The sequence below is a fragment of the Scyliorhinus canicula genome, chromosome 26 (assembly GCF_902713615.1).
Source record: "Scyliorhinus canicula chromosome 26, sScyCan1.1, whole genome shotgun sequence".
Classification (NCBI taxonomy): Eukaryota; Metazoa; Chordata; class Chondrichthyes; order Carcharhiniformes; family Scyliorhinidae; genus Scyliorhinus; species Scyliorhinus canicula.
Genome location: NC_052171.1, coordinates 3376478 through 3448327, shown reverse-complemented (window position 1 = coordinate 3448327; position 71850 = coordinate 3376478). Strand labels below are relative to the sequence as shown.

Genomic DNA, 71850 nt, shown 5'->3' with positions numbered 1-71850 from the left:
AGACCCACGCAGACACGGGGAGAATGTGCAAACTCCAAACGGACAGTGACCCAAGGCCGAGATTCGAACCCGGGTCCACAGTGCTGTAGTCCCAGTTCCCTTCTCCGCAACGGACCCCGGGCAATATGGTGGAGCCCGACAGGGGCCCGGCGCAGAGTAAAACAGGCCCCCACGGAACCAACCCGCCCGTCGATCGGTAGGCACCAATCGCGGGTCAGGCCACCGTGCTCCCCCCACGGGGTTGGATCCCCCACCCCCCTCCAGGACGGCCCCCACAGACTCACCTTCCAGGTCCCACCGTGTGTGAGGTGAGTAATCCACGCCGGCGGGACTCGGCCAGTCAGGGCCCGGAGAATTGGTTGGGGGGGGGGAGCGCTATCAACGGCCCCCGACCGGCGCGCGGGAATCCCACGAACGCCCGAGAATCGGTGGCAGAGAATGGGGAAGACGGTTGCGCCCCCAGGGATTCTCCTACGCGCCACCGGCCATTATGTTTCACCCCCTTGTTAATCAAGAAGCTATCCAGCTCTGCCTTAAAAGTATTCAAGGATTCTGCTTCCACGGCCGTATGAGGAAGAGAGTTCCAGAGACTCACCAGCCTGAGAGAGGGAAACCTCCACATCTCTGTCTTAAATAAGCGACCCCTTATTTTTAAATAGTGACCACCCTCCACCCCTCAGTTCTAGATTCTCCGACAAGAGGAAACAGCCTGTCAATACAGCTCAGCACAATATACATTTCAATCAAATCACCTCTTACTCAGGCGCAGTGGGTTAGCATTGCTGCCTACGGCGCTGAGGACCCGGGTTTGAATCCCGGCCCTGGGTCACTGTCCGTATGGAGTTTGCACTTTCTCCCCGTGTCTGCGTGCGTTTCACCCCCCACAATGCAAAGATGTGCAGGGTAGGCGGATTGGCCACGCTAAATTGCCCCTTAATTGGATAAAATGAATTGGGCACTCTAAATTTTAAACAGAAAAAAAGAATTTTTTTAAAAAATTACCCCGTACTCTTCTGAACTCCAGTGGATACAAGCCTAGCCTGTGTAACCTTTCCTCAAAGGTCAACCCACCCATTCCAGGTCGTAGTTCAGTAAATCTTTGACCTGGTTTCAAAGTATTTACACCCTTCTTGAAAGAAGGTGACAAGTACCGTTTGTGTTATGTTAGTGACATTGGTTGAGGAATAACTGTTGGCAGGAGCTGAGGGAGAACTTACCAACTCTTACTTTAAAAATTGCCATTATATCTGAGAAGGAAGATGGACCATAGCTTTAACATCTAATCTGAAAGAAAGCATCTCTGACACTGCAGCGCCCCCTCAGTCCTGGCACTTAAGTATCAGCCTAAACTGTGCATTCAAGTCTCTCGCGTGGGACTCTTGAGTTGCTAAAAAGAAACCAATGAAGTGAGGGACAAAAAAACCCAAATAAATTGATTTGGGGGAAACTAAAGGAGGCAGTGTGCGATCCTGAGCCACTGATGGGTTCTGTGGCGTGTGTCAACGTGGGGGGAAGGGAGCGAGATCTCCAGCCTGGATTTTGAATCAGCAACCCAGGATATTAGTTCCAAATTCTGCTTCACCATCCATCACACCACAGAGAAACAATTGGCTGCATGAGATCACCCAACAGCCATAGAAAACAACTGAAGATGCTTCACACATACAAGGACACATGCAAGAATATGCAGTTATATGTAACACGTTTAATAAAGGATACCCCCAGGACAGTGATCAGATGGAAAACCACGTTTTGTTATCAGGGCAGATGAACAAAAAATGACAAAAGTAGGTTCTGTGTGTCTTCAAGCAGGAGAGCTGGGTAGAGGGACCAAGAGGTTCTGAAAGGGGTTGCAAAGGGGCTTTGAAAACTAAAGGCACAGCAGTCAATGCTGGAACAAAGGAAATGGGGTATGTTCAAGATGCCAGAATTGGAGGAATGCAGAGACGTTGGAGAGTTGCAGAGGGCTGCAGGAGTAGACTGAGATAGGATCGGGTCAAAGCCATGGAGGGATTTGAAAGCAAGGATGGAAATTTTTTAATGAAGATCTGCTTGGACTGGAATCAAAGTAAATCAGGAGAACGGGACTCGCTGCAAGTTAGCATATTCTTAACTTCAAGCAGCAGTGCTAACTACTGTGTCATCCCTGCATGTGTAAAATATTGTCACTGGGAAAATTAAAAGTATAAGCACACACCTAAAAATGCAGAACATCAGAGGAACCCATTTCTCTCCTGGATATCAGTTACTCTGTATCTCTGGCTCTGCTCTATGTATTGATGTATCTCCCAGATATCAATTACTCTGTGTCTCTGGCTGTGCTCGATGTATTGATGTATCTCCCAGATATCAGTTACTCTGTGTCTCTGGCTCTGCTCTATGTATTGATGTATCTCCCAGATATCAGTTACTCTGTGCCTCTGGCTGTTCCCTATGTATTGATGTATCTCCCAGATATCAATTACTCTGTGTCTCTGGCTGTGCTCGATGTATTGATGTATCTCCCAGATATCAGTTACTCTGTGTCTCTGGCTGTGCTCGATGTATTGATGTATCTCCCAGATATCAGTTACTCTGTGTCTCTGGCTGTTCCCTATGTATTGATGGATCTCCCAGATATCAGTTACTCTGTGTCTCTGGCTGTGCTATATGTATTGATGTATCTCCCAGATATCAGTTACTCTGTGTCTCTGGCTGTGCTATATGTATTGATGTATCTCCCAGATATCAGTTACTCTGTGTCTCTGGCTGTTCCCTATGTATTGATGGATCTCCCAGATATCAGTTACTCTGTGTCTCTGGCTGTGCTCGATGTATTGATGTATCTCCCAGATATCAGTTACTCTGTGTCTCTGGCTGTGCTATATGTATTGATGTATCTCCCAGATATCAGTTACTCTGTGTCTCTGGCTGTGCTATATGTATTGATGTATCTCCCAGATATCAGTTACTCTGTGTCTCTGGCTGTGCTATATGTATTGATGGATCTCCCAGATATCAGTTACTCTGTGTCTCTGGCTGTTCCCTATGTATTGATGTATCTCCCAGATATCAGTTACTCTGTGTCTCTGGCTGTGCTATATGTATTGATGTATCTCCCAGATATCAGTTATTCTGTGTTTCTGGCTCTGCTATATGAATTTATATAGAGTGATCTAGATTTATTCATGTGTTTGTATCCAAACATCAAGTGATCACACTGACCCCACTTGTCAATTTGGGTGACACAAGAAATAGTTAATCGCTGTAATTTCATTGCACAAATAATATTTGGGTCCCTGGGGGATTCTATAACTTAGATTAAATGTAGAAACCAGATGCTATCCGCTTGTTGAACTGACATTTCTGAGTTTGATGGATAACCATGTGGCTAATAGAGTCTACATGGGCTTATGGTAAGCATTTAATTACACTCAGCTGCCCATCCTCCACACCCCATAGCGAGTGGGATTCCAGCATTTGTTGTGTTAAACTGTGTGCTGTTGCTGTGATAGCAGTTGGGGAAATGAAGAGCAATAACTCAACTCTGTGATGGAATCTCACAGAAAGTATGTTGGGCATGATTTATCAACCTTCTCGTCAAATGGCATCTTGGAATCATCAGCTCTCCTGGGCCTACAAGTAACCCTTCCAAGACCTCGGGCGAGATTCTCCGACCCCCTGCCGGATGAATCCCGCCCCGCCGCCGGCTGCCGAATTCTCCGGTGCGGGTTTTTCGGCGGGGACGGGAATCGGGTCATGCCGGTCGGGAGCAGCAGCCCCCCCCCCCCCCGCCGGTGATTCTCTGCCCCGCAATGGGCCGAGCGGCTGCCCGTTTTCGGCCCGCCCCGCCAGCGTAAATCAAACCAGCAGGACCTGGCTCTGCGGGCGGCTTGCAGAGTGCTCGGGAGAGGGGGGGGGGGGTGCCCCCAAGGTGGCCTTCCCTGCGATTGGGGCCACCGATCCGCGGACAGGCCTGTGCCGTGGGGCCACTCTTTCCCTCCGCGCCGGCTGCTGTCAACCTCCGCCATGGCCGGTGCAGAGAAGAACCCGTCTGAGCATGCGCTGGGATGACGCCAGCACACGCTGGCACTCCTGCGCATGCGCTAACTCGTGCCGGTCGGCGGAGGCCCTTCGACGCTCGCTAGCGCGGTGCAAACCCCGTCGGCACCGGCCTCTCTGCACCTCCGGGCAGCCCGATGCCGGATGTGGTTCACGCCACTCCACGGAGCCGGTACGGCCCTCCCCGCCGGATAGAGGAGAATCCCACCCCTCTTGTTTTAGCCTTCCTCAGCTTCAGGTGCTTCTAGGAAACCCATCCCTTTTGGCAGCTTCCCAGCCCCTTTCCCAACTCCTGATAACTGGCTGTTCCCCTGTCCTCTGAACAGATATATCTTGTCAACATAGCTCCTCTCGCAATGCCTGCCATTGAGGTTATATTTGTGTGTCATTGTGAAACAGTGTTAAACTCAGTGAGTGCTGTTTTGCTGAATTTGTTCTCTAATTATAAAGCTGCCAAAGATGATGATAGTGGTTTAGGCTTGTTTAGTTCTCAGTTCCCTGAGTCGAGAGAAACTTCCTGTTTGAGTAAGGCAGGTTCAGAGTCTTGCTGTTGCATCGCAGGAGGTTGACGCAGGTTTGAGGGGGTTGGGGGGCACGGGCGGATGGAAGGAGGATGAGGCATGAGGCTGAGAAAGATGGGATAGAGGAGGTGAGAGGTCCGGTAAAAACATGGGACGAGGGGCAGCACGGAGGCGCAATGGTTAGCACTGGGACTACGGCGCTAAGGACCCGGGTTCGAATCCTGGCCTTGGGTCACTGTCCGTGTGGAGTTTGCACATTCTCCCCGTGTTTGCGTGGGTCTCACTCCCACAACCTAAAGATGGGCAGGTTAGGTGGATTGGTCATGCTGAACTACCCCTTAAATGGAAAATAATGAATTGGGTGCACTAAATTTATAGAAAAAAAAATGTTTCAGAGTGGAGTTAATCTATTTGGAGTGAGGACACAAATATCTTTCAGGAGGTGATGGGATGGCCCCATTTTCAAGAAACGGTCTTCAGATGAGGTGTTGTGCCTCCGTAAGGGTTCCGGTTCACAAGACCTGTGCCGCCGATCCTGAATGCTTGTAGCAAGATGTCAAATGCTTAAGTGAGGAACAGCACAGAGTATGTCGCACTCAAAGCAAAATACTGCAGCTGCTGACAATCTGAAATGAAAACAAATAGAGCAGGTCCGGCAGCCGCGGTGGAGGGAGAAGGACCTGTGAATTCTCAGCCTTGGCAAATTGAGTACTCCAGAGACTTTAGCATGAACAATCCCTGGTGGATGTGAGAGACCCTAATTTGAAAGAAGATCACAGGAGTTCTGCCTCCTGCCTTGGTTGATATTTATCCCTCAATGAACGTGACACAAAATAGATTATCTTCTCATTGTTGATTGTGGAATCTTGCTGTATGCAAATTGGCTGTTGCATTTGCGATATTACAAGTGACTACACTCCCCTGAAAATCGAGCACTTTAGGATGTTCATCCAAATCATTTCTAGATGTGGTTAAAAAAAACAAGGCACCAGTACAGATCACTGGGAAGGCGATCATTTGTCACACCCCTCTGTCTCTTCGACACACATGCATATCCACACATGCGCACACACACATGTATGCACTCAAACACATGCATGCACACACACACACACCCATAACAAGGTTTCCTCCAATTGTTGCACCTTTGTTTTTGCTAATAATCTCCTGTGTGGAAACATGTCAGAAACCTTCTTAAAGTCCATGTGAGCACTATCCATAGATATTCCCCATATAATCTATGAGCTGGTGACTTCCTCAGAAAGAAGTCAACAAGATTTGTCAGACATGACCAACCCTGAATAAATTTTTAATTTTATTTTAAAATTTTAATTTTAACATTAAAATTTACAAAAGATTAAATTAAATTAAAATTACAAATTGTTAAATTAAAAATCCATACTGTAAAAATGACTCTCCCGTCAGCTCAGTCTCTCTCGGGGTTAGCACTGCTGCCTCACGACGCCGAGGTCTCAGGTTCGATCCCGGCTCTGGGTCACTGTTCGTGTGGAGTTTGCACGTTCTCCCTGTGTCTGCGTGGGTTTCGCCCCCACAACCCAAAAGGACGTGCAGGTGAGGTGGATTGGACAGACTAAATTGCCCCTTAATTGGAAAAAAATAATTGTGTTTTCTATATTTATTTTTAAGAAGCTCAGTCTCTCTCATCGCACAGTCTCACTGTCCAATTAATTCCTCACAATAGATGTCAAACTGATGGGTCTGCAGTCACCTATTTTATTCCCCCCTTCCTCCCTGCTCAACTGATGGACTGACATTTGCAATTTTCAATTTCAATTCCTGAATCTAGAGCGAGCTTGACAAAACTAAGGCTAATAATACATTTACAATTACCCGATTTGATTCTTTTGATTTCAGCCCGGAAACCATTATGTATTTAAGTTAAATCCACTAAGCTCATCCTGTTTTTAGGTTTCCTTGTACCACGGTTATTTTGTCCTCTCCCTTCACTGCAAAAGAAGGATGCAAAGTCTTAACTTAACACATCTGCCATTTAAGAAAGTAAAAGAATGGACTTGCATTTACGCAGATGTTTCACAACCTCAACCACAATCCCAGAGTGTGTTACATCAAATGAAGGGCTCTATTAAAATAAATTTACTGTTGTAATGTTGGGAACACGATAGCCAATTTGCACATAGAAAGATTCCAAAGGCTATTTATGCAGATCCATAAACCTAAGTAATAACATTTATCCAACAAACCTCCACCACCCCATCCCTGGCAAATGAAGAAATTACCAATAAGATTTCACTTCTGTGACATTTATCTGAGCACAAATCAGAATGAACGTAAATTATCAGGAAATGTAAAACCGGTATATGGACCAGTAGGTATAACAGAGACCATCTCAGTGATATAGTAGCTGACCCACAATGCCTATCGGTCCATGTTTCAGCTACGCAGTTCTTCCAAGCAGTGTTCCAGTCCCTTTCCTTCAAGGACTTGTCCAGTTCTCAAGGCAGCAGCTTCCATGTAAAGAGGGGACCGGCTATTTTCCCTGTAGGGCAGACCTCCTTGCATAAGTCTTCCTCTGCTTATCTTTCTGTGTGCCATACGACCCCCGTATTTTAACTTCCTTTCCTGTTTGCACAGCTTCCAGGTCAAGAGTCACCAGGTCACATGGATGAGTATTTCTTATTATCCGAAAAGTTCCAATTCATTTCTTTACAACTGATACAAATCTTCAAAGTCCTTTTCAAACATTTCCAAAAACAGTTCCTGACACTCCCAGGTATTTTAAAGTAATTTTCCTTACTCTCACTGCTTCTGGGTCAAAGTTTGATATTGACTGAGGGATAAACATTGGTTCGGACATTGGGGTTAACTCCCTGGCCGAGCTTTGGATGGTGACCTGGACACTTGGAGGTCCACCTGTGAGGACAGACAGAACCTCAGTTTGACATCCCTTGAGAAAGATAGCGCCTCTGACAGTGTGAGCCTGTATTTTGCACTTCAGTGTTTGGAGTGGGACTCAGATGGAAGGCCTTGCCTGTCTTTACTGAATTTATATTCCCCTTTTCCACTCTTTCCCTTAATATATTCAATATTTACTGTCCGTGTAAATTCTATTGTGGTGGTTTTCCACCTCTCACCACTTTGCTTTGTTCCATTGGTGCAATTTGTATCTTTCCCAGTTCACTGGCGTTCCACATTTCTTTGCTGGCTTTTTATATTTGTCTTTTTTTTGCCACATAAGGAAGGAAAGGGGAGATTACTGTGTACTTGGGTGTGATTAATCTGCCACTTCTGAGGAATGGACGATGATGTCAATTCGTCTGTCCATTCTCTAGCTGCGGCCTGAGTGATTCCAGCTTGTGTAACATAGAACAGTACAGCACAGAACAGGCCCTTCGGCCCTCGATGTTGTGCCGAGCCATGATCACCCTACTCAAGCCCACGTATCCACCCTATACCCGTAACCCAACAACCCCCCCCCCCTAACCTTACTTTTTAGGACAATACGGGCAATTTAGCATGGCCAATCCACCTAACCCGCACATCTTTGGACTGTGGGAGGAAACCGGAGCACCCGGAGGAAACCCACGCACACACGGGGAGGACGTGCAGACTCCGCACAGACAGTGACCCAGCCGGGAGTCGAACCTGGGACCCTGGAGCTGTGAAGCATTTATGCTAACCACCATGCTACCATGCTACCACATGATCTGTGATCTGTCAGTGCACCTATAAGACTCTGAAAATCTTGCCAGGACAAAAACTGAGAGGTTGTTTCCCCCAGCTGGGTATTTGGGATGAAGGGTCAGTCGTTCAGAACCGAGAGGTGGATGCTTATAATTCTTGGGAATTCTCAACTGCAGAGCACTGTGGAAGCTCCAACATGGAACACATTCAATGAGGCTGAGACAGATTTTTGACCTCTGAGGGAATTGAGGAATATGGGGATTAGGTGCAAAAGCAGAAGAGTATGGCAGGCCAGGGATAAGACAGGGTGTATGATAGGGATGTTGGGATTGGTAGAGTCAGGAGCAGGTACGATAGTGACGTTTAAGGGGGTGCCTTGACAAATACCTGAATAGTATGGGAATAGAGGAATACGGACTCTGGAAGTGTAGAAGGTTTTAGGTTAGACAGGCAGCATGGACAGCGCCGGCTTGGAGGGCCGAAGGGCCTGTTCCTGTGCTGTACTTTTCTTTGTTCTTTGAGACCATTTAGCGCATCAAGTCTGCGCCAAACCTCTGAAAGAGCACTCCTCCCAAGCCCAATTCCCTGCCCTATCCCGATAACCCCTGAAGCTAACTGCACAGTGGACACCACGAGGCAATTTAACAATGCCAATCCACCTAACCTGCACATCTTTGGACTGTGGGAGGAAACTGGAGCACCCGGAGGAAACTTATGCAGACACAGGGAGAAAGTGCAGACTTCGCACAGACAGTCACAGGTCAGAATTGAACCCGTGTCCCTGCCGCCCATCCTTTTTTGGTTGTTTCAGTGTTGACAGTTTTCATGTAGTCAAGGCATTCATTAAGAATCTGGGCTGGGATTCCCGGAGCCCCCAGGCCGCAATCGCGCCTGGCGCGGAGGCGGAGAATGGAGGGTCAGACCCGCGACGCCTTTGCCCGATTCCCTGGCCACCAGCCGCGTGTACATGGTCGACATGGTGCCGGTCGGGGGCCATTGAAAGAGACCCCCGTGGCGATTCTCCGTGGTCGACCGGCCGAGTTCCCACCGACGTGTTTCGCGTGTGGTTCCACCCGGCAGGAGCTCAGCGTCGCTGCTGCGGGGGCCGTCCTGTTTGGGGGAGGGGGGGGGATCAGTTTCCACGACGGCCAGGCCCGCGATCGAGGGCCAATCGATCGGCGGATGCACGCAATCTGGGGGGGCCTACCTTCTACTGCGCCGGCCCGCTGTGCGGGTCCGCCATGTTCCACGGGGCCATGTTCCGCAGGAGCTCCGCAGCGCACGCCGGGGTCCTGCAAGCCCTTTAAAAAAGGAGAATTACCCCGAGACTTTTAGAAAAAAGTCCTGAGTGATTTGCGCCCGTTTTCTGGCGGGCATGGAGACATAGCCCCATTATTGGAGAATCCCGGCCCTGATTTCTTCATCGCCACTGAAAGATCTGGCTGCTTTCAGCATTTTCTGTTCTTCGATTTGTACCGATTGTAGCTTTTCACTATTTAATATGATTCAGACTCACTTTTAATACGTATGTTGAAGTACACAGCAACGAGCATAAAACACCAGATGGGTAAACGTCTGATCACACTGTGCCATGGCACCGACTAGTTACTGAACATGTTCTCTGTCATGTTGCTTTGTTTGATGTTGCTACATTCAGCAAAATAATCCAGTTCACTGTTATGGGCCAGGGTTTAGAGAACCCCAAAGTGAATCATGGAGTTCACCTGACCCACAACTTTTAATAGATTGTGGTATGGGGAGCACACGGCCCACTCTACAGCTGTGGTACAGCAGAAATGGAAAAGTATTTTTTAAAGCAAAACAATGTTTATTCTATGAACTCAAGTTAACCTTTTTAAAACATACAGTGACCATCTTAGCAACCATTAATTCAAATACAACCCCCAAAGAATACAACACTAAGTAATTTGTAAGCTGTCCTTTTAACATCCAGAAGACTTTTTAAAAAAACTTTCAGCAGAAGAACATCAGGTTAAAGTCACGAGTAAGAGCAGTTATTAGTTTTAAATCACCAGGATTGATTTACAGTCTTTAGATTAGAGAGAGAGACTCTAATACACCTTCTGGCTGTGACTGCAGCTATCCAGCTCTGAAAACTAAACTAAAACACACCCTGCAGCAAACAGCCTAAAACGAAAATAAAAAGCTGACAGGCAGCCCAGCTCCACCCACTCTCTGACATCACTGCAGTAATAAACATCCATTTCCCAAAGGTACTCTCACATGACATCATCTTCTTTTGAACCCTCAATCCAATAGTTTGCTGGTTAAAGCAGCTTGTTCAGATCCATTGGACAGAATGATTAGCTGAAATACAAATAGATTCTGTACATTTTCCTCTTGTGAAAATGAATTTGTAAGTAGGGTGTTTGTCATGCAAGTGATCAAATTAATTATCTCCTCATATATTTGCTAGTCCCCAAAATGAGGACTGTCAATTGACAATATCCTAGGAGGGATCTGCTTTTTTTGTTTTGGATTTTGACCCAGGCGCAGCAATATATTTCCAAATCAGGGTGATGTGTGGCTTGGAGGGAAACTTGCAGGTGGTAATGTTCCAATGTACCGGTTGCCCCTGTCCTTCCAGGTGGCAGAGATCCCGGGTTTAGAAGGTGATGATAAAAGAAGCTTTGCGAGTTACGACACTGCATCTTGTAGAGGGTACACACTGCTGCCAACATTGTGTGACGTTGGTGGAGGGAATAACTATATATATTTTTTAATTTAGAGTACCCAATTCTTTTGTTTCCAATTAAGGGGCAATTCAACAACCCTGCTCATCTTTTGGGTTGTGGGGGTGAGACTCACGCAGACACTGGGAGAATGTGCAAACTCCACACGGACAGTGACCCAGAGCCGGGATCGAACCTGGGTCCTCAGCGCCATAACACAGAGAAAGTAAATATATACGGTGGTGGATGATGAGCCGAGGAAGAGTGTTGTTTTATCCTGGATGGTGTTGAGTTTCTTGAGATTTGTTCGAGCCACACTCGTCCAGGAAATTGAGAGTATTCCATCACACTCTTGATAAGTGCCTGAGTTGAGGAGTCAGGAGGTGAGATTTGCCAGTCTCTGTCTTGTAGCCACAGTATTTCTATGGTTGGTCCAGTTAGGTTACTGGTCAATAATGATTTCCATGAGGTTGATGATGGGGAATTTAGTGATGGTCATGCTTTTGAACTTTAAGGGAGATGGTTAGATTGTCACTTGTTAGAGATAGTCATTGCCTGCCACTGGTGGCAAGAATGTTAATTTCACCTTGCTGGGCAGCACGGTGACGCAGTGGGTTAGCCCTGTTGCTTCACGGTGCCGAGGTCCCAGGTTCGATCCCGGCTCTGGGTCACTGTCCGTGTGGATTTGCACATTCTTCCCGTGTTTGCGTGGGTTTCGCCCCACAACCCAAAGATGTGCAGAGTAGGTGGATTGGCAATGCCCCTTATTGGAAAAAATGAATTGGGTACTCTAAATTTTTTTTTAAATTTCACCTTGGCTGGACACTGGGTGAATGTGGAGCCATCTTTGGCACACCCTCAATGTACAAACTAAGACCTAAATGCTGGCTGTCTGAACAGAACTAAAGCCTATAGAACTGTCTCCAACAAACTTTAGATGCTTCGGAAGTCAAGATTTAAACAAGTAAATAATAATAATAATCTTTATTCATGTCACATGTAGGCTCACATTAACACTGCAATGGCGTTACTATGAAAATCCCCTAGTCGCCACATTCTGGCGCCTGTTCGGGTACACCGAGGGAGAATTCAAAATGTCCAAATTACCTAACAGCCCGTCTTTCGGAACTCGTGGGAGGAAGTCGGAGTACCCGGAAGGAACCCATGCAAACACAGTGAGAACGTGCAGACAGTGACCCAAGCCAGGAATCGAACCCAGGTCTCTGGAGCTGTGAAGCAACAGTGCTAATCACTGTGCTAAATATGCTAATTTGCTAAAATAGTTATGTCGATGGTGTAGCATTGAAATACTGAGACATTAGATCAACAGCAAGTCAAGAAATTCCCTCCAAATCCCTGTTCATCCTAGCTGGGAAAGAAAATTCTACTTAACTTCACTTCTTCCAGATAAAAGAATACACATTTTGTGAGAGTCTTGGCGATATCTGTCACTTGTCTCTTTTTTGTGTTTATAACTGTTCCAATCCTACTCCGATCCCTTCCATTTCATTGGCGACTTCTGCCCTCACCTCGAGAATTTAGTCACCGATGCTTCTAATTTACACTCGTTTAGTTTCTAACTCTTTGGTTACCTGATTTGTCCAGCCTGCAGATTCTGACAATGACCCAGATTCCACTATTTTGCATCAGTTTACTGCAAAGACTCCACCCTCTGTACATAAAAGATTCTTTATTCTCAGCTGAGGATTCCCTGTCAATTGGTCGGGATGTTTCATCAGCTCTAATTTCAATGTTGAGAATTGGATCTTGGCAAAACCTGCTGTTCGGCCTTAATGCCTTCAGGTGGTTGGACAAGAAGTGCTGAGGGTGGAAGTAACCATGGTGCCTTTACTACTATCCCAAGGATTTCATCCCTTGTGCTTGGAGTTGCTGATGGTGAGACTGCAGGTAAGGGATGTAAATTGAACATGTCTCGGCAACACAGTGGTGCAGTGGTTAGCACTGCTGCCTCACAGTGCCGAGGACCCGGGTTCAACCCCGGCCCCAAGTCACTTTCCGTGTGGAGTTTGCACATTCTCCCGTGTTCGCACGGGTCAAACCCCACAACTCAAAGATGTGTAGGGTAGGTGAATTGGCCATGCTAAATTGCCCTTTAATTGGGAAAAAACAATTGGGTACTTTCAATTTATCCAAAAAGATAAATTGGACATGTCAGTGATGATGCGTTCAGATATTATTGTGAGCTAGGATCACTGCTGCCCCCTTGTGGCCAATGCACATGCAGCACTAACGAAAACAAATATTTCCACACACAAGTTCCAATCTCCAATTTGCTGTGTCAGTAAATCCATTTTCATGTATAGAATCATAAAATTTACAGTACAGAAGGTTAACATATATTTTTCTTACCAACTTCCACAAGGAATCACAACCCACAACAGACTCCTAATTATTGACTACAGCTCCGCCTTCAACACCATAATCCCAGCCAAGCTCATATCAAAGCTCCAAAACCTAGGACTTGGCTCCCCACTCTGCAACTGGATCCTCGACTTTCTGACCCACAGACCACAGTCAGTAAGAATAAACATCAACACCTCCACAATAATCCTCAATACCGGAGCCCCGCAAGGCTGCGTACTTAACCCCCTACTCTACTCCCTGTACACACACGACTGCGTGGCAAAACCTGGTTCCAACTCCATCTACAAGTTTGCTGACAATGCGACCATAGTGGACCGGATCTCGAATAACGACGAGTAGAATACAGGAGGCAGATAGAGAACCTAGTGGAGTGGTACAGCGACAACAATCTATCCCTCAGTGCCAGCAAAACTAAAGAGCTGGTCATTGACTTCAGAAAGCAAAGTACTATACGCACATCTGTCAACATCAATGGGGCCGAGGTGGAGATGGTTAGCAGTTTCAAATTCCTTGGGGGTGCACATCTCCAAAAATCTGTCCTGGTCCAATCACGTCGACGCTACCACCAAGAAAGCACAACAGCGCCTATACTTCCTCAGGAAACTAAAGAAATTCGGCATGTCCACATTAACCCTTACCAACTTTTATAGATGCACCATAGAAAGCATCCTATCAGGCTGCATCACAGCCTGGTATGGCAACTGCTCGATCCAAGACCGCAAGAAACTTCAGTGAGTCGTGAACACGGCCCAGTCCATCGCACAAACCTGACTCCATCTACACCTCCCGTTGCCTGGGGAAAGCGGGCAGCATAATCAAAGACCCCTCCCATCCAGCTTACTCACTCTTCCAACTTCCTCCATCGGGCAGGAGATACAAAAGTCTGAGAACAAGCACGAACAGACTCAAAAACAGCTTCTTCCCTGCTGCTACCAGACTCCTAAACGACCCTCTTATGGCCTGATCTCATTAACACTACACCCCTGTATGCTTCACCCGATGCCGGTATTACGTAGTTACATTGTGTACCTTGTGTTGCTCTATTATGTATTTTCTTTTATTTCCTTTTCTTCCCATGTACTTAATGACCTGTTGAGCTGCTCGCAGAAAAGTATTTTTCACTGTGCCTCGGTACATGTGACAATAAACAAAATCCAAATCAAGCACAGACTTCAGAGATAATTGGGCAAAATGCTTTCAGACTATGATGGCTGATGTGCAGAACTCACACAGGCATGTGCTAAAATGTTGATTTGAATTTATGATGAAAGTTCACATGGGACAAGCCTGTAATGGACCCAGAATGCCATTTGTCTCACATCTCCTCCTCCTTGGAATTATTGGCAGTATAAATAAAATGCATGGGTGTGTACTTTGCAGCATGGTATTTTGCTCCACACTGTCCGTGTGGAGTTTGCACATTTTCCCTGTGTCTGTGTGGGTCTCACCCCCACAACCCAAAGATGTGCAGGGTAGGTGGACTGGCTATGCTAAATTGCCCCTTAATTGGGAAAAAAAAGAATTGCGCACTTTAAATTTATTTTTAAAATAAACATTTGAAAAATAAATAAATAAAACTAGACCTTATTGTTCTTCTCACCTGACACTTGTGATTTTTCTTTGAACATTGACATTCTCCTCGCTGAATTCTGGAGCCTGAAACTTGAAAATATGGCCAGTAAAATCTAATACAGATGAACTGGCTTTTGGAAAGAGAGATTTTCATTGCAGGTTTACTTTCCACTTTTTGAAAGTAAAGGGTTCACTGAGTGAAGAATATTTGCTCTGTCTTTGCATACTAGATAGTGACAGATATTCTCTGCAGCAGTAGCTGATTTCACCTCTGCATCATAGACCAGAAGGCCAACTCGACAAACGACAAGAAATGCCTTGGCCCCTAAAGCAGATCAGAGACTGTGTATTCTGCAGTCAGCAGTTCATCTTCTTGAATTGACAAAGCCTCTGTATTACATCAGCTACAAGGCTGTCCATTTGGCTGCACAGATGCTGCTCCAGCAACATTCTGGGCAAAGAAAGATACTTTAGTAGCCCATCACCACCAGTGTATTGGGGTCTGAACGTGATCCTGGGAAGGAAGGCAGGGGTGTAGATGCTTCGTCCTTTCCGTTGTTAGGTTTCCCTGTACCAGGGAGACGAGCTGGCCAGCCTCATTAAAATATTCAAACGGTCAACCTGCCTCCTGAGTGGATTGGCTGCCTGTTCTTTGTCCTCGGTCTGTTAAACCCAGAAATGATTGGTGGTGGGCATAAGGTTTGAGTTATTTGAAGTTTAGACATCCCATCTGACCTGACCCTGTTTTCGAGGGCTGGTGTTGCAGGCATCTGACATGTAATTTATCACAGCACCAGTTTGTATGAATAGAAAAGGTTGAGCAGTGTTTTCTGCACATGTGGTGTTTGATGCTATTGTTTGAAACATACAAGATGCTGAGGGATCTTAACAGGGTGGATGCGGAGTGGATGTGTCCTCCTGTGGGGGGGATCACTGTTTAGAAATAAGGGATCACCCATTTAAAATGGAGATGGGGACAATTGTTTTTCACTCTGGGTCTTGAGTTTTTGAAAAGGCAATGGAAGCAAAGGCAGATGTGGCTCGATTCTTGGTAAGGGTTATTGGGGGTAGCCTGGATGCAGATTTGAAGCTGATATCAGATCAGTCACAATTTTATTAAATGGTGGAGCAGGTCCACAGGGCTAAATGGCTCCCAGTTCGTGTGGTCTCCATTCCTAGCCAACAACTAACAAACCACAAGGGGCTTGATTGTAGGGTGGTGTTGTAAATCTCGAATTTGGGTCGCTTATGCAGTACACACCCTCTCAAACAGCACTGTGGGTGTACCTACACCACATGGACTGCAGTGGTTCAAGAAGGCAACTCACCACCATCTTCTCAAGGGGCAACTAGGGTGGACAATAAATGCTGGCCTTGTCAGCAACACCCACATGCCAAAATTAATTTTTAAAAATACCACTGACTGCTGCTAACACTGAATTTATGGGTCAGGACATCAAAGAGGAATCTCAATATTTATTTATCGTTCTGCTTTTAACAACATTAGAATGGAATATCTTAATGATTTTGGTGTCCTTTATTTAATCTGTGAAATCTGGCAAAGTAGGGGCAGCACGGTGGCACAGCGGTTAGCATTGCTGCCTACGCCGCTGAGGACCCGGGTTCGAATCCCGGCCCTGGGTCACTGTCCGTGAGGAGTTTGCACATTCTCCCCGTGTCTGCATGGGTTTCACCTCCACAACCCAAAGATGTGTAAGATAGGTGGATTGGCTATGCTAAATTGCCCCTTAATTGGAAAAAATAATTGGGTACTCTAAATTTATTTTTTTTTAATCTGGCAAAGTGTTTACCGTGTGACTGGAGCAGTAACACTGGTATAAATTTAATCATTTTATTTTAGAAAAGAGACCGAACAGGAATAAACAAACAAAAGTAAAAGAACCAGTAAATACAGCTGTTGATGAAAATTTGTTTGAACATTTCCAGAGTCTTTATATTGCATTTTGGAACTGCAATTCAGATCATTGACAGAACCGAGGCCATGAACAGAAGAGCAAAATTTCAGCTTGGAAAACTCACAAAACTAAACAACTGATTACAAACATGATAGGCAGGGTTATAAAATTGAATTAAATCATGTATCAAGGAGAGATTAAACCTCTGAATGGGTAAGGAAAGGACAACATGTGCCGGTGATCTGTTCCAATATGAACACAAACAGTATCAGGCAAGCAGAAATCTATGTTTAGCACCAGAGAAAAATGTTCAAATAATGTTCTTGGATCTGACCTACGCAGTCCCAGTCCGAATTATAAGGCTATAGGAAGAAGCCCATTTTGTCAGAACATCGATCTGGGGCCATGAGAAGTTGGCACACTGACACCAGTGTGCGGTTAGTGTGATTATATCGTGCTGTTAGGACTGGCAGTAATGCCAACAAAAGCTATCAATACAATTGTGTCAATTGGTCATTGGAAAACAATCTATTCTAAATATTACTGACTGTGCAGTTGAGTGTTTTCCCAGTACTAATGCCATACTGCAGACAAAACTGAAACACTGGTCTACATTGTGTACGTGTCGTTCTGCTTTGCAGAATGACTGTCCTCTATGAAGATAAACAAATAGTTTACATACAGAGTCCTGCCATGATCACTATGCCTGTCCTCATTCAGGAGTGTCCTTTGGTTGCATTCATCTCCAGGTTATCGGGAGGCAAGCTGTGTAATTGAAACCCCCAAGTGCAAAACAGAAGCAGTGGTTGCCACAGGGGTTATTACTACTCTTCCACAGTGTCTATTGGCAGAGTTGTCTTGACATTGTTTAACTGAGAAAAGATGTACTCTGGTGTTCAGAGGTTCTCCAAAGTGATGGATGCTTCAGTGTCTTCATTCATCCTGAACCATTTGCAGAAGCCTTGGCTTTCTGGGACGCTTCTCCATCTGCATCCTGGAAAAAACAGAAGTTAGAATATGGAAGACATTGCATGGGCAGGAAGAGGAGAAGGCTTTGACAAAGAGTCATCAGACTCGAAACATTAGCTCTTTTCTCTCCCTACAGATGCTGCCAGACTTGCTGAGACTTTCCAGCATTTTCTCTTTTGTTTCAGATTCCAGCATCCACAGTAATTTGTTTTTATATAGAGGAGAAGGAGGACTGGCCACGAACCAGAGCAAGTCAAGGACCAGGATACAGGGCCAAGAGCAGAAGCAGAGACACTCATACATGAGGCCTCCTGCTGCTTGGAGTATAGGCAGGAGGCAACTTGGAGGAGGAATAGAGACATAAACTGGATCTCTCCTGTCACAAACCCCATACCACCTGTAGCTGTGTAAAGGCTGAACCTTTGCAGCTTAGAGTTAGGCAGGAGCTGGAGTCCATCTGTAGGTTGGCGCAGCGGCAGGAGCACGCATCCTCCTGCAGGTTGGCGCAGCGGCAGGAGCACGCATCCTCCTTCAGGTTGGTATAGGGGCAGGAGCACGGATCCTCCTTCCGGTTGGCGCAGGGGCAGGAGCACGGATCCTCCTGCAGGTTGGTATAGGGGCAGGAGCACAGATCCTCCTGCAGGTTAGTATAGGGGCAGGAGCACGGATCCTCCTGCAGGTTGGTATAGGGGCAGGAGCACGGATCCTCCTGCAGGGTCGTATAGGGGCAGGAGCACGGATCCTCCTGCAGGTTGGTATAGGGGTAGGAGCACGGATCCTCCTGCAGGGTCGTATAGGGGCAGGAGCACAGATCCTCCTGCAGGTTGGCGCAGGGGCAGGAGCATGGATCCTCCTGCAGGTTAGTATAGGGGCAGGAGCACGGATCCTCCTGCAGGTTAGTATAGGGGCAGGAGCACGGATCCTCCTGCAGGTTAGTATAGGGGCAGGAGCACGGATCCTCCTGCAGGTTGGTATAGGGGTAGGAGCACGGATCCTCCTGCAGGTTAGTATAGGGGCAGGAGCACGGATCCTCCTGCAGGTTAGTATAGGGGCAGGAGCACGGATCCTCCTGCAGGTTGGTATAGGGGCAGGAGCACGGATCCTCCTGCAGGTTAGAATTGGGGCAGGAGCATGGATCCTCCTGCAGGTTAGTATAGGGGCAGGAGCACGGATCCTCCTGCAGGTTGGTATAGGGGCAGGAGCACGGATCCTCCTGCAGGTTAGTATAGGGGCAGGAGCACGGATCCTCCTGCAGGTTAGTATAGGGGCAGGAGCACGGATCCTCCTGCAGGTTAGTATAGGGGCAGGAGCACGGATCCTCCTGCAGGTTGGTATAGGGGCAGGAGCACGGATCCTCCTGCAGGGTGGTATAGGGGCAGGAGCACGGATCCTCCTGCAGGTTGGTATAGGGGCAGGAGCACGGATCCTCCTGCAGGTTGGTATAGGGGCAGGAGCACGGATCTTCCTGCAGGTTAGTATAGGGGCAGGAGCACGGATCCTCCTGCAGGTTAGTATAGGGGCAGGAGCACGGATCCTCCTGCAGGTTGGTATAGGGGCAGGAGCACGGATCCTCCTTCAGGTTGGCGCAGCGGCAGGAGCACGGATCCTCCTCCAGGTTAGTATAGGGGCAGGAGCACAGATCCTCCTGCAGGTTAGTATAGGGGCAGGAGCACAGATCCTCCTGCAGGTTAGTATAGGGGCAGGAGCACGGATCCTCCTGCAGGTTGGCGCAGGGGCAGGAGCATGGATCCTCCTCCAGGTTAGTATAGGGGCAGGAGCACGGATCCTCCTGCAGGTTGGCGCAGGGGCAGGAGCACGGATCCTCCTGCAGGTTGGTATAGGGGCAGGAGCACGGATCCTCCTGCAGGTTGGTATAGGGGCAGGAGCACGGATCCTCCTGCAGGTTGGTATAGGGGCAGGAGCACGGATCCTCCTCCAGGTTAGTATAGGGGCAGGAGCACGGATCCTCCTGCAGGTTGGCGCAGGGGCAGGAGCACGGATCCTCCTGCAGGTTGGTATAGGGGCAGGAGCACGGATCCTCCTCCAGGTTAATATAGGGGCAGGAGCACGGATCCTCCTGCAGGTTGGTATAGGGGCAGGAGCACGGATCCTCCTCCAGGTTAGTATAGGGGCAGGAGCACGGATCCTCCTGCAGGTTGGCGCAGGGGCAGGAGCACGGATCCTCCTGCAGGTTGGTATAGGGGCAGGAGCACGGATCCTCCTGCAGGTTGGTATAGGGGCAGGAGCACGGATCCTCCTGCAGGTTAGTATAGGGGCAGGAGCACGGATCCTCCTGCAGGTTAGAATTGGGGCAGGAGCACGGATCCTTCTGCAGGTTGGCGCAGGGGCAGGAGCACGGATCCTCCTGCAGGTTGGTATAGGGGCAGGAGCCCGGATCCTCCTGCAGGTTGGTATAGGGGCAGGAGCACGGATCCTCCTGCAGGTTAGTATAGGGGCAGGAGCACGGATCCTCCTGCAGGTTAGTATAGGGGCAGGAGCACGGATCCTCCTGCAGGTTAGTATAGGGGCAGGAGCACGGATCCTCCTGCAGGTTAGTATAGGGGCAGGAGCACGGATCCTCCTGCAGGGTGGTATAGGGGCAGGAGCACGGATCCTCCTGCAGGGTGGTATAGGGGCAGGAGCACGGATCCTCCTGCAGGTTGGTATAGGGGCAGGAGCACGGATCCTCCTGCAGGTTAGTATAGGGGCAGGAGCACGGATCCTCCTGCAGGTTAGTATAGGGGCAGGAGCACGGATCCTCCTGCAGGGTGGCATAGGGGCAGGAGCACGGATCCTCCTGCAGGTTAGTATAGGGGCAGGAGCACGGATCCTCCTGCAGGTTAGTATAGGGGCAGGAGCACGGATCCTCCTGCAGGTTAGTATAGGGGCAGGAGCACGGATCCTCCTGCAGGTTGGTATAGGGGCAGGAGCACGGATCCTCCTCCAGGTTAGTATAGGGGCAGGAGCATGGATCCTCCTGCAGGTTGGCGCAGGGGCAGGAGCACGGATCCTCCTGCAGGTTAGAATTGGGGCAGGAGCACGGATCCTCCTGCAGGTTAGTATTGGGGCAGGAGCACGGATCCTCCTGCAGGTTGGTATAGGGGCAGGAGCACGGATCCTCCTGCAGGTTGGTATAGGGGCAGGAGCACGGATCCTCCTACAGGTTGGCGTAGGGGCAGGAGTTGGGGCCGCCCCTGTAGGTTGGCACGGGGCAGCATTCATGGTCCCCTGTACGATGGCACAGGGCAGCAATTGGGAGCCCTCCAGTAGGTTGGCACTGGGGCAGCAGATGGGGCCCCCTGTAGGTTGGCACTGGGCAGCAATTGGGGCCCCCCAGTAGGTTGGCACTGGGGCAGCAGTTGGGGCCCCCTGTAGGTTGGCACTGGGGCAGCAGTTGGGGCCACCTGTAGGTTGGCACTGGGGCAGTAGTTAGGGCCCCCTGTAGGTTGATGCGGGAGCAGCAGTTAGGGCTTTTCGTAGGTCGGAGCAGGGGCAGGAGATGGGGCTCTCCTGCTGGTCGGGCCAGACTGAGGTTAGGGCCCCTTGTGTAGGTCGGTGCCCTGTCTTTTGCCCTTTGTTTCCTGGTCAGTGCCTCATGCATTTCAGAGTAGGGGCTGATGGCACAGGGCACGAAAAAAGAGGTACAATCATGGAGTAGGAGCACAAAATTGGATTGTACTGCAGCTTGGAGGAGGACCTAGGGGAGGTGTTCTTCTACCAGACCCCCTCCATCACTCAGAAGAAGAGCAGGTGTAGCAACCTACTGCCTCCTGCCTACCAGGTGCAAAGGAAGAACAGATGGCTTTGTATCTACTGCCCCCAGACAACACGGATCCACTTGCATCCTGTCCTCTGCAGCTCAGAGCAGCTACAGGAATAGGAGCAGGAGCCCACGATCACCTGTCTCCGGGAGCAGGACCAACAGCAGGTAGCACCATGCCTCTTTCACCCAGGAGCTACCTGCCTGCTGCAACTCAAGCAGGAACAGGGGGAGAGCAAGAACATCTCACTTACCACTCCAAGGAACCCAACTGCTTCCCCAGCCTGGGGGGCAGGGGGGGGGGGGGGGGGGGGAGGTAGGGAGCAGGAACAGCGACTCCCCTGTCTCTTGCCTTCTGCCATGGCCCCATATTTCCTACTCCAGAGCCCAACAGCCCCTTGTTCTCTGCCTCCTCAAGCAGGAGCCCTCCTGCCTTTAACCCTTTGGCTCCTACCACCTACATTGTAGAGTAGGGACCCAAATACTTCTTGCTGCTCAGAGGAGTATTCGAACCTCCTCTACCTCTGGACTAGAAAGGATAGACCAATTTAATCCAGCCATTTCTCAGCCCCGTTCAGCAAACTATTTGCTAAATAAAATATTGAGTTGGGCAGACCCACAACCATTTCAAAAGATAATGCCCAAAATAGAAAGGGTCTATGCACTGAAACTAATCGACCATTCGCAACAACTGAATTTTAGCTGGTTTAGCTGGGGTTGGTTTAGCTCACTGGGCTAAATCGCTGGCTTTTCAAGCAGACCAAGCAGGCCAGCAGCACGGTTCAATTCCCGTACCAGCCTCCCTGGACAGGTGCCGGAATGTGGCAACTAGGGGCTTTTCACAGTAACTTCATTGAAGCCTACTCGTGATAATAAGCGATTTTCATTTCATTTTAAAGGGGAAATTGGTGACACCATATTACCATGTCTGACTAACAACTATCAGGGAAATCTGGGACCTGACACAACTTGAAAACATCCCAATACACTTCACTGGATCATCATGAACATTTCCACTGGGTCCCTGAGATGACCATACCTTTGGTCACAGAGACAGGTTCTGAAATGTATTTCAAAGGAGTCAAATGGAAGATTTTGAGAGGGGATTCCAGAGTGTTGGGCATAGATGTCTGAAGGTGGGGAGTCAATGAAATAAAGGAGCCAGACTTGGAAGAGTGTCGAACAAAATTGCAGCAGATTATAGGGATAGGAATTTGAATTTCATTTGAGGCATTGCTGGATAAAGCACATGCATGTCATTAGAGAGCACAAGAGTTATGGTGAATGTGGCTTTAGAAGCAGACAGTAGATTTTGAATCAGCACAAGTGCATGGAGTGGAAGAGATAGGAGCTCAGCCAGGACTGTTGGAATAGACATTTGAGAGATAGTTAAGTTTTAGATGTTGCGGCAGATGAGCTAAGACAGAGCAGAATCAGACAATGGTACAGGGTTGCAGGTCTTGGTGATCATCCAGGGATGTGGTTAGAAGTGCATCTTGGATTCAAAAAAGACATCAACAGTTTTGAGTAGTCCAGTTCAGCCTCAATTACCGGTGGTGTCAGAGAGTCCAGTTTCTAGAAAGAACTGAAGACTATGGCTTTCATCTTCTCAATTAATTGTTGGATCAAAATCTTACACAGTGAAGGGATCAAGTCACATGGCGGTGCTAAGAAGCATCAGCAAACTTGTGGCAATTGGTGCTGTGTTTTTGGTTGATGTTGTCATCGAGTAGACGAAAACTAAGAGGGGGACTAGAATAAATCCTGAAAGGACACCAGACATAATGATCTGGAAGTGGGTTGAGACACAAGTGATTTTCTGGCTTCAGCGGTGAGAACAGGTGAGACAGGTGCAGCTTGCATTTTTAAAAATTCTTATTCTTCAACAAACCTAGCAGAGTGAAATCCTGATTTTTAAAAAAAAAGTATGGGCTGCGTGGATCAAATTCATACCTTCATGCTTTTCAATGTCGGGGCCATGTCAGACAATGTCTCAGAATCTGGTGGGGTAGATACAGTAGATCCTTCAATGGTCTCTTTTTCCTGTGGCTTTTTCTTTGGGGTACCAGTAATACCTAGCTGGAGGATGAAGACCACAACAGCTATAAATAATAATTCTCAATTCAGAAAATAAAATCAAGTTAACTGTTGTTGCTAAGAGGTCTACAAACTGCTCTCCTTCATGTCAGTTCAGCAAAATCAGTCCACCGAATACATTTCATTGAAACTTCCTCATTCCCCTACGTTTGAAAAAATAATTTCTATTTTTTGCTGCTCAAATCTTGACTGCCAGAATAGAATACCTAGTCAAATATCCTCCGAAAGTATCTTCAGTCAGGTTCGAACAGGTCTGTAGGAGCTCAAAATGCCTGCCTGCTTATTTTCCAAGCCTCAACCCTTAACCCATTGACAATTTGGGATTCACATTGAAAAAAATCATTGGCATTGTCAAGCTCGGGCATAGTATATGGGAGCATAAATATGCATTAGAATGCTGGCATTTCAATTGATTGCAGTTAATCATACGCACAAAAGGTCAATAGCAAGGTGTAGATGAGAAGCTGGAGTTGCCAACATTTTTGTGGTTTAATCTCTTTCTGGTTTTTATGTGGTTTCCTTCACTGGTCTGCTGCTCCCTCCCATTTTCTTAACCAATACCATCTTGGAAGAAGTCACAAAAGAAGAAAGTCACCTCTATTTTGGGCACTTTCTGCATCACAGATTTTGGCTTGACGTCAGTCAGGTACATCGCACGAGACAACAGAAGCAATGATGGAGGCACTTTTTCTTTCAGGTGCAAATCAAGCCACTGCAGAGAAAGGAGTTGATTTGTTTATAGAATTTTGCTTCTGTTCAATGGAGAGATACACATCATAAAGATCAGTTTTACAATCAAGAAGAATAGTGCTTCATAAAAACCTTTGTGTAGTTTTACTCCTTTTCAGAAATTTCCCTGAGTAATGTTGGTAATGTTTTCTGGGGTACATTGTTGAAATGGTTACTCAGTACAATGTTATGAGGGAACGAGTTGCTTCCATTCCATTAAGTCTGAACCACTGAATCGTCAATTCAGCTATTGGCTCCATTATCTCCTTGGGTCATCACTGTAATAAGTGAATAACCTGAGAGATGGCCTGCACATCTCTGCAAAAGATTCAAATAACCGGAGGCTCTGTGAGCATCTACACAGTGAAAACAATGTTCTACTCTGATTTATGTGGCGGCAGAAAAACCAATGTGACACATGAAACTCGGAAGTAACCTTAAATCAAAACCTCTGATGAATACTAAGTTTTGACCTGTCAGAATATCAACTTAAAAAGCTGGTCTCCAAAAAGATGTTGCAGATCACTGACTCTGAAAACTAAAATGTAAGCTAATGATAGGATTGTTGGAACTCTTCCCTCCCTTGTCAATGTAGCAAACCACCACACGATTGTTTCACTTCAGTCTTTGATGTTTAATAGTCCAAAAAGTCACAGTGGTAACCTTACCGATCTTAATTTCAATCTACAGATGCATCAGGCATATTGCCCGACTGATCACTTTCGCAATTCTAGTTTCCCTTGCAATTCACCGACCCTGCACATATTTTTGGGTTGTGCGGGTGAGACCCACGCAGACACGTGGAGAATGTGCAAACTCTACACGGACAGTGACCCGGGGCCAGGATCGAACCTGGGTCCTCAGCGCCATGAAGCAGCAGTGCTAACCACAGAACCACCATGCCACCCTAGAGCTGGCATAGTAAAATACAATGTGTGCAATGTGACCAAGGAAAAAGGAAACTTAATTTGTTTAGTCAATTGCCTGACTCTATCCCAATTTCTCAACCCTAACCTTCAGCTCAGTAGACCGTTGTAAATTAAACAGGATTAAGAGGATGTGTCCAGGTGAAATAGTTGGGAATTTTGAAGAATAATTTGATTAATACAGTAAGTCAGATTTAGTTTGTACTTGTTTCTTTGCATATTCATGATACTGTGACATTGCAAGAATGCAGACATACATACTACTTTCTACCATATTGAGCACCTGTGTGAGCTGCTCCTGAAGCTGCTTTTCTGTTAATCCCAATGATCTCATTCCCCTTGCTCTGCATGCTGTTTGTAGTTCTGACACAGTCAAAAATTTACAACCTTCTGTGGCAATCATCTATAATTCAAACCCATAATAGGAATTACCAATTGTAGAGCAGCAATAATAACTTTTGCTTTGAAATTCAGTTCTTAAAACAACAGACTATGTACACTATGAAATTTATTTCACCACCAGTTTAGAAGTGTGAATTACTTTTAAGAAGGTAAAGAAAATGGATTATTACAAACTGATTCACTCATATGCTAAAATACAAAGTTGAATCTCAAAGTAAAAAGTTCAAAGTTTTGAAACACTGCAGCTGTTATTGAAAAGAAAATTATTCTCTGGTTAATAAGGCAAAAGTAACATTGTCTGTGATTCTGAACTTACTTCATCGTCTGCTTTTATGGATCTTAGTTCCATTTGGAGCTGGAAGCGAAGGAGGTTGTTTGTCCCAAAAGTCTGGAGTTCCAAAAGCTTACACAGTGCCACGAGTTGAGGACGGTTCAGATGCTCCAGTGTCAACTCATCTTCAAAGTGCTTGGAAAAACGCACTATGTCCTGAGTGCTTGGATTTTCCCCTGAGCGACGCACCTTCATGTAAGTACACAAAGAATTGGACAACAATAAAAATTCCAGCTTCATGTGTTCCACTGTTCCTTTATAATCTAAATTCATTTGAAATGAAATGCAGAAATACTTTATTATACACTGTGAATTGGTTGCCGCAATTTAAATTTTGCAAGTGAAGTTCAAGTATTTTCTCACTTCCAAAGTACCTATTCCAATAGTAGCTTCCAAGCAAGCACTCTTCAGGGCCCCTCATCCCATTTTGAGGAAAGGAGAAACTAATTAACTGATTTTAATTGCTCATTGGAGTTTTATGGATTTTAAAATGCTATTGCATTGATGATTATGATTCGCTTTGTTTAATATTTTGTGTCTGGAGGCAGCACGGTGGCGTAGTGGTTAGCCTCACGGCACTGAGGACCCAACTTGAACCCGTCAGGGTCACTGTCCGTGTGGAGTTTGCACATTCTCCCCGTGTTCGCCCCCATACCCAAAGATGTGCAGGGTAGGTGGAGTGACCACGCTAAATTGCCCCTTAATTGGAAAAAAAATGAATTGGGTACTTTAAATTTTTTTTAAATGTTGTGTGTCTTAATTGCCAACCCATGCCATTGTAAAAATGTAAAGAGGTCTTAGGACAAACTTTAACTCTTCAACTGAATCACATTCTGTTCAGCACTTGGGCTTTCTGTATCCAAAATAATGAATTGTTTTTTTATTATCCCAATATGGAATTTTAATTTTCTTTGGTTTGTTTTTGCACACAAAACCAGAATGGAATTTGGGACAGACATGTGAGAGACTTCCCTGATGATATTATGCGGCATATCCTGAAATTAGTTCCTGGAGAATGAGGACCAAGTGAGTGAAATGTATTTATTTTTTAAAAGCACAGGATTTCATAAAGTTTCTGAATATTAAAATTAAGAGCAGGAGTTTCTGAAAACTGAAACCACTCCCAATCCAACAGTTTAAGTCAGAGGCAGGGCAGAGAGAAAGAACTCTGTAAAAAACTGCTTTTTTGTGTGTCAATTTTACAATTATTCTTTCAAATGTGTTGCTTCCTGAAAGAAAAATTCACTCTTTCAACCAGGAGTTCGAGCAACTGTGGCCCTGAAGCCTCATGCTGTGTACATCTGCCAAGTTGTTCCAATAAAAAGTACTTTGTTGCAATATGCATGCAGAGCAATGAACATCAATCATAAAACAGAAGCCCCAAACACATTAGATTATATATTTACTAAAAATAGCAGCTGCAAATAATGGTTGAATGATGACTTCTGATCATTTTAAATGCTTCCAATCATGTAGAGAACTGATATCAATAAAATGTAAAACCTGATAAGGATGAAGACTACAGACGTCACTTGGTTTCTTGAATAGAAACATCCTAAATTTCACAGAGAATGTAAAAAAGTACATTTTTAAAAGTTTTTTTCTCCACAATTGTGGGTGCAATTAGCTTGAAAAGGATAAGATAATTATGCCATGTGGCAGACATCATATTCAGTTGTTCAAAAACACACCTGCCTTTAAATCTACAAAGTTTAATTACGACAGCTTCACAGCGCTGGCCCCGCACCTGCGGGAGATGTTCACAGACTCGCTAGCTAGGGGCACGTTGCCACCCACGTTAGCACAGGCCTCAATCTCGCTGATACCTAAGAAAGACAAAGACCCAACGGAATGTGGGTCATACAGACCCATATCTCTGCTGAATGCAGACGCCAAAATACTGGCCAAAATCCTAGCCAAAAGGCTAGAAGACTGTGTATCTGAGGTGGTCACAGAGGACCAGACGGGCTTTGTCAAAGGTAGACAGCTTACCGCGAACATCAGGCGCCTGCTGAACGTGATAATGACCCCCTCCGGGGAGAGAACACAAGAGGTGATCGTCTCCCTGGACGCAGAAAAGGCCTTCGACAGAGTCGAGTGGAAATACCTCATAGAGGTACTGGAGCGGTTCGGGCTTGGAACAGGGTTCACCGCTTGGGTAAAGCTCCTGTACAACACTCCCATGGCGAGTGTACAGACCAACAATACCAACTCCCAATACTTCCAGCTGCACAGGGGCACCAGACAAGGATGCCCACTGTCCCCGCTGCTGTTCGCACTAGCAATTGAACCGCTAGCAATCGCGCTCAGGGCAGCAAAAAATTGGAGGGGGATCCGAAGGGGAGGTAGAGAGCACAGAGTCTCACTCTATGCGGATGATCTGCTCCTCTATATCTCGGACCCACAAAGCAGCATGGACGGAATCATCGCTCTCCTGAAAGAGTTTGGAGCCTTCTCGGGCTACAAACTCAACATGAGCAAAAGTGAGATCTTCCCAGTACACCCGCAAGGGGGGGGGGGGGGGGGGGGGGGGGGGGGGGGCAGCACTAAAGGGGCTGCCGTTCAAACAAGCCCGACATAAATTCCGCTACCTGGGGATCCAAATAGCCCATGACTGGAAAGGGATCCACAAATGGAACCTCACCAGCCTGACGGAGGAAGTTAAAAAGGACCTGCAAAGATGGAACACACTCCCGCTCTCCCTCGCGGGGAGAGTTCAGACGATCAAAATGAACGTACTGCCCAGGTTCCTCTTCCTGTTTAGATCCATTCCGATCTACATCCCCAAGGCCTTTTTCAAAGCGCTGGACAAACTCATCATGGCGTTCGTATGGGGGGTAAAAATGCTAGGATCCCAAAGAAGGTCTTACAAAAAACAAAAACCAGGGGAGGGTTAGCCCTCCCGAATCTACAATTCTACCACTGGGCAGCAACAGCCGAGCGAGTAAGGGGATGGATCCAGGAGCCAGAAGCTGAGTGGGTGCGTGCGGAGGAGGCCTCCTGCATGGGAACCTCCCTCCGGGCCCTTGCCACGGCAGCACTCCCATCCCCACCCAAAAAACACTCCAGCAGCCCAGTGGTGACAGCCACCCTCCAATCCTGGAACCAACTGCGGCAGCAACTTGGCCTGACCAAAATGTCGAACAGGGCTCCCATCTGCAACAACCATAGGTTCACACCAGCACTGACTGACGCCACCTTCAAAAGGTGGAGGCAGGACGGGGGGACACTGACAGTCAGGGACCTATACACGGACGACAGGATCGCAACACTGGACGAACTGACAGAGAAATTTCAGCTAGCTGGGGGGAACGAGCTACGGTACCTGCAGCTCAAAAACTTCCTACGAAAGGAGACAAGGACGTACCCACAACCGCCACGACAGACACTACTGGAAGACCTACTGGACGCAAGTATCCTAGAGAAAGGGAACTGTAGTGACATGTATGACCGACTGGTAGATAGGGACGACACCGTACTGGACGCAACAAGGAGGAAATGGGAGGACGACCTGGGGATGGAGATAGGGTGGGGACTCTGGAGCGAAGCACTGCATAGGGTCAACTCCACCTCCACGTGCGCAAGGCTCAGCCTGACGCAACTAAAAGTGGTACATAGAGCCCACTTAACAAGAACCCGTATGAGTAGGTTCTTCCCGGAGGTGGAAGACAGATGTGAACGGTGCCAAAGAGGCCCGGCCAACCACGCCCACATGTTCTGGTCTTGCCCCAGACTCGTGGAGTACTGGACAGCCTTCTTCGAGGTTGTGTCCAAAGTGGTGGGAGTGAGGGTGGAGCCATGCCCGATAGTGGCGGTCTTCGGGGTTTCAGAACAGCCAGATCTATTCCTGGGGAGGAGGGCGGACGCCCTTGCCTTTGCCTCCCTGATCGCCCGCCGTAGAATCCTGTTTGGCTGGCGGTCAGCAGCACCGCCCAGAGCTGCGGACTGGCTGTCCGACCTCTCGGAATCTCTCCAAATGGAGAAAATCAAATTTGCCATCCGAGGGTCGGACGACGGCTTCCACAGAACGTGGGAGCCATTCATGCAACTGTTCCGGGACCTATTTGTGGCCAATGTACAAGAGGAAGAATAGTCGGGGGAAGGTAGCGGGGGGGGGGGGGCTACAGGTTCGTTACGGGGGTTCGATGGCTAGCTAAGGCCCAAAACCAAACTAAATAAACATGTTGAGGGGGGGGGGGGGGGGGGGCAGTTACTACTACGAAGATGCTTACCTGTAAATATGTATGTTAATTTTTGCGTGTTTGTTTTTTTTTTCTTTCCTAACAATTTGTAATTTGTTCAATATAAAATATGAAAACTGAATAAAAACATTTATAAAAAAAAAAAATTACGACAGCTTCCCGAGGTTAATGGTAATTAGGCAATGGTTTGACATAACAAGTCATCTTTATCACTGCATAATTATGGATGACCAAGGTAATTTGGTTCAGCTTGATTCATCTTTCGAGAGGTCTGAATGACTCCCCATTATGGCAAATTGCTCTGCCACTGCTCCATCTGGCTTTATTCCACATGTTCATCACATTTTCAGAACAAGGAAGTTTAAAGATGATTTCTTGAGGTATGATTTTGTCAATTGTGACAATGCAAATTAGGAGGCAAAGCTCATATGTGTTATACGTAGGAAAGTGCTGGCAAATGAGATAAGTTTCAGAATTTGAAAGAGATGTGGTGGGTGATAAATTCCTTTTGAGGTTGAGACCCCAGAGTCAGTTCCTAACTGAGGGCTGACTCAAATTAAAAGACTACCCTCATACAGCGTACCAGGTATACCACATTAAAAGCACGCAAAAAAAGGCCATGAGGTTGTCAGCATTCTGGTGTTGCATCTTGCAGGAGTATCCAATGCCAAGTAAAACGCGCATTTTGTTGCTAGTGCCTTCCATGACGACCTAAATATGCGAGGTTGAAGATGGCACAAAGAAACTGACTGATGTCTGCACCTGATATGAGCTCTGAACCGGATTCAAGTAAGATTGTAAGGACAAAGCAGTCTCCTATTTTGCATTAAAAGGTAAGCAAACAAGGTCGGTCAGCGTTTGTCACGAAGGTCGATCGGCATGTGTCGCGAAGGTTGGCCTGCATGGGTCCCATGGGATGACCAGTGTGGGTTCCAAAGGTAGGCCGATTGCCTAAAGTGGGTTCCAAGAGAAAAAGTTTGAAAAACACTGCTCTTCGGGTTGTTTCAAATTCAGTCTGATCATTACAGCATCATATATGAGGAATACTTGCCTTTGTTTCTCTTTCTGCATTAAACTTTTCCCCATGCTTGCTTGTTCAACTCAATCTGCATTTTCTCAGCTGCTTTTGCCATTCCACTGCCTTGCATTTGATGTCTTCTGCACATTTGACCACTTTGTATTTAGTTTTTGAGTCCAAGTCTTGCATGGAAATTAGATGTAGTAGTCGATCACTGAACGCTAAGGCATTGTACTTGGTACTTACCCCTTTAGCCATTCTGATAAAACTCCTTGACCAAAGATTGTTTTGTACTCTGCAAATGGTTTCTATTCATTGTCAGTGTTTACCCTGATTTCTGAGACATTAATGAATAGCCTGTTTCATGAAATTTCATGAAAGTATTTTTGAAGTAGAGATAAACCAACTCATTCTTCATTTTTTTCATTTCCAGTCACTTGGACAAATGTAGAGTAATTAAGGAAAGCTGCCACAGATTTGTTACGGCCAATCATATTTAACTAACTTGCTTGAGTTTTTTCATGAGATGAAGGAGAGAGTTGATGAGGATAAAGCGGTTAATGTGGGATAGATGGACTTTCAAAAGGCATTTGATAAAGACTTGTCAACAAAGTTGGAACCGAAAGAATAAAATGGACAGTAGCAGCATGGACACAAAATTGTCTGAGTTTCAGCAAACAGAGATTTGCGGTGAAGAGTTGTTTGTTGGGCTGGAGGAAAGTATTCCCACAGGGGTCAGTGTTAGTATGTACATGTATCTTTTTCTCTCAAAGTACAACTAAAACTATTTGGGTTTTTGGGTTTTCCCCCAGGACATGCACTCTCCTCTGCAGGAATTCCCATTTAACCAGCCACTGGAAGAAATTCAAGTTGCTTTGCGAGGTCATATCAGCCCCCTTGTGGGGAAGTATCCAGCAGCCACTTAACAACATGAGAGTTACATGAATTCTTGAAGCAAACCTTCTGTACATAGGAAGAAAACTGTTTGGTCGCCTCTCCACTTTTTGCTTTATTCCTTTTAGCCATTTCTACAATAGTTTCCTGGAGAAATTTTGCAACCTCAAGTTTTGCTGCCAGTGTATTTTTCTGATTTTCTTCCTAGAAAATATAAAAAATACCAAATTCAGTTGGACAAAATTCTTGCATTGACTGTCACCTCAGTTAGGGAACTGCAGTTTGTTAGACATCTCACATCAGTGCTCTTATTCGTAACTTGTCATAGTATATCATGGTGCAAAACAGCCTTGTCTGAATATTGTAATTCCTTGTAATTCTCAACACCTGCGCAGCATATTCTTCTTCCTTAGACATCGATCAAATACAGATTGTAAGTTTTCTTTTAACAGAGGGGCCATCACAATGAGCTGCAGTATCTGTGGTTTTCACCAAGTGCCTTTTCATTTTGACTGAATTACGCTGAATAGTTTTTTTTTAAATATAAATTTAGAGTACCCCATTCATTTTTTCCAATTAAGGGGCAATTTAGTGTGGCCAATCCACCTAGGTTGTGGGGGCGAAACCCACGCAAACACGGGGAGAATGTGCAAACTCCACACGGACAGTGACCCAGAGCCAGGATTTAACCTGGGACCTGGGACGTGAGGCAACGGGGCTAACCCACTGCGCCACCGTGTTGCCCTCTGCTGAATAGTTCTGGCCTCAACCTTGTTCATGTGGAGCATGCTGAATAGAGCTTTGTTTAGTGGAAGGGAAGAAATCAAACTGTCATTTCTCCGAAAGCTTGTTCTCCATAATACTTCAGGGAACAAAACTTTTGTTCAGCAAAAATGCTCCAAAGATATCATTTTGACTCAGTCTCTTCCACACTCCTGCTTTCCAGCTCCTCTCTCTACCAAGCATCCTTCCCACACGACTGGCACCTTTCATCTGATCATTATAATTAAAATAATTCCATCAAATCATAAGCTTGTGTCAGAAAAAGAAATCCCACCAACCTTTGTCAGTTTTGATTCAAATGTAGACGGTAACATCCCAGGAAACAACTTTAAAACGACAGGCAGCAAGAACTCCATAAACGGTACAATCAAAAAAATCAAGAATGGAACCAGGCGGAAGAGGTCAACGCATGTTCGTATAAGCTGGTACAGTTCACACAAGTAAAAATGCATGAGTAGTGCAGTAACTAAGGTGTAGTTTAGATTTGAAACAACGTTTAAAACAAGCTAGGAACTTTAGAAAGGCAGTTTTGACATGATTCAATTCAATTCAATTAACTACAAGTTAATAACAGCTTAAGACATTAAGAAAATATCAAAACTACTGTGTGCTGGAAACAAATATACTTAAAAGTAAAATAAAATGAGGAAAGTAGAGTAGGATTCACCACTGTCTCAGCTTTCACATGCAGAATTACTTCCCAAATGAGGTTCCCAGTGGTTAGCATGATTGCCTCACAGCGCCAGGGACCTGGGTTCAATCCTGACCCTGGGTCACTGTCTGTGCAGAGTCTGCACGTTCTCCCCGAGTCTGCGTGGGTTTCCTCCGGGTGCTCCAGTTTCCTTCCACAGTCCAAAGATATGCAGGTTAGGTAGGTGGATTGCCCCTTAGTGTCCAATGGTTAGGTCACAGCGATAGGATGGGCCTAGGTAGGTTCTTCTTTCAGAGGGTCAGTGCAGACTTTTAAAAAAAATAAATGTAGAGTACCCAATTCATTCTTTCCATTTAAGGGGCAATTTAGCGTGTCCAATCCAACTAGCCTGCACATGTTTGGGTTGTGGGGGTGAAACCCACGCAAACACAGGGAGAATGTGCAAATTCCAAACAAACAGTGACCCAAAGGCAGAATCAAACCTGGGACCTCGGCGCCGTGAGGCAGCAGTGCTACTAATTGCGCCACTGTGCTACCCCGTCAGTGCAGACTCAATGAGCTGAATGGCCTCCTGCACAGTAGATATTCAATGATTCTATGAAGTATTCAAAAGGTGGCAGACACAGACATTCTGGAGTCAGTGCTTCAGAACAGGAGAGAAAAAAAATGGAATGAAATATATAAAACTTTCTTTCTCCAAAATAAACTGATTATAAAGCAATATTCTATAGTTCATCTTTGAGAAATTAACTGTAGCTCTGAGATCCTACCTACCCTCCGTCTCTCTCGACGGCTGAGCTGGTGTCCATAAAATAACCTTGATAGTATCCTTGCTGCTACCGTTGTGTCGATCCAAAGTAATCGGAATCCGTTGTAGTAGTGTTTCAGTTCATTTACAATTTTCTGCTTCCAAGTTTTCTTCACAACAGCCTTTTCAGTTGTTTCGGAAAGTGAGTCTTTGGCCTCAGAATCTGGTGTGCGCTTGTTTTTATCGGAAGATTTTTTCTGCAATTGAAGCCACCGAGCTGACAGGTGGAATTTGCACACAGGTACTGAAGAAGTGTGCATGTGAGGCGAATTGCAGAAGAGAAGAGGACAGTTCCTCCCAAGTCCTTTATCTCTGGGATATAGTCTATTTGAGTGAAAATCACGTACATGGAGAACCATCACTGGAGTCCATAAATTGCTGTGTGTGAAACAGCATGTTCCTCTGTTTTTAAAAAAAGTGAAATTAAAAATGAATCTTACTCAGTGACATTTCAACAAAGAATAAGATTTAATGTACTTTCAGCCCATATTTTATGTTCACTTTCAGCCTTTCCATTCAGACACAGGCAGCAGGGGAATGCAATCTACAAACACTGTGCATGGGGCTGGTTTAGCACACTGGGCTAAATCGCTGGCTTTTAAAGCAGACCAAGCAGGCCAGCAGCACGGTTCAATTCCCGTACCAGCCTCCCCGAACAGGCGCCGGAATGTGGCGGCTTTTCACAGTAACTTCTGGTTGTTCTCAATAACATTTTCCTTCAATGTATTTGAAACTGACTGTGGTGAATGTGATTCACACTATATATAGTTGCCAATATCACTCCATGTATATATGTTCATTATCTACCCATTGTAAGTGCAGTTGCGCTATCCGACCACCAGGGGGAGTCGCTCTGGGGGTACGCGAGAGTTTGTACTGGGCTCCTCCCTTGGCTCCGCCCAGGACTCCTTCCCCTGGGACCGATGTATAAAGATCAGTGCCTTAGAGCCAGCCTGCCATTTCACCTGAAGTTCAACGACGAATAGGCTGGCTCTATTGTAAGTGTATTAAAGCCTCTGTTCAGATCCAACTACACGTGTTCGCTGAATTGATGGTTCCATCACTGACATCAGTGGGAGGTATTTTTCAGTCCAAATAACCAATTCAGGTAAATAATTCCCAAAAATCAAAGCATTCTGAATTTCAGCAGAAATGGACAAGAAGGATAAATAAAAATATTGAAATTAATAATGAATCTGTTTGTACTCGTTTTTGAAAGAGAATTACAACGATGGAAGTCACTCTGCTGGTGAGAAACTATCTTTACTTGTCCAATAGGTGGGTAAATGTAACAAACTCAAAGAGCTCTAAATAGTGAACTTTGTGTTTTAGTTTAATGACTGCATCTTGGGCAAGATTCCCCATTTGGGAGTTTATGTTCTCCCGCCTGAGGAAAATTGCTGCTGATTTACATTCCTCCCAGGAGCGCAAATTGGAAAACAATTCTGTATCCCTTGCCATAAAATGTATGCATCGCGAGGGAATCCCACTATCGGGTCAACACTTCAAATGAGTGGCAATACATGCCAATTCACGGATCCATTAACAAGTCTTGAAATGCCTTGTAAAATTCACATCCAAAACCATTAAGCACTGGGGCTTTACCAGATTGAAGCTCCTTCAAGGAGCCGTTTCCTCCATTAGATATAGGAGTATTCAGGACCAACTGTTGGTCCTTGGAGATTGTTGGGAGTTCAAGGGAAGAGAAGAAATGGTTATGGGTTTTGATACACACCCAGACTGTTTTATATAATTGGGCATAAAAACCCTTAAATGCTTTGTTGATATCCTCTGTTTCAATCATTCTATTCCCCTTGGGAATAGCCCGATAAAAAGTAAAAAGCCAAGGTAGCCACTCAGTTTGTTTCTAACCTCAAAAAGCTTTTGTTTTGCAAACTTTAAACACCCCTCAGCACGTTGAGTCAACAAGGAGTCCAGAGCCATCAACGAATTCAGCAACGAGCAGTTAATAGTCCTGCCAGTCACCCTCTCTCTTTCAGCCAATTTTACTTCCAACCAATACTGCTGCTCCAGCATTTCACACCTTTTATTGGCCAGATGTGAAATCACTTAAGGGCGGCATGGTGGTGCAGTGGTTCGCACTGCTGCCTCACGCCGATGAGGACCCGGGTTCGATCTCAGCCCTGGGTCACTGTGGAGTTTGCACATTCTCCCCATATCTGCATGGGTCTCACCCCCACAACCCAAAGATGTGCAGGCAAGGTGTATTGGCCAGTCTAAATTGCCCGTTATGAAATTTATTTTTTATACTGAGTCCAACTATGAATATTCTTTCAGAAGGACCTCCTCCCTCTTCCTACTCATGACATATGTTTCAACATGGACACAACAAATGGATTTAACCCCTTCCTTTCCAAGTTCTACCTGATTGCCATGAGATATCCCTCATCCTGGCACCTAGTAGGCAACATATTGTTTGAGATTTACAATCCTCGCTGTAGAGGACACGATCTATCCTCCTCATTACAAACTCCCCTCGTACTACTAAATTTCTCTTCTATTCTTTCCCCACCTTAAAGCTCCACAACCACCATCGCCGAGAGTCTTCTTAGCCCTGATACCTTGCTCTGCATTGTGGCTGTCCTCCCTGCAGTCTTTCTCCTTGTACTCACAAGTAGTGAGTGCATTGGGCAGGGCCAGTGCCTGCAAGACCTCCTGCTCAACTGCTCCCAAGCCCTCATTATCCAGCTCAGAAACACTTACCATTGCTTCAGCCATGACATCCCCTTCAACGCAGTGTGACAATTCATGATGTCTAGTTTCAGTCACAATTCTGCTCATGGTGAATTAGCCCATGTCAATCTACAACAGGACTCATTCAACATCCTGGGCTAACAAGTGGAAATTCATGCTCAATCCTGACAACAGCCAGACAATGACTGCCATCTTATGTGAAGGATGTTATCGCCAAGTGCCCTAAAATTCATCTCTGGAGCCATGACTGACCAAAGTCAAACTGAATCAGGCATATCAACAAGGTGGCTACAAAATCTGGACAGAGACGAGCAATTCTGTGATAAGTGGTTTGCCTCCAGACTCATCAAAGCCTGTCCACCATCTTTGAACTGCAACTTAAGAATGTGATAGAATTCTCATCACTCCTCTGGACAGATTCAGCCAAAATACCCAAGAAAATCCACACCATCCAGGACAAAACACTGGCCTTAATTTTCAAACTCTCCATCCTTGATGCAATGTACCTGTTGGTACATAAGATTTGAAGAATTTTAGTAACCTTGGTGAGTTTCTTCAACAGAACCTTCTGTTCCTACAACCCCCAACCACTAGGAAGAACAAGAACAGCAAAGTCGTGGATACAATTGCCGTGTTGTGCACCATCCTGTTTTGGACACGAAATCAAAATCCTTTCGCTGCCAAACAGCACTGTTGGAGCACCATCAGAAAACAGACTGCAACAGTTCAGAGAAGGTATTTCACAACCTTCCCAGGGAAAGGACAATGGGCAATGAATGAACTTGTCCAGCATCGCCTACATGGACAAAACATGAAGTACCAGAGAAAGATCTAACAGAGACTGGATTTTGAATGGAGTAAATGATCATTAACTCCAGCTATACTGTCCCAACTGATTATCATAACAATCCAATTGCCATCATTCTGTGACAGCAGCTGGATAAGGCATTCTGCTGAAGAGTCCTATGCTGCTAAAGTTTGGGGCATGCTCCCAAGCAAACCTGAAATATATGACGCACTGCAACAAAAGGAAAAAATACAAAATGATGTTTCATCCTCAGTCAGCACAGAAATTTGTTCTGTAGAACAAACAGGCTGGATCTTTTGGGTATTAACACACAGATTATTGGCAAGGAGATAACCCTAAACACTGATGAGTACCAAGCCAAGATCGACAAATCCTCCAAAAAGACTAACAAATAATACAATGGGAAATCTTTGGTTTGATTAAACAGTACCCGGACTTGCGAAAACAGCCACAACAATATAAATACGACACCACTTTAGCTGATAGCCAAACCAAAACTTTACCCGAAACATTTCCTGTCAATCTTGTTTTGAACTCTTCAAATTTGAAGTTTTGATTCCATGTATATTTTTTCAGCTCCCATGTAACATACAGGCCAATGAATATTAAAAGGTGAAGAATTTTGGGTGCATAATTTCTTTCACGACAAAAAGCCTAGCTGAGCATAACCTTCCCCACATTGGGGACAGCACACTGGTTGGTACTGCCGCCTTACAGCGCCAGAGACCCGGTTTCAATTCCAGCCTTGGCTGACTATGTGGAGTTTGCACTTTCACTCCACCTCTGCGTGCGTTTCCTCAATGTGCCGGTTCCAAACATGTGCCGGTTAGATGGATTGACCATGATAAAAAAATGCCCCTTAGTGTCCAGAGATTTGCAGGTTATGTGGGGGTTACACAGGTAGGACGGCAGAGTGGCCCTATGTGGGCCACAGAGGGTCAGTGCAGATTTGATGGGCCGTATGGCCTCCGCCTGCACTGCAAGGATTCAATGGTTCGATGAAGTAAATGAGGTTGGATAGTCAGCAATTTAAAGAGTGCTAACCGAGTACCTGAACTCATTCAAGTGACCTGAAGTGGTAATGTAGGTTGACATTACACCGTCGTATTGAGGGAGGAAGAAGAGGTGCTATGTTTCGGCTGAAACCTGAAATCAAGGTCTTGTTGCCATTGGTATTTGAAGAAGAGGAATTGAGTTGAGTTCTTCCAGTGACTTGGCCAAGATTTATTCCTTAACCACCGCCCATCGTAAAAAGACTGATTGTTTCAGAAGAGACCAAGCATTCCTGGGGTACTCTCAGCCTTCAGTAGCAGCAGAGTGCTATTCCAATACAATCTGCAATCTCATGACCCAGCATTTTGCTCACTCGCCATTTCCCATAAAGCGAGGGATCAAACCTGGTACGAGGCTTGCAGGAATGGATGCCAGGAGCAGTATCAACATGCCTAAAAATGATGTATCAACGGGGGAAAACTCTCAATACTTAGCACAAAGGAAGGTGCTTGTGGTTGTTAAAGGCCAACCATCTCAGCCAAGGACATTGCCGCCCAACCATCTTCAGCTGCTTCATTACTCACTTTCCCTTTATCATATCATCAGAAGTTCACTGATGATCATACAATGTTCAGTACCATTTGCTCAGATACTGAAGCAGTCTGTGCCCATGTACAAGACCTGTAAAACATCCAGGCTTGAGCTGACAAGAGGCAAATAACATGCCCGTCACAAAAGTACCAGACAGTGACCAATTCCAACAAGAAAAAATATAACCATCTTCTAAATTGTTCAATCGCATTACCGCTGATTTATTCCTCTCCATCAACATCCTGGTGAGTGGGGGGGTTAACATTGACCAGAAATTTAACTGGACAAGGCACATAAATGCCGTGGCTACAAGAACAGGCCTGATGCTAGGAATTCTGGATAAGTAACTTACCACCTATCTCCCCAAAGCTTGTCTACAGAGCAAAAGTGTGATGGAATATCCTCCAGTTGATAGATGAGTTCAGGTCCAACAACACTCAATCTAGGGAAAAGCAGCCCACTTGATCGGCACCATCCATCACCTTAAACATTTACTACACAGTGGCAGCAGTGCATGCCATCTACAAGATGCACATGCAGCAACTCACCAAGCCTTCTTTGATCTCAACCATCTGTAAGGACAAGGGCAGTAGATGCATGAGAACACCACCACTTGCAAAGTCCCCTGTGAGTCATGCACCTTCCTGACTAGGAACTGCATTGCCATTTTTCTTCTTTTGCTTGGTCAAAAATGTGGAGCTCCCATCTGAACAGCATTGTGGGTGGACCTACCATCACAGGGACTGCAGTGATTCAAGATGACAGCTATAACCACCTTCCCAAGTGCAAGTGGGGATGGGCAGCAAATGCTGGCATTGTCAGCAACACATGAATGAATTTTTACAAAGCGGAGTCAATCATCTGATTGTGATCTCTCGGACCATGTTATGTAAAACCGATTGCTGCGGCTGAAATTCAAAAGTACTTCTTGGCTATGAAACATTTTGGGACAACCCAGGCATGTGAAAGGTAAACTCCTCAATCAGCACAGACCTGGAAAGAAATCTTGGATGTTCAGAGCTGTGCAAATTGGGCTAGATTCTCCACTTCGCCACGCCGTAAGTGTGAATCGCGATCGGACGGAGAATCACATAGAACATACAGTGCAGAAAGAGGCCATCCGGCCCATCGCGTCTGCACCAACCCACTTAAGCCCTCACTTCCACTCTATCCCCGTAACCCAATAACCCCTCCGAACCTTTTCGGACACTAAGGGCAATTTAGCATGGCCAATCCACCTGACCTGCACATCCTTAGACAGTGGGAGGAAACTGGAGCACCCAGAAGAAACCCACACAGGCACGGGGAGAACGTGCAGATTCTGCAGACAGTGATCCAGCGGGGAATCGAACCTGGGACCTTGGCGCTATGAAGCTACAGTGCTAGCCACTTGTGCTACCATGCTGCACATGCAGTTAAGGTCCCTCACTGGCAGCTAAATCAAAGTGTGTGCTCTGTGCCGGCAGATCCATGCAAAACCATCATTTGCATGGACACAGTATGCTCCACCCTTCCGCGATGTTCTGCCCTGACAGAAGTCATGCAGGCGTAAATTGGTGTAAGTATTTACAAGCGGGCCTGGGCACCATGGCTGTTGAGGGGGTCAGTGAGACGGTAAAATTAAAAAACGTTCCATAATTTCAGGCTTGTTGCCTGGGCTCAGGGAGTAGTGGGAATGACTTGGTGCTGACTCTGTGGAGTCGGGGTGTTCCCCTCGGGATCGGCGTGGCATGTCTCAGACCATCATTGATGCATTATGTGTTTTAAACACACCCTTTTAGTGCTCACACTGCCGACTACTCACCCTCTCCTCGAAGTGTTCAGAGAGCCTCTAGTCATTTTGGAGCCCACAACGCAAAGGTGTACTGGGTAGGTGAATTGGCCACGCTACATTGCCCCTCAATTGGAAAAAAAAGAATTCGGCACTCAAATATTTTTTAAAAGCACAGCCCCACTGCAGGGGAATAGTAAAGCTCACTCCAAACAAAGGACACATGCTGCGTGGCCTATGGCACCCTCCCTGGCGTACAGCCCCCCCTCAGGGCCCACCTCACATTGCAGCTAAGCTCCCAGCAGATGCACACTTTTCTCCCTCACTCCCATTTGTAGGACCTGCCCATGCCCAAGCCTCCAAGCATGAAGGTGATTGGTGGTACACAGTGACCTTCTCTGCCACACAACCCTGCTGCTGAGATAATAAAGAGTCCACCCAGTGAGGAGACCCACAGTAGATCCCACGGAGGAATCAGGACACGAGCAACAGAGCCAATCGCTAACACGGCTTGCAGTAACCACTGGAACCTGTTAACAGGATTGAGGCTCTCACATCCCAGGCTCAGTGCCACTTACTGATGAGGAAAAGGGTGCAGTGTGGACGTGTCGAAGGGGCTGGAAGGGTGGGTGGGTTTGGAGGGGACATGTTGAGGGTGGCTCAACAATACAACTCAGGGTGACTATGGAACTTGGTGGCTTTGGAAGGGTAAGGGAATGCTCATCTTGCTAACATGTCTTCTCTTTTCAACCCCCTGCAGATAATGAATTTCAGAGTAGAACTAGCTATGCTGTCTACCTGGCCACAACTGGCGTGCAGATGTACAGAGATTAGAGGAGCAGGGCCAAGTCAGGGAGGACCCTGCAGAAGGGGGCCTGCCCAGAACAGCAGGGGCCAGCTGGTGAGGCTCAAGTGCTGGCCGTTCAACAGGCCGAGGAGGAGGTGCGTAGGAGGTATTGCATCGGGGCACATATATACCGTCGGCATTTGTCTTTCGAGGAGCTCCCAGACTGTGCCAACAAAGGCTTTGACTAACCACTGAGACCATGTGCCACCTGTGCCAGGTGGTGACGGACCTGGCACCATGGGGCTAGTGGCCATCAAGTTGAGTCACCCTGAACCTTTATGCCTCTGGAACTTTCCAGGTCTTGAGCATGGATTTGTGTGGCGTTCTTTGCAAATGTCTGCACAAAGAACAAAAAACAATACTGCATAGGAACAGGCCCTTCGGCCCTCCAAGCCTGTACTGGTCATGATACCAACCTTTGCCAAAACCCTCAGCACTTCCTTGTGCCGTATCCCTCTAGATGGGGTTTATCCCGCATGATATGACAGGTGCCTAATGCGACCGGGCAGCAGACTATATAACCTTCAGTCAAGACCAGGCTCACCAGGATGCTCGGGCAGCAGAATACGCCACCATCACTGGCATGCTCCAGGTCCAGGGGGTGATCGATGGCCACTTGTCCCCTCACAAGCTCTGATTCAATAGGAGGTGCTCTTGATCAATAGTAAGGGGTTCCACTCCCTGAATGTGCAGTTGGTGCGTGACCACCAGCTAGACATGATGCATTGCTGCACCCAATACCCAAAACCAAAGCATGCACGACGCATACATCCTGGCGCACTCGGAGGTTCTGAGTGTCTTCTAGGCGCTCCCTTGAGTGAGAGGTTGACTGTTGGGCGACATGGATTAACCGCTGAGGTCATGGCTAATGACACTTTCCGGAGGCCCCAGACTGACATGGAGATACATTATAACGACACCCATTTAACATCGATGTGCATCATTGAACATCGGCATCCTCAAGATGCACTTCTTTTTAAGAAATAAATTTAGAGTACCCAATTCATTTTTCCAGTTAAGGGGCAATTTAGCATGGCCAATCCACCTACACTGCACATCTTTGGCTTGTGGGGGCGAAGCCCACGCAAACACGGGGAGAATGTGCAAACTCCACATGGACAATAATCCAGAGCCGGGCTCGAACCTGCAACCTCGATTCCGTGAGGCAATAGGGCTAACCCACTGCGCCACCGTGCTTCCCTCTCAAGATGCACTTCTGATGCCTGGATCTCTCTGGTGGAGCTCTCATATTCCCCCAGGAGGGTCTCGCACATCAGCTGGTCTGCTGCATCCTGCACAACATCACGCAGCAGAGGGGCAACATGCTGGAAGAGGAGGAAGAACGCCAGGCTTCATCTGACAAGGAGGATGAGGTGGGTGTCCAGGAAGAACCGGACGTGGAGCCCAGGCTAGCAGGGCTGACTGCCCAACATGTGCTCCAGGGCCACTGCATATGGGACAACCTTATCACCTCCCAATTTGCCAATCAAGAGGCCTGGCCACCGGCAGTTCTGCTGCCCTGTCCCACTTTGCATTCTCCCCACCCCCCCCCCCCCCTTCCACACTTCCAAATGGAACCCCTTTCCCTAGAACTACTCACCCCTTCCCTGTCCCTCAAGCCTTCACTCCACCTTCCATGTCCCACAGCCCTTCACTCCTGACCACAACCAGAGCTCTCCCTCCAAGGTCCTTCGCATCACCACAGGGCGTTGGTCCCAATTTGGCAGTATCCATGTTACGGAGGATGATGACGACTCGCTGGGAGATGAGTTCTGGTGCTCCTCGTAGTCTGACAAAGTCTGACCCTTGCGTTTAGGAACACATTTCACTGTCCGTCCCGGTGACCTATGCATGTGTTCTGGCCAATCCATCTCACAGGCTCATATATTCTTTGTGACTGTGGGGCGCGGTTTGGGAGATGGTGAATGGTGACAAGTTACTCACTGGGGATGCTGTCATACAAGGCGGGCTCATACTTCTGGCCCCTTGCCCGGCCACATCTCTTTGAGGGTGACACCAGGTGGGACGTTCATGTGTCATAAGGGATCTGCCCCGCCCCATCCTCCAGCATCATCTCACCCCACCCCCCAACCCCACCCTCCCCGTAACCACAACTTCAACACCCACCAGATAGAAGTTAGAGGCAGGTCGGACTGTTGGTGCAAAACTGTTTAATGGTAACTTTTTACATTGTTGTGCCCTAATCCCTAACTATCACCTATGTGCTGCACCCATGCCAACTTAAGTGATCTCTAACTTTCTAATTTTCTATTGCCTACCGCTCCTTCCAGGTGTTATCCCAGACAGCACATCAGAAGTGGAGGCAGCCTGCTGCATGTCTCGCCCTCTGATGTGTGATGTCTTTGGCAGCTGTCCTCTGGAGGGCCTGGATGGGTCCTGCCAACCTTTGGGTGTCACAGGTGATGACATGTTCTGCCACCCTGTTCTGCCCGCCAGATGCGCCAGTGTCAGGTGGGGGGGGATTCGGAGGCGCTGAGGTATTCGAGCACTTACCCTGCAGGAGGCATCAGCATGGGCTCCTTCACGTCCTCCTCCCTCGGGGTACTCGATGGCCCCCAGGCTACTCCAGGGGATGGAGGAGGTGCCACAGTGAGCGTTACCTGGCGCTGCCAGTCCTCGAGGCTGGACCACCCTTGTCTGAGCCATGGTTTTGATGCCCACCGATATGGAGCACTGAGATCATCACTGAACACCATAGAATCCCTACAGTGCAGAAGACCATTCAGCCTATCGAGTCTGCACCTACTCTCTGAAAGTGTATCCTATCTAGGATCACACTGTCCTATTCCCATAACGGCACCTAACCGTTGGATACTAAACGGCAATTTTGTGTGGGCAGTTCATCTGACCTGCAGATCTTTGGACTGTGGGGCTGGTTTAGCTCACTTGGCTAAATTGGTGGCTTTTAAAGCAGACCAAGCAGGCCACCAGCACGGTTCGATTCCCGTACCAGCCTCCACGGACAGGTGCCGGAATGTGGCGACTAGGGGCTTTTCACAGTAACTTCATTGAAGCCTACTCGTGACAATAAGCGATTTTCATTTTTCATGTCAAGGTCGGGATTGAAGCCGGATACCAGACACTGTGAGGCAGTGGTGTTAACCACTATGCCACCATGCAGCTCTTACATGTACCTCACTGTGCAATGTTCCTCTGAGACTGTGCCATGTCCCTCTGTGCCTGGCCAAGGCCAGTCAGTGCCAGGCCAATGCTTTTGATGCCCTCATCCATGGCCCTTTGTGACTGGGCCAAGCTCTGGAGTGCCACAGCAATGCCCATGTGGGCCATCAGGCAGTTTGAATGCTCGTATATACTGTTTTCATTGCTGTTTACATGGCAGATACATTCATGAATTGTGGATATGTTGTCAAGGGGCTGAATTTCACCACTCCTCCCACCAATGGTATTTTCCGGACCCACCAAAGTCAAAGTCAACAGACTTTTGAACAGTTGCCATATTTTACAGTCCCGCCTTGATGCAGCAATGCCGTGTAATTCAGTCTGAGGTAAAAGAGCATCAAAAATGTATCCTGCCGCATTTGCACACTTGGAAAGATGATATCCTGAATTACATGCATCCAGTGAAATGAAAACCCTCATCTTTTATGAACTTTCATAACTAGAGAGATGAGAAGGGTATTACTGTACATAATGTGTGCACCTTTGTCAGTATTGGCAACATCAAGGATCCAATCATCATGTACATCTCTTGTCAGTTTGGAGGATAGGAATTGATACATGGATTAGTTCGGAATCTCTGAAGTGTCGGAAATGGAAGGGTATGGCATGCTTGCATCTGTGTTCTTTTTGGGAAGAAGATGAAGGGATTATCAATTGTAGGTTTTAATCAGATGTTTATTGAATTTTTTGAAAATTAAACAAAGCAACTTAATGGTCCTAGCATTGACTAGTATGTTACAGACCCCAGAAGAAAAAATAATACTTACCTTTGAAAATGGACATTGGGCCTCAGAGACTGGGTTGTGGGGGCAAAACCCACACAAACACGTGGAGAATGTGAAAACTCCACACAGACAGTGACCCAGAGCCAGGATTGAACCTTGGACCCGTGAGGCAGCAATGCTAACCACGGTGCCACTCCTTTGCAGAGAAAGGTTTTGACCTGTAGATGTCGGAGTTTGTTCCTATTTGTTATGTCCAGTTCCTCCGTCAACTACTCTAAGGTCGCTAGTCTGTTGCTCATGTAAAAGTCCCGAACCATCAGCGTCCCCCCCCCCCCCACTCCAAGCATGTCTCCACCTCGTGAAAGTGGCGTTAAGCGTGGCTGGTGCAAACCTATGGTTGCCACAGATGGGGGGCCATGATGGACATCAGTCAAGACTAAAATGTTGCCTCATTGGTTCCACATTCTCAGAGTCACTACCACCACTGGGCTTGTGGAGTGTTTTGCTAGCAGGATTGGGAGTGCTGGCATGCCGAGGGCCTGGAGGGTTGTCCCTATGCATAAGGACTCCTCCATTCCGTGACTGGGTCCTTTACCCATCCCCTCACTCTTTCTGCTATGGCTGCCATTGTTAGTGTTTCCAAGTATTTTCGTGTCCACATTGAGCAATGAAATGGGTCTGTATGATCCGCACTCAGCTAGGTCTTTGTCGTTTTTGGGTATCAGCGATATGTGTTCGTATTAGAGGTAGGGTGCCCCTCGCTGGCAAGTCTATAAACATTTCCCGCAGGTACAGGACCAGTGCCGTTGTGAAATTTTTGTACAAGTCCTGGGTCCCGGAGGCTTCCCTGCCTGCATGGAGTTAATGCTCTCCATGACCTCTCCCCCCATCTATTGCCCCCATGACTGGTATGTCCAGTCCATCGAGGAACTATTTAATCGCCGAGTCCCCGCCGGGGTTTTGGAGAGACACAGTCCCCGGTAGAAGCCTCAAATACTTTATTGACCTTTTCTGGTTCAGCTACCAGTCTGTCTGTTATCCTTTACCTGGGCTATTTCCCTCGTGGCTGCCTGCTTTCTCAGCTGGTGAGCCAATAGGCAGCTAGCCTTGTCTCCGTACTCGTAAAAGGTCCCCTGTGTCAGGCGGAGTTGGTACAGTGCTTTCCTGGTGGATATCAGGTTAAAGTCCTTTTGTAGTTTGTTCCTCTGCCATAAGCTCCACAGTCGGGGCCGAAGTACCGAAGGATGGAGTCGATCAGTTGTTGCCTTGCTGTCCTGTCTTCCGTGTCTCTGCGCGTATTTCTCCCAGAATCACATCCTTCAGTGCCTCTCAGAACGTGGAAGGTGAGACTTCCCCCTTCCGGTTGTTTGTGACATACTTGCCTATGGCCTGTGACATTTTCTGGTAGAAGACCTCGTCAGCCAAGAGGGTCGCATCCAACCTAAATGTGGGGCATTCGGCACTGCCCATCTCATAGAATCTAAATTGCCCCTTTGTGTCCAAAAAGTTAGGTCGGGTTACTGGGTTATGGGGATAGGGTGGAGGTGTGGACTTAGTAGGGTGCTCTTTCCAAGAGCCGGTGCAGACTCAATGGGCCGAATAGCCTCCACCTGCACTGTAAATTATATGATACGTCTAGCCTCCATCCATTGCCTGTCTTCTTTTCTGGGTCGCCGGTCTCCCTCTCTCGGGGGAGGCTGGAGACGCCAAGCCTGTGGGTCCGCTGACACGCTTGCTCATCACTCCTGTCCCTTGCCACAATTTCTGGTGTTCCTGCGGCCTCTCGAGATGTTGCTCACTGACATTTTGTTGTTCGTACTATTGTTGACAAAATCCAGCCAGAAGTTCTGCCGCATGGAGGAGGCTCCACCAGATGTGCGACTACTCAGCACATCCTCGTCAACGGATGTCCTCTTTTACATTTTTAGTTCAGGTTAAGCTTGCACCTGCACAGAAAAGGATGAAACCTGAAAATAAAAGTGAAACAGCGTGAAAGACCAGGTCAGGTGACCCAGAGGAAAACTCCATTATTCAGAGAGGCACAAAAGAAGTAGGACACAAGAGTAGGAGTTGCAGAGAGTGGATTTCCCAGAAGAAAATAACAAAGTCCCAGAGCCTGGAGGGAATGGGGCAGGAAAAAGTTGTGACATGACAGTCACGTCAAAGAACAAGGACAGGGACCAAAAACTGGTTCTGTTCAGGAAAGTTAAGAGTGAGGAGCAGAGGCAGCTGCTCCAAGGTAAAACTCAGGTCTGCAGGGTGCAGGTATGGAATAAAGTGGGTTTGCAAAAACTAGAAGGAGATCCAAAGGTTGGTGACCTCCCCCTACAGGCCTGGGAAGCAGTGGTGTTCTGTTGGTATTGCTGGGTATCAGAGGAATTGAATGGACGGTGAATTCACCTGCCACTGCAGCCAGAGAAACATTAGAAGGAGAGGTTGAAACCCTGGAGGTGGGTCTTGGGTGAAAACATCAGAGAGAAAGATTATTTTCGGGAGAAGATTCTAAGACGTGTTCTTCAAGGGCAGAGATTGGAAACTCTTGTGTGAAACACAGAGTTCTAGTGACAAACAATTGGGGGGAGTTGATGAGAAACCTGTAGAAGGTTTTTGGGTGACATTGATCACTTGGTTATCAGATTGTCTGAACGCAGTTTGCCTCTTGGTTTACACGGACTGTGCACTTACTGTGAACATTAGAGGATAAGATAGGTTTTGTAACTTGTGTTATTCATTTATCTGTAAACGTATAGCTGGGGTGAAGGAGTAGAGTAATATACTTAATCTTTTCTGTTGGGGAAGCACAGTGGTGCAGTGGTTAGCACTGCTGCTTCATGACGCTGTGGACCCAGGTTCGATCCTGGCCCCGGGTCACTGTTTGTGTGGAGTTTGTACATTCTCCCCGTGTCTGCATAGGTTTCACCGCCACAACCCAAAAAAGGTGTGCAGGGTAGGTGGATTGGACACGCTAAATTGCCCTTAATTGGAAAAAAAAGAATTGGGCATTCTAAACTGATTAAAAAAAGAAAAATATATATATTTTCTTGTTTAATAAATGCTTTCTTATTTTGTTAAAAGTTCACCAGCTGACTCCTGTGACTGTTCAGTAGCCACTGTCCACATGGCTAAACAAAATACACAAGTTGGGATCTTGCCAGCCGGATTAACCTGAGGATCAGCCAGGATTGTAACAGTTAGAATACACACAACTCAAGATTTCAAAGTTAACATTTCCTCATTAATATAATTTTTAAAAAAGAATTCACCATCTTACCTTGATCTGGCAACAGAGGTAAGTAAGCTTTGGCTGAAATAAGCCATTTCTTCAGAAAGTAGAACATACAATCCTAAATGATAAGAATAAATTAACACAGCAATTCTCCACATTTAGCAACTAGAAAATATAAGATGCAGTTTAGATCTCAATAAGTGAAATGCTTGTTTCTGATTTCAACGCTCTAGTTCCCACTTGTTGGTTCAAAGCAGTAAAGCTATAATTACTTTCAATGTTACAATGTTCAGCCAAGAAAACAGTACATTCCTTGTCATCAGCCCAAGCTTATATTTATACATATTGAAGTCAGGTAAAAACAGAACTGTGTTCAGCTTTACTAGTCCCTTCCGCTCCCCCAAACAGCCCATCTGAGGCTCCGCTCCGAGTTTGCCCTGCCACCACTGCAAGCGAAAACGGAGAATTTTGTGTTCAGCCAAAACTCAATTCACTGCAGTGGGGCCAGAGAATGCCACCGGCGTGAATGGACAGAGAATTCTGGCCTTCGTCTAGGTCCGTCAAAAAGGGCGGCCATTTGAGTGACATGCAGAAGAACAGCGTGTCTTATGTCAAGTAAGGTGTCAATAGTTTCAGGATAAGAGGAGGGATTTGGCAGACAAAGCAGGGAGAAAGAAAAGCAGAGCCGCAGAAATGTTTCAGTGATGTATCTTTCTAATTGGATTACATCAGGGGTGGGCAAACTTTTCCGTGCAAGGGCCACATTCAGAAATTCACAATTTTAAAGGGCCGCATAGTATATTAAGTAAAATAATTAATATTTTAAATAGCTAAAATAAAAGGTCATTAAAGAAAAAAAAAGCACATTTATTTGAAAAACAAAGTAACTCAGTAAGTAACAGAACAATGTCAATGAGAATGATGCATCTGACTGCAGTCATTTACCAGTTTGTTGAAATCAGGTGTCAAGTTGCTTGTGCTGATCCTTAACACTGACAGAAGCACAGCCCGGCCGAGTCAACGATAAAAACGCGCGTAGTGGGGTGGATGAGTGGGGCTGCCTTATTGGTCGGTTTAGTTGGGTGTGCGACCAATAGGAGTCCAGGTTACAAACAATAATAAGGCTTATTGTTTGTAACCTGGACTCCTATTGGTCGCACACCCAACTAAACCGACCAATGAGACAGCCCCACTCATCCACCCCACTACGCGCGTTTTTATGCGGCCCGCCAATGAGGTGCCCGGAATCATAACCGGCATTTTTAAAAAGCCGCCGGGGAAAAGCCGCTGAAGTAAATGCGCTTATTCAATAAGCGCATTTACTTCAGCGGCTTTTCCCCGGCGGCTTTCCAAAAATGCCGGTTATGATTCCGGGCACCTCATTGGCGGGCCGCATAAAAACCTTTGTCGGGCCGTAGTTTGCCCACCCCTGGATTACATGGAATAATGATAATGACACAATTTTAAAAACAATTCACCAATGTGGTAAAGAGAACATACATGTGTATTTCTTGCTGGATCATATCATTGACACAATTCAATTTCAAAAATGGCATTCAAACAGAAATTGGTGCAAATTTATTGTGATCTATCAGTCACTTCAATATGTAAAGCACTGCCCAAATCTATCTTTAAGGCATATATCAAGAATTATGCTTTTCTGTCCAGGCAACTACATAACAAAGCACAGCCAGAAATAATGATAGCACAGAAATGCAGCCATGCTTTTCCTGTGCATGCTTTAGAAAACCTAGTACAGTAATTATTGATTTTTTTTTTAATACAGGTCAGAGGGAGAAGAGAAGCAGGCACCCCGCAAAGTCGTGTTGGATCTTGTTAATGTACAGTCCCATGGGAACCCACTTTTCTTACTCAAATAGCCATTCTTATGTCAATTTAGGCAGCAATGTCAGTTGACTAGACAATTGTGAGCCAACACAGCCAATGTCCATACACCAGGGGGCAGCAGGGTAGCATGGTGGTTAGCATAAATGCTTCACAGCTCCAGGGTCCCAGGTTCGATTCCCGGCTGGGTCACTGTCTGTGTGGAGTCTGCACGTCCTCCCCGTGTGTGCGTGGGTTTCCTCCGGGTGCTCCGGTTTCCTCCCACAGTCCAAAGATGTGCGGGTTAGGTGGATTGGCCATGCTAAATTGCCCGTAGTGTCCTAATAAAAGTAGGGTTAAGGGGGAGGTTGTTGGGTTACGGGTATAGGGTGGATACGTGGGTTTGAGTAGGGTGATCATGGCTCGGCACAACATTGAGGGCCGAAGGGCCTGTTCTGTGCTGTACTGTTCTATGTACCACACTCTTCAAGAGGGACTACTGGAGAGTAACCAAAAGGATCTTCAGATAATTTCCCCCCAAGGTGGCAGAGAATTGAGCAGTTCAGCCATGGCTGAGATCCCCATTCTACTTCCAAACACCATCAGTAAAACCAAGCTCTTCCAGTAGCTCAACATAAACAAACAATGTACTGTGCCTTAATCAGAGTAGGAAGATCCCAGATTGGCGATCTATGTTGCTCGCTACTGAACAGCCATGCAGGATGACAATTGGACTCTGGAATAAAAACGCAAGAGTGTGCCTTAAATCTCGAAGCAGCTATTTTCGGCCAAACTGCACATTACAAAATGAAAGAATTCAGGTGTAATGGATTCCTTACAAATGAAAAGCCCAACAATTTATTGTCCATTCCTCGACATTGAAACTTGCAATTTAGCAAGCTCCTGGAGACCTGTTGCAGAACATTGAAGGAGAAATGACTGGAGCTTGTAACAAATTAAATTCACTCAGCTTGAGGTAATTTGTCAAAAGTTGGTACTTCAGTTTTTATGTGCTGATAATAAAGAAGTTGTTTATTGGAAACAAGAGAAAACCAAAATGTCTGCCCACGTCTGTGAGAAGAAAAATTGTTTACCAATTAGTATTTAAACTGAAATTGAGGTATTGTGATCACTATTTCCCAGCATATCTTTTATGGTGATATTACTCATCAGACCTGCCTCATAGATCTAAAATAGCTTTTTCCTAGTTGGTTCCACAGCATTTGCTCCAAGAAAATGTCATTAGAGCATTCGACAAACGCATCTTCCAGACCACCTTTAACAGTTTGTTCAGTCTACATGAAGGTTAAAGTCCCCACAATTTGTGCATTGCATTTATTACAAGCTCCAATAATATATCCTTGAATGCTCTGTCCAACTGCTGGTGAGTCTTATTTTTTTTTAAAATGACAATTGAATTTTATTTACAAAATTGGAGCATCACAAAAGTTTGCTTCTTCCAGGTGGAGGTTAGAATTGTTTGACAAATGCTAAATTTCCATTTTGTACTGCATTAGAATGCACTCTTGCTCCTTTTGTAATTTAGTCCAGCTTGACGAAGCCGATGTCTTTAGCGTATTGTCTGAAGCACTGGCGGCACATATTGAGGCCATTTTTCCAGATCAGGCCGTGACGGTTCGTACAGACTCGGCATGAGCGTGAGCCCTGACCGAATTTCCTGGGGTGAGACCAGTAAAGCGGATGATGACCCATGGTGGCCAGACTTATTATTTTATTATTTTTTTTTTAAATAATCTTTATTGCCACAAGTCGGCTTCCATTAACACTGAAATGAAATTACTGTGAAAATCCGCTAGTTGCCACATTGAGCACCTGTTTGGGTACACAGGAAGGAATGCCCAAATTATTTAACAGCACGTCTTTCAAATCTTGTGGGAGGAAACCGGGGCACCCGGCGAAAACCCACGCAGACTCAGGGAGAACGTGCAGACTCTGCTGGGAGTTCCCAAGCTGGGAATCTCCAACCGTACTGATTTTACTTTCTCATCTTCTAAGATAAGAGCTTTTCTCACACAGGTCCTTTGATATTAGGGTTACCTTTCCATTTATCGGTCTTTTCAAAATGCTGTGTATCTTGGAATATTTATATCCCAACCTTGATGAGATTGCAGTCATGTCTCTATCATGGTGTTCAGATAGAAACCATTTATTTCTATTTAAGCCACAAGTTCATCCATCTTATTGCAGATGCTTTTCACATTCAGATGCTATTCCCTGCATGAACCATATTCGCTGATGCACTATTACCCTTAAACTCTCCATCCCTTTCTGGCCCACTCTACTTGGCTTTACCCAGATTGCTGCACTGTTCTGTAACAAGTAACAATCCAGAGATGATCACTTTTAGTTTCTGTATTTTAATTTGGACCCTAACTCTTCAAACTCAATCAGCAGCACATCATTGCTTATTCTACCTATATTGTTTATTATTATGTGAATCACGAGATCTGGATTATTGCCCTCCCACTTGATGTTCGTCTCTGCTCAGGATGAGATATCCTTAATACAGGTACCAGACAGGCAACAAAACCTTCAGGGCTCCCAGCTGCAACTGAAGAGAACAGTCTCTGTTCCCCTGACTCTACTGTCACCTATTACCACATTCCTTTTCACTCCCCGACTTGAATAATATCTGACACAATGTTGCCATGGTCAGTTTGAAGATGTGAAGAAAGTACTCAGTGGAGCCAGTGTTGACTCAAGATTATTACAATTACACAGCTCCTTCTTGAGGCTTTTTCCTGCCTGTTTGATACTGTGTAACTGCAAAGCTGATAAAGAATATTTTCATACAGAGCTTCCATCTCACTGGAGAAGGTACAGGCCAATCTGGATCAAACAATCAGCTCAGAAAACTCTGCTCCCATTCTGGCAGCTGAGACAAACTACTGCACTCTAAAATGAAAGTCAATTCACCCTTTCCCTCAATGTTAAGGGATTTTTATTTAAGTTGCAGGATCCAGAAGCGTATCTTCGCCAAAAACCAATCAGTCTTCCTTAGGCCATACCCTATCTGTGCACTAAGTTTAATTGAAATCCAGTATTGTTTTTTGAGATATTTTGTTTACAGACAAACAGACTAACAAACAAGGGCAAAAATAATACCTTCCCCCTGTGCACCAAATTCCCAATTGCACACTTGGTTTACGAAGCAATATGTTCTTGGATCATTCGGTGTTTCCTGACATCACATGAGCTTCGACAGTGAATTTTAACCATGAGGTGTATCATGATCAGATCTGAATATTTCCTCACTCAATATCTATTTTATACGTTACCAGCAGGGGTCATTTGTGACCAGAACCTGGAACTGGACTGCTTTTTTCCTCATCCAGGTTTAAGATGAACAGGAACACTCCAATTCACACTAAGACCAGTTATCTCAGCACATTTTATGATTCAGACTTTATGAACTTACCTTTTGCCTTATTAGGCCTTAATGATATGGTTCAAAAAGCAAGACTTATGCTGAATTTAATTCTGTCTCCCCTCAGCATTCTCACAGATGACTCAAACTTAGGGTAAGCAGGGTAATAACATCCACACACAAGGAATGAAATAGATTTTACTGAACTTGAATCCAACATTCTGAAGCAAATTTTCTGCAGGATAAAAGATTGCATATTACCATGATTGCAACATAGAACAAATACAGATCTAAAACTGAGTCAAAACAGGCACTTCAAGGTTACAGCAACTCTAAGTCATGTGATGCTTTTCAACAAAATGGGTGACGATATTACAAGAAAAAAGTAATTGAGACTCTTTTCATTTCCTTTAGAGCAAAAGGTAAAAACGGCAGTCCTTATTTCAACACCATTACCACCTGACTCTCCTTGCCCTACCCATGGTAGAGGTTGTGCGCTGCGCTCTGAATTAGAGAACTCAAGAAGAAAAGGTGAAACCGTCAATCAGCTTGAACATCATCCGGTAGGAGAACCACCCTACTAGTAGGACTTGGGTTCAAAATATGTGTCCAACTCAAGGGTATGATTCGTTCCACAAACAATTCCTTGCCTAAAATTTGATTTCCTTAATAGGTTCTAAAATATACGAGATGACAGTTTTAAACAAAGATGTTGGAATTAAATGCATTCAAGGAACTAAATAACTTAATTTCCAGATTGCCTATTGTAACTTAACTGCAAAAGATATTTTAATGACTGTTTGTTTAACAAACTATTATTGAAATTACGCCAAATCAGCAATCTCCAAAGCACTTTTAAAGCTATTTAAATAAATATGGTTTACAGAAAAGCAATAATCATTGTTGACACTGAGTTTCAGCAATGCATGGCTTACAAAGACACGTTTAATTGAATTACAAAACAAAAAAATTGTTTTCCCAAACTTGGGTTGTGTTTGGAAATTTAAAACATGAACTAATGGAACAATTAGCATAGCGACGCCAACATGGGTTCAATACCTGTACTGGCTGAGGTTATCCATGAAGGCCCCGTCTTCTCACCTCGCCTGAGGTATGGTGAACCTCAGGTAAGATCACCACCACTCTCAAACGAGGGAGAGCAGCCTATGGTCCTTGTGGACTCTGGCGACTTCCACTATTGACTTGAGTATATTTAGAAGGTACAGTGAATAGGTTTTGACTCATAAGGCAAGTCAGGAACAATGTTTCAACATCAGCTAAAAGAAATGCAGTTACAAGAAAAGAGCAGGAAAGAGCACTAATTCGATAGATCTTGCAAAAGAGCCTGCAGTAACACGATGACTCCACTGGCCTTTTTAAAATAAATTTAGAGTACCAAATTATTTGTTTATTTTTTCCAATTAAGGGGCAATTTAGCGTGGCCAATCCACCTAACCTGCACATCTTTGGGTTGTGGGGGTGAAACGCACAGAGACACGGAGCGAATGTGCAAACCCCACATGGACAGTGACCAAGGGCTGGGATTTGAACCCGGTGCCGCAGTCCCACTGCTAACCACTGTGCCACATGCCATCCCCACTGGCCTTCTTCAGAGTTGTGTGATTTGATGATTAGAACAAGGGACCGCAAAGAAAAATTGATGATCGTCGTGTGGCCTCCCTGATCTCTATTTACTTTTTAAAAGTTTGATCTTTCCAATACAGTGTTGCACAGGGCACTGCTGTCTTGTGAGCAATTACTTTTTTTTTAGGTGAGGGGAGGCACTTCTGAAAATGAGCCAACTTTGCAAGTAATTTTTCTGCACAAGAGTGTTAAATACATTCTGCCGTGTCAGCACCAAAATATGAACATCAGTAATAGAAATAGATGGAGGCTGTACAGGCCCTCAAGCCTATTTGATCACATGTCAGATCGCAGCTAACCCTGAACCTTAATGCCACTTTCCCACTAATTCTCATATGACTTGCTCCTTTCAGGGACGATAGATCTCGGCCATGACGAGAGCTGGGCAGAGTTCTCTGGATTAGAGAAATCCAAAAATTCATAAACGTCTGAATTAAAAGATTTCTCTTCACCTCATTCTGAACTCATGACAGAAGCCCTACAGTGCAATAGGAGGCCTTTTGGCCCATCAAGGCTGCATTGGCCCTCTGAAAGAGCACCCCACCAAGGCTCAATCCCCCACGTTATCCCTGCAACCCCATCTAGGGGCAATTTAGCAAGGCCAATCCACCTAACTTGCATGTCTTTGGACAGTGGAAGTAAACAGGAGCACCCAGAGAAACCCACGTAGACATGGGAGAACGTGCAAACTCCACAAATGGATCACCTGAGGTCAGAATCGAACTCGGGTCCTTGCCGCTGTGAAGCAGTGGTGCTGACCACTGTGCCACCATGCTAACACCCTTCCAGGCTGTCCTCTTACTCTGAAACCATGTCCCCCCGGTATACACCCTGCCAGGTCCATTGGGAGATGACGACATGCTTCAGTGAGATCACTGCTCATTCTTCTGAACTCCAGTAAGTACAGGCCAAGTCTACTTAATCCAGAAATACATCTGGTGTCAGCGCTGACATGAGGACAGCAGTGTACGGAGACAAAGTTTAGATTTTTTTTTCATTAAAAAGTACCCAATTTTTTGCCAATCAAGGGCAATTTAGAGTGGCCATAAGACACAGGAGCAGTATTAGGCCACTCAGCCCATCGAGTCTGCTCCACCATTCAATCATGGCTGATATTTTTCTCATCCCCATTCTCCTGCCTTCTCCCCATGACCCCTGATCCCCTTATTAATCAAGAACCTATCCATCTCTGTCTTAAAGACACTCAGTGATCTGCCCTCCACAGCCTCCTGCAGCAAAGTTCCACAGATGAATCTTTGCACTTGCCAAGGAGAGTGCAAGACTGGCTGATGACTCCGGTTGAGGGTGCACGGAAGCTGCCCCACCACAGGTCTTGAGGTACCAGATGGTCTCCTCTGCTCAATGTTCCTGCAGCCAACATTCTCTGAACCTGCAGCTGCAAGACTGACATTGCGGCCGGGTCAAACTGACAATGCAACCAGCAGTGCAAGGCCAGCCCCTCATTCGCCGCAGCTCTGCAAAGGGGCTGCTGCATGAGGGCCGGGGGGGTGGGGGGGGAGGGGATGGCGCTGCAATCCGCCAGTTTCCATGGAGTCTGAACGCAGGCTATTGCGCTCCGCCCCCTTTGGCAAAGGGGGAGTGGGGAAGGGGCGTGTCAGAAGCACGGCGTCGGCCATTTCTCTCCCCTTCCCGCCGCTCACTCACCGGGAAGAGACGCGGGGCACCCTCACTCCCGCCCACCGTCTGGGATCTTGAATAAGTGGCTTCCAATTAAAGCGCCTCCCGTGGCCACTGTCCGCCGCGCACGCGCCCCACCCACCCACCCGCCTCAACCGCCGGGCTCGAGACATAACGGATCTTCAGTCCATGGGGGGAGGGGGAGAGAGACACGAACCGTCAAACTGCCAGGCGCGCGCCGCGCGGACTGCCTTCTCCCCCCCACACACCCCCCCCACACCCCCCCCACACCAGCCGTGACGGCCCCTCCCCCTAATGATTGATATTTTCATCCGCCAATGGCGAGGCCGGACCGGTGATTGGCATTGCCGCGTGACCCAATCAGATTTCCGGGGCGGGCGGGCAGAGTGAGAAGGGCCTGAGCCCTGGGACCAGCCTTGAGGGACATTGCAGAAGGGTCAAGGTCAAGGAGGCCTCCGGAAACGTGTTTCCATGGAACAGCAACCGCCATTTGGCCCATGATCATAGAATTTACAGTGCAGAAGGGGACCGAGTCTGTGCCGGCCCTTGGAAAGAGCACCCCCCACTTAAGCCCCACACCAGCACCCTATCTGCAGTAACCCCACCTAACCTTTTTGGACACTAAGGGCAATTTATCATGGCCAATCCACCTAACCCACACATCTTTGGACTATGAGAGGAAACCGGAGCAAACCCACGCAGACAAGGGGAGAACGTGCAGACTCCGCACGGACAATGACCCAAGCCGGGAATCGAATCTGGGACACTGACGCTGTGAAGGAACCATGCTAAGCACTGTGGTACCGTGCTGCCCATGTGCAAACCTTCAATCTTGTGGTGACCCAGATTGCCCTGAATATCCAGGTTGACCAATTTTCTCTGCTTCAAAGAAAATTGTGAATTGGTCGCAGATTAAATTGTTGCGGGACATGCAACAATGCCATTCGTTTCTCATACCCTTAATGACGTTCAAATTAATATGAAACAAAACAGGCCAATGTTCAGCGGTTTACACAATTACAACATCTACATAAAATCTGGATGTTGCATCATCATTCGTGTTACATTAAATATTTTCACAATTTATGTGCAGTCAATTTACAAATTTCCCAACACCAGTTACAAAGTGAGCTCTTGCAATCTATGACCGAAGTCTCTGGTCTTCAATATATCTGGAAGGGCTGGAAGTTCATTCATTGCTCCTCGTATCAGTGGATGGGACAACCCAGGTCCAGCGAAAGGTCATTGGAACTGAAGTGTTATTACTCTTTCTGCAGTTGCTGCCTCACCTTGCTCATTATTTCCATTGTTTATTTTCCTGTATCGTGCTGTTTCCCTCTGGTTTAGCACACGGCTAAATCGCTGGCTTTTAAAGCAGACCAAGGCAGGCCAGCAGCACGGTTCAATTCCCGTACCAGCCTCCCCGAACAGGCACCAGAATGTGGCGACTAGGGGCTTTTCACAGTAACTTCATTGAAGCCTTCTCGTGACAATAAGCAATTTTCTTTCTTTCTTTCTGTCTCTCCCTCGCTTTTGTACTCTCCAAAGCTACATCACTCAAGCCTCAGGCTTTTCCAAATTTATCCAATAATAAAACAGAACTTGGAACTGAGTAAAGTCCAATCTTGTGTTTCTTGTGCTGCACAACATGTCCTTTGACCAAGATTATAATGGACTTTATATAATTTAATTAACTTCCCATTCTCATATATTTTCCTTGCTTTGTCTATTCTAGGTGCTGCATTCTTGTGTATCTTTTAAAATGTTAATTAACTGTTATGTAATTGTCTTGTTTTTATGCATTACAGATAATGCCAGCCTCTGTGGATTTGTGTGCGTGTTCTCATTATTGAACTGCATTTATGTTGCCCTGTGGGCTTCAAATGGATTTAATAGAAATCTGTGCATTGCAGCTTTCCATACATGAGAGAAATGCCAGTAAAAGATTTCACATTAAAAAGAAGTGCTCACAGCTGGAGTGAATTTTTTTTTCAGAATTGGTTCAGATTATTCGATTCTTTTTTTGTAAAAACAAAAAAACAACCTTTTCATTCACACTAAGAATATTTTTATGCTGCATTCCTCTATGTAGGTTCCAGTGACATGCATTTCTAACGTGACTGTTCTTCATTTGTATGTCTAGACAGTAAGCAGCAGCATCTATTCAACCATGGCAGCTCATTAACCCGTTCCTTCCCTGGTCTGATAACCATCAATGCATTATCTCTTTAGTCTTTTTTTTCCCCATTCTTAGCCTTTTCAATTTTCGTCCCATCTACCCCCACTAGTATTACATCTTGGGGTACAGTTCTGTTGGCACCTGTGGTTTGTCACTACCTCACGAGCTATTTGCTGAAGAAGGAATCATATTCAAACTTGATTTTGTCCTCATTCAACACTTTGATATGAATTTCCAGTGGAGAGCATTTTAGAAGTGGGAAATCTGATTTCATCTGTACCTCATCCCAGCACAATTGTAACAGCCGAACGGCTGCTGTCCTTCCCCAGATCAAATAAAGCAAAAAAGAAGAGGAGTAATGGAACCCTCGTATTTATTTGAGAAATGCCTTGCAACTGTTTTGCTGTGAAAAATTGCACATACTGAGAAGATATGTGGGTACAAAGATGTTTCCAAAGCATTGGAAAGGAGAAAAAAGGGGGCAGCACGGTGGCACAGTGGGTTAGCCCTGTTGCTTCGCAGCGCTGAGGTCCCAGGTTCGATCCAGGCTCTGGGTCACTGTCCGTGTGGAGTTTGCACATTCTCCCCGTGTTTGCGTGGGTTTCACCCACACAACCCAAAGATGTGCGAGGTCGGTAAATTACACCTCAAATTGGAAAAAAATGAATTGGGTACTCTAAATTCATTTTTTAAAAAGATAGCTCCGTGGAAGTATGATGTTGTGGCGAAAATGGGGACTTGGCTCAAAAAAAGGGAAGGACTGAGCACTAAATATTCCTAGGTACAAGGCACATCCGATGGTGCTCTTCCCACTAGCCAGAATGGCAGAAACTCTCACCCGATTGCGCCCTTGGAAGCTCAATCTATTCACAGGCGGATATCACCTGGTGGGTTGGGAGCTGATCTGTCAGCTAGTGGGTTCAAAAGTCCTGACCCCAGCCCAGCACATACATCTGCAGCCCATCTGCCTTCACAAGACCATGAAACATGTCTGCAAGGCACAAAGAAAAGGCTGGCAACATCAAGAAGATGCCACCAGGCCCTCAAGACCTTGATCCAAGTAATCCGGCTGCACAAACGTCCTCAACATGGGTGGAGGAGATGTACCAAATTCACCTCCCCAGCCTGGGAGGCTGTTGTCCAGGAGGTCAGCGCAGCTAGCAACGGCACCTAATGCACCATCCAGTGCAGGAAGTGGATGAATGATCTCATCCGTTCCTTCAGGGTAAGTCAGCTTGCAACTCCCTCTAGTATCAAACTCTCATCATGGCATCATGTACTCACATAGCTACTCTTTTCATGGATCTCACACATCCATGAGCGGGTGGACACATATTAACACTGATTCTCTCATAAACACTTTCACTTCACCAAATTCCATCTATAATGTTGCTTTCACTCCATCCTCTGCCCCTTCTTGGAGAATGCTCACCATGTACAGAGGACATGCATCTCACCCAACCTCTGCTCCATCCCCTCTAATAGCATACATTTTGTCTTCAATCGGGCAAAGCTGGTACACAACAAGCGAGAGCGAAGCAAGGCTGAGGGACCAACGGCTGAGATCTTTGTTCTCGTCGAATTGGAGGAGGCTGAGCTGACCTGACTGAGGGTGTACGGGGATCGATCCTGTAGGATCCCAACTACCTAGTATGGCTCACAGCTCCATCACGTGATCAAATTTTGGCAACCACAGTGAGCCACATGTAGTCTTATATAGCTTATGTTCATCAATTAAAATTCTGTTCTCTATTGTCTCGGCCAGTGTTTTTCAAACTTATTCCGGGGAACCATTTTTACCAACCGGTCAACCATCGCGACCCACGTCAGCTGACCTTCGTGACCCAACGCTTTTGCTTACCTTTAATAATAATTATCTTCAATGTGAGTAGGCTTACATTGCAATGAAGTTACTGTGAAAAACACAGTCGTCACATTCTGGCACCTGTCCGGGTACACAGAGGGACAAATCAGAATGTCCAAATTACCTAGCACCACGTCTTTCGGGACTTGTGGGAGGAAACCAGAGCACCCGGAGGAAACCCACGTAGACACGGGGAGAACGTGCAGACTCCGCACAGACAGTGACCCAGCCGGGAATCGAACCTTAGATCCTGGAACTGTGAAGCCACAGTGCTAACCACTGTGCTACTGTGCTGCCCCTTTTGTTTTTGCGCCAGGTGAGCCTGCTTGTTCATCACGATCTCACTTGCATTGTCATTCAATGTTACATTTCTGCATGGATTGTTCATAGGAGGTCCTGGAGCTCACACCACCATTGCTTTGCCCTGCTGTGGATTCTCCTGGGCCACTCTCTCCCGCAGGTTCAGCTGTGAGATCCTGGTCTGCTTGTGTCTTTGGCCCTCTCTTCCTTATTATAAAATGATCCATTTAAAATTTTACAGTCCTGTTGCTTGTTTGCTGCTGACAAAATGCAATCACACCCAGAGCACCTGACGTCTGTGTTCGGGGCACGTGACCTGTTCTCTGCCGTGGCTTCAGGCAGAAAGACTGCACTGAATTTTAAAAAGTCTTCTGCTGGGTCAGTGTGCTGACCTCAGGAGGAGGCAGTGTTTCTTGCTGGACTCCGGACATGCGAACTAATCAGCAGACATGCATGCGCAGCATGTCCGCATTCTGAAAGCCGGTCGCGGCCATCATTCTTAAAGTCGATCACAGTCGGCATTTTTAAAAGCCGCTGCTGCAGCCTTTGCGCATTATTAATTCCCGTGATTCTGACGCTGCGATGGTTGGCACCGCGACCCTCCTGACAGCCATCCTGGCCCACCCACGGATTGTGACCTTGACTTTTAAAATGACTGGTCTAGGCATCAGCAAATCGAGGCCCTCCAGACTGCTGAGCTGCACTCCGAGCCCCCAAACCACATCCAAGGATGAAGAGACACGAATAGCCATCACAACACTCATCCACGCCGTCCACCAGCGCACAGCACAGGGACACACACCTCAGTGGGGCGCAGTTCTAGATTAAATGCAGGGTCACTTTCTGAAGAACACCTCACTGACACATCTTTGCAGCAGTCAGAGGCAGGACAGCCCAGGTCTCTGGCACTCGGAGTGCTGCTGGAGACCAGCCACCCACTCAGTCCAAGTCAGACAAAGAGCCACTGGAAGCGGCTGCAACTCAATGGAACGACGAGCGGCGGAACATGAGGTAGAGATTCAGCAGTCACTTAACAGACGAGGGCAAATGGTGGAGGAGCCCATCTGCGTTCTGTCTGATGTCGCAGCTCCAACATGAAAACGCTCGAGGCCACCATGGGGAGAATGGCAACCACCATGGGCAGGTTGGTGACCACCATGGAGACAGCGATCCAGTGGTCTTGTCAGGTTTGCGGAATCACAGGCATCGGGACATAGCAGTCATCAGGTTGCCACCATCTCTACTGCGGGCTGCACCAAGGCATAGTGGAAGGGTTTGGAAAGATTTTAATGTATCTCTGGTTCATGGGTGCGCTATCATTGTAAATATATTTTGTGAAGCATACAAAATAAGAGCAGGAGTACTCTATTTGGTCCCTGAACCTGCTCTGCCTTTCAATAAGATCTGTTTGTGTTGAGTTCCACATTTCCCTGCCTACTTCCAGTGACCTTTGATTCCCTTGCCTCACAAGAATCTATCACCCTTAAAAATATTCACTGGCCCTGCTTCCCCCTCCTTCTGAGACAGAGTTCCAAAGTCGCACAACCCTCTGAGAAAAGAATTCTCCTCTGTCCTCAAAGGGCAACCCTCAATTTGAAATCTGTGCCCACTCGTTCTGGACTCAACCACAAGAGGAAACATCCTTTCTACGTCCACCCAGACCAAAGGCTTCACAGAGGGCAAAGGACAACAGTGCCTCCCCCAAGCCATATCCTGCCAACTCCTGAGTCTTCATGCAGACCATCCCTAATGTGCTACACTAAGAAACCCCAGGTTGGAAGGCATGCGGAGATTCCAGCGAGTAGCTACTTTAATGAGCATTCATGAGATGTAGATGAATGCAAATAGCATTCAAACCACGAAGCAGTGGAAGAGCCAACCCGGTATTAACCCGCCAATGGGAGAATTGCAAACTGTTTTTACACAGGCAGGTTTCCGACCTTTCGCCCGCCACTCGATGCTCTGCTGAAACCCACCACAGGTGGGATGGGAAAGTGCTTCCCAAGGTGTTCAGGAAAGATCGGGAAGGAAAGAAAGGAGGAGGGATGTCAATATTGGTTAAGGAGAATATCACAGTGCTGAAGAGGGAAGATGTTCTGCAGGGGTCAGTGTCAGAATCTATTTGGTTAGAGTTAAGAAACATTCTTGGTGCCATTCTGCCCCGGGTATATTCCAAATGCAATGCAACAAGAAAGATGTCAGGAAGGGAATTACAGACAGATGGGAAAAGTGTAGAGCCGTAAATGTAGTTATCTCACTTTAGACTTGGATAGTGTAAAAGGCAGAGAAGAATAAAAGTTTCTGAAGTGCATTCAGAATCATTTTATCTGTCAGCATGTTTCCTGCACAATGTGGAAGAATAAATTGAGGATTCAGGTGAATGAGATGGATCAGCTGTCAGTTGGGAATATTTAAGAAACAGTGATGATAGTATCATGTGGTTTCAGTTATTTATGGAAAAGGGGGCAACACAGTGGCCTAGTGGTTAGCACAGCTGCCTCACGGCGCTTAGGTCCCAGGTTCGATCCCGGCTCTGGGTCACTGTCCGTGTGGAGTTTGCACATTCTCCCCGTGTCTGCGTGGGTTTCGCCCCCCACAACCCAAAAATGTGCAGAGTAGGTGGATTGGCCATGCTAAATTGCCCCTTAATTGGAAAAAATAATTGGGTAATCTAAATTTTTTTTTTTTAAATTATGGAAAAGGACCAGGAGCCATCTAGAGTAAAAATACTTCATTAGAGGAGGGCCAATTTCAGTGTGATGAGAATGAATCTGTCCCGAGTAAATTGCAATCAAAGATCAGCAGACAAAACAGTAAAGGGAACAATGGGCTACCTTTAAAAAGAAGATGGTTCAGTACAATTGAGGTGCTTTCCCACAAGGGGGATGGGGAGGTATGACAACCAAAGCCAGAGTTACCCAGATGATGAATGAGATGAAGTGGAAAAGAGAGGACTGTGACAGATGTCAGCTTGGTAATACAAATGAGAACTAGGCTAAAGATAAGAAGTTTGGAGGGGAGGGGGGAAGTAAAAAAGAAAAGAAGAACCAAAGATTGAGTATGAGGAGAGATTGGCAGCTAACATAAAAGGGAATCCAAAAGTTTGCGGCAGCACGGTAGCACAATGGTTAGCACTGTGGCTTCACAGTGCCAGGGTCCCAGGTTCGATTCCCCGCTGCGTCACTGTCTGTGCAGAGTCTGTACGTTCTCCCGTGTCTCGTGTGTTTCATCCGGGTGCGCAGGTTAGGTGGATTGGACATGCTCAATTGCCCTTAGTGTCCAAAAAGATTAGATGGGGTTATTGGGTTACGGGGATAGGATTGGAGTGAGGGCTTAAAGTGGGTCAGTGCAGACTCAATGGGCCGAATGGCCTCCTTCTGCACTGCAGGCATATACATGGTAAGATCGTAGGTGGAGCATTGGGCCAATTTTGGGACCAAAGAGGGGACAAATGCAAGGAGACAAGGACTTAACTGAGGTATCAAAAGAGTTCTTTGCATTTATCTTTCTCAAGGAAGCAGACACTACTGAAGTCCGAATAGAAGAGGCAGAGATATTCTATCTGAGATACTGGATGGGCTAACAATTGGCAAAAAAAAAGGAGACAGAAGCATGATGGCACAGTGGTTAGCACTGCTGCCTCACAGTGCAAAGGACCCAGGTTCGATCCTGGCCATGTGGAATTTCCCCGTGTCTGCGTGGGTTTCGCCCCCACAACCGAAAGATGTGCAGGGTAGATGGATTGGCCATGCTAAATTGCCCCCTAATTGGAGAAAAAAATATTGGGTACTCTAAATTTATTTAAAAGCAAACAACAGAAAGGCTGGCTGCACTTGACAGATCACCAGAACCAGATCAAAATGTATCTGCGGATACTGAGGGAAGTCAGCAAATGTGGAGGTGCTGGCCACAAACTTCCAGTTCTTCTTAGGTACAGGAATTGTGTGACGGGACTAGAGAATTGTCAGCCTTGGTGGGAAAGGATAAACCAAGAAACTGCCCACCAGTCAATTTAACCTTGACATGAGGTTAGCTTTGAGAAAGGACAAAATCATTTGGATATGTGTGGGCTCATGAAGAAAAGGCAGCATGGATTTGTTAAACACATTTCTTTTTTGATGAGGTAACAGAGGGTTGATCAGGGTCATCTGGTAATATGAATACAAAGTTGACTCAGTGGCAGGTAATAAGAGTAGTGCTGATCAGTTGAATTCTGGACTGGAGGAAGGTGGATTGCAATTTACTGGGGACCACTGCTTTTCTTAATTTATATTAGTGAGCTCGACTTGGGTGATCAGGGCACATTTTCAATATTTGTACTGTGTGCAGAGGACAACACGAGGTTGTGAATGGTGACAAGGATAACAAGAGATTTAAAGGAAACATGGGCAGGCTGGTGGTAAGGGTGGACACGTGACAGATGAAATTTAATACAAAGAAATGTCAAGAGTTTAATTCTGGTTAGGCCAAGCCGAAGCAATATAATTAGAAACATGCAATTCAAAAGGGGGTGCAGAAACAAAGAGATCTGGGGCGGGGTGGGGGGTTATGTGCACAAGTCAATGAAGGTGACAGATTCAGAACATGGTGGAAAAAAGGGCAGCATGTGGTGCAGTGGTTAGCACTGGGTCTGCGGCGCTGAGGACCCGGGTTCTAATCCCAGCCCTGGGTCACTGTCTGTGTGGAGTTTGCACATTCTCCCTGTGGTGAGATAACCACTGTAGTTAGGTGAGTCATGTGTACTGCAGTAGGGGGATGTATGCCTGTACCTGTAATACAGGTTCCTCCGGTCAGCCCCTGCCGGCTAGCTCCGCCCACAGGGAGCTTATGTATAAATATGTACGAGAGCTGCTCAGTCCCTCAGTCTACAGTTGCGGATGGAGGGACAACATCGTACAGGAATAAAGCCTCTATTGTACCTGTCTCTCGGCTTTATGTATAATTGTTAGCGCCACAATTTATTCCTGTACGATTTCCCAGTCACCATGGACATCAGAGTCAAGCCTGACCGTCTGCAGCTGGATCCACACTCGCCTCACGCCAGAAAAGACTTTGATCACTGGCTGGCAGTCTTCGAGGCCTACATCTCTTCAGCACACCCTCCCCCGACGGAGGGTCAGAAAAAGCAACTCCTGTACTCCAGACTGAGCTCCAGCGTCTTTCCGCTCATTCGAGATGCGACCGACTACACCGCTGCTATCGAACTGCTCAAGGAGAATTATGCACCATCGACGAACACCCTGTTTGCGAGGCATCAACTGGCTACTCGCAGCCAGCAGCCGGGTGAGTCGATTGAGGACTTCTGGAGGGCCCTTATACCTCTGGTACGAGACTGCGACTGCCGGGCCCTCACAGCCACGGAGCACTCTAATCTAATCATGCGCGATGCCTTTGTCACAGGCATTGCATCGGACCCCATCCGGCAACGACTGCTGGAAGGGGTCGCTCCCGACCTCGCGGCCGTAAAGGCCCTGGCACTCTCCATGACGGCCGCCTCCCGTAGTGCGCAAACCTACTCCGCCAGCCACTCGGCCCACCCGTCCTACCCCTCGTGGACCCCACAAACGGCCCCCCAGGCCCATCCGTCCTACCCCGCGTGGAACCCGCAAACGGCCCCCCCAGCAGCCGCCCCCGCGCACCATGCCTGCGCTGCCCGCCGCACCGCACCCCCTGGGGGTCCCCACTGTTACTTCTGCGGTCAGCAGAAGCACCCTCGCCAACGCTGCCCGGCCCGCACAGCGACCTGCAAAGCTTGTGGCAAGAAAGGCCACTTTGCAGCGGTGTGTCAGTCCCGGACGGTCGCCGCTATCGCGCCGCAGGTCCCCTCGCCTCAGCCGCTCCCCCAATGGGCCCCGCCGTCCGCTTCTCCCGACCCCACGTGCGATCAGTGGGCGCCGCCATCTTTTGCCGCCCCCGCCACGTGCGCCCCATGGGCGCCGCCATCTTCATCTACCACAGCCATGTGCGTTCCATGGGCGCCGCCATTTTGTTCCGACCCCATGACGGGCGCTCCATGGACGCCGCCATTTTACCCACAGGTGCTGCGGATGCCGACATCTAGACTCCAGGGGCCGCCATCACGGGACACGGGTCGCTACCGCTCCTCGTCGGACTCATCGGACTCAATCGCCGACCAGCCACTGCTCGCCTCCGTTACGCTCGACCAGTCCCGTCCTCGCAACCTGGCACCCTCTTCCACATCGGTGCTGGTCAACGGCCATGTGACCTCCTGCCTCATAGACTCCGGGAGCACCGAGAGCTTCGTCCACCCAGACACGGTAAGGCGCTACTCCCTTGCGGTCCATCCCGCTGACCGACAGATCTCCCTTGCCTCCGGTTCCCACTCTGTCCCTATCCGGGGTTTCTGCCTGGTTAAACTCACTGTACAGGGCGTGGATTTCGACCGTTTCCGCCTGTACATTCTCCCCGACCTCTGCACTTCCCTCTTACTAGGCCTGGATTTCCAGTGCAATCTCCAGAGCCTCACCCTCAAATTCGGCGGACCCCTACCTCCCCTCACCGTTTGCGGCCTCGCGACCCTCAAGGTCGAGCCTCCCTCCCTCTTTGCCAATCTGACTGAGGATTGCAAGCCCGTCGCCACCAGGAGCAGACGGTACAGCACCCAGGACAAGGCCTTCATCAGGTCCGAAGTCCAGCGGCTGCTTCGGGAGGGTATCATCGAGGCCAGCAACAGCCCTTGGAGAGCCCAGGTGGTAGTGGTTAAGACTGGGGAGAAGCACAGGATGGTCGTGGACTACAGCCAGACCATCAACCGGTACACGCAGCTCGACGCGTACCCCCTCCCCCGCATTTCTGAGATGGTCAATCAGATTGCACAGTACCGGGTCTTCTCTACTATTGACCTGAAATCCGCCTACCACCAGCTCCCCATCCGTAAATCGGACCGTCCCTACACTGCCTTTGAGGCGGACGGTCGTCTGTACCAATTTCTGAGGGTTCCCTTCGGCGTCACGAATGGGGTCTCGGTCTTTCAGCGGGAAATGGATCGAATGGTTGACCGGTACGGGCTGCAGGCCACCTTCCCGTACCTCGATAATGTCACCATCTGCGGCCATAGCCAGCAGGACCATGATGCCAACCTTCATAAATTCCTCCACACCGCGTCTCTCCTGAACCTCACGTACAACAAGGAGAAATGCGTGTTCCGCACAGACCGCTTAGCCATCCTTGGCTACGTAGTCCAAAACGGACTACTGGGGCCCGATCCCGACCGCATGCGCCCCCTCATGGAGCTTCCGCTCCCCCACTGCCCCAAGGCCCTCAAACGCTGCCTTGGGTTTTTCTCTTATTACGCCCAGTGGGTCCCGCAATACGCAGACAAGGCCCGGCCACTTATCCAGTCCACACATTTTCCCCTCTCGGCCGAGGCACAACAGGCCTTCGCCTGCATCCGATCTGACATAGCCAAGGCGGGGATGCACGCCGTAGACGAGACTCTGCCATTCCAAGTAGAGAGCGACGCTTCAGATGTCGCTCTTGCCGCCACACTAAATCAGGCCGGCAGACCCGTGGCATTCTTTTCACGCACCCTCCACGCCTCTGAAATTCGGCATTCCTCTGTCGAAAAGGAGGCCCAGGCAATCGTTGAAGCAGTGCGGCACTGGAGGCATTACCTGGCCGGCAGGAGATTCACTCTCCTCACTGACCAACGGTCGGTAGCCTTCATGTTCAACAACACGCAGCGGGGCAAGATCAAGAACGACAAAATCTTGCGGTGGAGAATCGAGCTCTCCACCTTTAACTACGAGATCTTGTATCGCCCCGGCAAGCTCAACGAGCCCCCAGACGCCCTCTCCCGAGGTACATGTGCCAGCGCACAAGTGAACCAGCTCCGTGCCTTGCACAACAGCCTTTGCCACCCGGGGGTCACTCGCTTGTACCATCTGATCAAAGCCCGCAATCTGCCCTACTCCGTCGAGGAAGTACGGACAGTCACCAGAGACTGCCAGGTCTGTGCGGAGTGCAAGCCGCACTTCTACCGGCCAGATCGCGCGCGCCTGGTGAAAGCATCCCGCCCCTTTGAACGCCTCAGCGTGGATTTCAAAGGGCCCCTTCCCTCCATCGACCGCAACACCTACATCCTTAGTGTGGTCGACGAGTTTTCTAGGTTCCCCTTCGCCATCCCATGCCCGGATATGACGTCTGCCACCGTCATCAAAGCCCTGGATTCCATTTTTGCCCTGTTCGGTTTCCCCGACTATATCCACAGTGACCGGGGATCCTCGTTCATGAGCGATGAGCTGCGTCAGTTCCTGCTCAGCAGGGGTATCGCCTCCAGCAGGACGACCAGCTACAACCCCCGGGGAAACGGGCAGGTAGAGAGGGAGAACGGGACGGTATGGAGGGCCGTCCAGCTGGCCCTACGGTCCAGGAACCTCCCAGCCGCTCGCTGGCAGCAGGTCCTCCCTGATGCGCTCCATTCCATTCGGTCGCTACTGTGCACCGCAACTAACAGTACACCCCATGAACGTGTTTTTGCCTTCCCCAGGAAGTCCACATCCGGAGTGTCGCTCCCGACCTGGCTCACGACTCCGGGCCCAGTCCTTCTCCGTAGGCATGTCCGGCACCACAAGGCGGAACCCCTGGTGGACAAGGTACGCCTTCTCCACGCCAACCCCCAGTATGCCTACGTGGAGTTCCCCGACGGCCGCCAGGACACTGTCTCGCTCCGGGACCTGGCTCCCTCAGGTGCCGATCCCATGCCCACACCCCTTCCTGCGCCAACCCCAGCGCCCCCCTATTCGTCCCCATCAGGTCCATCCCTCATCCCCCTGCCCACCCTGGAGGACATGGAAGATTTCGGCTTGCTCTCGGAGTCCTCCCGCCAGCTGCCAGCACCAACACCGCCAGCACCTGCACAATCGGGGCCATCACCGCCTGTGCCGACGTCACCACCACAGCTACGCCGATCACAGCGGAACGTCCGACCACCGATTCGGCTCAACCTGTAACCTGCTAACCGGATGGACTCTTGATTTTCTATGTTGGACCCTCTTGTAAATAGTTTTCTTTTATATTACAGTTACATGTCACCCCCGCCGGACTCATTTTTACAGGGGGTGAATGTGGTGAGATAACCACTGTAGTTAGGTGAGTCATGTGTACTGCAGTAGGGGGATGTATGCCTGTACCTGTAATACAGGTTCCTCCGGTCAGCCCCTGCCGGCTAGCTCCGCCCACAGGGAGCTTATGTATAAATATGTACGAGAGCTGCTCAGTCCCTCAGTCTACAGTTGCGGATGGAGGGACAACATCGTACAGGAATAAAGCCTCTATTGTACCTGTCTCTCGGCTTTATGTATAATTGTTAGCGCCACACTCCCCGTGTCTGTGTGGGTCTCACCCCCACAACCCAAAAGATGTGCAGATTAGGAGGATTGGCCACGCTAAATTGCCCCTTAATTGGAGCAAATACAATTGGGTACTCTAAATTTATTTTTTAAAAAGAACATGGTGAAAAAGCAAATGGGATTCTGGGCTTTATGAACAGAGGAATGGAATATAAAGCAAGAAAGATCTGATGAACCTCTATATATGGATTGGTCTCAACTGGACTATTGTGTCCAAATCTGACAACTGGACTTTAGGAGCTTTTGAAAACGTGCAGTAAATGTTAACATGACTAGTTCCAGGGATAAGTTATGAGGATCAATTGAAGAAACTGGATTGTTCTCCTGAAGGAAGAGAAGGTCGAGTGGAAATTTGATGCTGGTGATGAAAATCATGAGGAAT

At 47.2% G+C, this 71850-nt stretch overlaps 2 protein-coding genes across 11 annotated transcripts; both read right to left on the bottom strand.

Moving 5' to 3' along the window:
* Positions 1–16803: 16803 nt before the first annotated feature.
* Positions 16804–57991, bottom strand: letm2 (leucine zipper-EF-hand containing transmembrane protein 2). 10 transcript variants are annotated; one of them, XM_038785311.1, is made up of 13 exons: positions 57761–57870; positions 54503–54686; positions 49285–49357; positions 45770–45911; positions 41274–41367; positions 34329–34764; positions 33181–33324; positions 32186–32323; positions 25991–26194; positions 25556–25675; positions 24213–24329; positions 23474–23599; positions 16804–17785 (listed from the first exon to the last, which is right to left on the bottom strand). In XM_038785311.1, exons 5-13 carry the CDS (start codon positions 41306–41308, stop codon positions 17729–17731), a joined length of 1377 nt encoding a protein of 458 aa, XP_038641239.1. In that variant the 5' UTR covers positions 41309–41367; positions 45770–45911; positions 49285–49357; positions 54503–54686; positions 57761–57870; the 3' UTR covers positions 16804–17728. The 10 variants fall into 10 exon arrangements, with proteins under 10 accessions (XP_038641239.1, XP_038641237.1, XP_038641234.1 ...); XM_038785309.1 differs by lacking the exons at positions 41274–41367; positions 45770–45911; positions 57761–57870 and adding exons at positions 51720–51799; positions 57951–57991; XM_038785306.1 differs by lacking the exons at positions 41274–41367; positions 45770–45911 and adding an exon at positions 51720–51799.
* On the bottom strand, positions 52471–52791 carry LOC119957371 (40S ribosomal protein S29-like). The gene has a single exon (XM_038785316.1). The coding sequence runs from the start codon at positions 52774–52776 to the stop codon at positions 52606–52608; it is 171 nt and encodes a 56-aa protein (XP_038641244.1). The 5' UTR covers positions 52777–52791; the 3' UTR covers positions 52471–52605.
* Positions 57992–71850: the final 13859 nt, after the last annotated feature.

Coding starts and splice junctions, on each gene's coding strand:
- letm2 (XM_038785305.1), bottom strand. CDS start 49,397: ATGTGGAGAATTGCTGTGTTAATTTATTCTTATCATTTAGGATTGTAT. Junction 33,325..34,328: donor GCCGTCGAGAGAGACGGAGG/GTAGGTAGGATC, acceptor GAACTGTACCAG/CTTATACGAACATGCGTTGA. Junction 32,324..33,180: donor TTGAATCAAAACTGACAAAG/GTTGGTGGGATT, acceptor TATATTTTCTAG/GAAGAAAATCAGAAAAATAC.
- LOC119957371 (XM_038785316.1), bottom strand. CDS start 52,776: ATGGGTCATCATCCGCTTTACTGGTCTCACCCCAGGAAATTCGGTCAG.